This window comes from Ascaphus truei, chromosome 9 (assembly GCF_040206685.1).
Source record: "Ascaphus truei isolate aAscTru1 chromosome 9, aAscTru1.hap1, whole genome shotgun sequence".
Taxonomy (NCBI): domain Eukaryota; kingdom Metazoa; phylum Chordata; class Amphibia; order Anura; family Ascaphidae; genus Ascaphus; species Ascaphus truei.
Window position 1 is genome coordinate 12,549,226 of NC_134491.1, and position 69,107 is coordinate 12,618,332.

The 69,107-nt window shown below is 47.9% G+C and overlaps 1 protein-coding gene across 6 annotated transcripts; it reads left to right on the forward strand.

Moving 5' to 3' along the window:
- Positions 1–17,981: 17,981 nt before the first annotated feature.
- Positions 17,982–48,848, forward strand: BUB1B (BUB1 mitotic checkpoint serine/threonine kinase B). Of its 6 annotated transcripts, none has more exons than XM_075613358.1 (23): positions 17,983–18,076; positions 21,429–21,578; positions 22,772–22,831; positions 24,787–24,931; positions 25,497–25,693; positions 30,937–31,106; positions 31,831–32,030; positions 32,313–32,410; positions 32,822–33,039; positions 33,326–33,438; positions 35,210–35,349; positions 35,816–35,868; positions 37,605–37,668; positions 38,352–38,451; positions 39,425–39,711; positions 40,469–40,608; positions 41,823–41,963; positions 43,337–43,449; positions 43,758–43,919; positions 44,101–44,243; positions 44,889–45,051; positions 47,070–47,176; positions 48,090–48,848. In XM_075613358.1, the coding sequence occupies exons 2-23, from the start codon at positions 21,439–21,441 to the stop codon at positions 48,268–48,270; spliced, it is 3,135 nt and encodes a 1,044-aa protein (XP_075469473.1). In that variant the 5' UTR covers positions 17,983–18,076; positions 21,429–21,438; the 3' UTR covers positions 48,271–48,848. The 6 variants fall into 6 exon arrangements, with proteins under 6 accessions (XP_075469478.1, XP_075469473.1, XP_075469477.1 ...); XM_075613360.1 differs by lacking the exon at positions 17,983–18,076 and adding an exon at positions 18,245–18,267; XM_075613361.1 differs by lacking the exon at positions 17,983–18,076 and adding an exon at positions 18,310–18,330.
- Positions 48,849–69,107: the final 20,259 nt, after the last annotated feature.

Below are 69,107 nucleotides of genomic sequence, written 5' to 3' on the forward strand. Positions count from 1 at the left end.
TTTAGTGATGCCCGGGGGAACCCAATGGTTCCTAGGAACCCTGGTTGAAAACCGCTGTTCTAGGTAATAAGGGGCATCAGTCATTTTGTATTTTCGCACCGAGTACCACTACTTTTGTTAATTTGCAGATTTAGTTCTAAATTTAAAAAAAGGTATTTATACTCTACGCCATGGGTGGGCAACTCCAGTCCTCAAGACCCCCCAACAGGTCAGGTTTTCAGGATATCCCTGCTTCAGCACAGGTGGCTCAATCAGTGGCTCAGTCTTCGACTGAGCCACATGTGCTGATGCAGAGATATCCTGACCTGTTGGGGGGTCCTGAGGACTGGAGCTGCCCACCCCTGTTCCAGAGTTGCAGAAACGTTACTTGCACGTTATGGCATGAGTTGCATTGTATGGGCAGGCAAACCTCATACTTACTATAGGCTTTCGAACTCCCTCCCTGTCCCACGTGATGATACGATATAAATCTTTACTGGCAGCAGACCATATCCGGAGCCGTCTCGATAGCAGGATTAGCTGACAGAGCCTGTAATTAGCACTGGCTCCTATGACCGGTTTGCATTAATAAATGAAAGGGACAGACTCCACCGCCCCTAGGATTTCGTCACCTGTGGGGCAGTCATGCATACCTGAGAGCATGAAGCCCCGCATGTCAGCACAGGTACAAAATGAGCAATTAATTAAACAAATGTGCAATTACAAAAGGTAATAGTGTAACTGCCTCTCTGCTGAGAAAGCTTCCCGGAAACAGATCAGGGCCCAGTGACAGGCAGAGATAAAGATACACACAGCGGGATGAGTGACAGGCCGTGCAGACAGACAAACGCTGGCTGTTTCTAACCCCTTCACTGCCAGTGCCCCACCGCTGGGTTATAAAAAAGAAGAAGCCAGATTAGAGGAGTTAGGCCTGTGTGACGGGCTGGAGCCTTTGCTCCTAAGACAGGTGCAAATTGAATCATCGCGACTCTGCGTCACTTGGTGCCACGGTATTAGGGAACTGTGCGCCAGTTTTGCCACACTTGCACCGGTGTTAGAGGGAGCGCTTGTAGGAGCAGTTAGGGGAGGAGTTATAGGAGCAGTTAGGGGAGGAGTTATAGGGAGCGGTTATAGGAGCAGTTAGGGGAGGAGTTATACGGAGCGGTTATGGGAGGAGTTAGGGGAGGAGTTATAGGGAGCGGTTATAGGAGCAGTTAGGGGAGGAGTTATAGGAGCAGTTAGGGGAGGAGTTATAGGGAGCAGTTAGGGGAGGAGTTATAGGGAGCAGTTAGGGGAGGAGTTATAGGGAGCTGGTTCGCCCGCTCACGTGACCCGGCCATTGTGAGAAAGTAAAAAAAATGTTGTCTCGCGAAAAACTAGCCGCCCTGTCGCTCACATGCACGTGCTGTGGACGTTCCCATAGACCTCAAAGTGTTTGATTGCGCCGCGCGAGCGATCACCCGCGCAGTCGCGCTCAGAATGGGTGCGGCCTTAGGGGAAGACTTGGTCAGCACAATATTAAAATAAGATGGACCAAAGTTTGCGCCAATAACCGGTGCCGTTGTCTCCCTGTTTGTGTCATTTAAATGTATTAACCTCTGCAGGGGCACCAACAGAAATCGTGGGGCGCAGGACAAACATTTTAAGCAGGCCCCCCCCCCCCAGTGTCGGCGGTATTGCGAGCGCCCCCCCCCCGTCTCCCCCCCTCTCACTCTCCCGCCTCGCATGTATTTCTCTCCCTTCCGTCTCACCCCCTCACTCTCCCGCCTCGCATGTATTTCTCTCCCCTGCGTCTCACCCCCTCACTCTTCCGCCTCGCATGTATTTCTCTCCCTTCCGTCTCACCCCCTCACTCTCCCGCCTCGCATGTATTTCTCTCCCCTGCGTCTCACCCCCTCACTCTCCCGCCTCGCATGTATTTCTCTCCCCTGCGTCTCACCCCCTCTCACTCTCCCGCCTCGCATGTATTCCTCTCCCCTGCGTCTCACCCCCTCTCACTCTCCCGCCTCGCATGTATTTCTCTCCCCTGCGTCTCACCCCCTCTCACTCTCCCGCCTCGCATGTATTTCTCTCCCTTCCGTCTCACCCCCTCTCACTCTCCCGCCTCGCATGTATTTCTCTCCCCTGCATCTCACCCCCTCTCACTCTCCCGCCTCGCATGTATTTCTCTCCCTTCTGTCTCCCCCCCTCTCACTCTCCCCGCCTCGCATGTATTTCTGTCCCTTCCGTCTCACCCCCTCTCACTCTCCCGCCTCGCATGTATTTCTCTCCCTTCCGTCTCCCCCCCTCTCACTCTCCCGCCTCGCATGTATTTCTCTCCCCTGCATCTCACCCCCTCTCACTCTCCCGCCTCGCATGTATTTCTCTCCCTTCCGTCTCCCCCCTCTCACTCTCCCGCCTCGCATGTATTTCTCTCCCTTCCGTCTCCCCCCCTCTCACTCTCCCGCCTCGCATGTATTTCTCTCCCCTGCATCTCACCCCCTCTCACTCTCCCGCCTCGCATGTATTTCTCTCCCCTGCATCTCACCCCCTCTCACTCTCCCGCCTCGCATGTATTTCTCTCCCCTGCATCTCACCCCCTCTCACTCTCCCGCCTCGCATGTATTTCTCTCCCTTCCGTCTCCCCCCTTCTCACTCTCCCGCCTCGCATGTATTTCTCTCCCTTGCGTCTCACTCTTACTCCCTCTTTTGCTCACTCACCCCCTCTCACTCTCCTGCCTCGCATGTATTTCTCTCCCCTGCGTCTCACTCTTACTCCCTCTTTTCCTCACTCACCCCCTCTCTCGTCTCCCTCTGTCAATTCCCCCACTCATTCCCTCCCCCCTCACAAAATTCCCCGACAAGATATACACCAAAAAACTTCCCACCCCCAAATACGTACAAAAAAAAATCCCCACCCCCCAAATATATACAACCTTCCCACCTCCCCACCTACCCAATACTTGTAAAAAAAAACATATAACCCCCACATACATACATACATACATACATACATACATAGATACATATATATATATACACACACTTACAGGCTATACGGTGGAGGGTTTTTAGTCACATTTTCACTCACCATAACCTTCATAATGTGTGGTGTAGACCTACCAAAAAGTCTCATATTGCAAAGCCAGTATAACCTTTCTTACCTGCGCCCTCTGGCACCACACAGCTATTCCCCCTGCACTAAAACACACCCCTACAAATCCTCCTCACACATTCCCTTTCTTTCCATACTTATCCTCCTTGCTTCTGGGGATATCTCTCCCAATCCTGGTCCCTGCCTTATTTCTACATGGTCTCGCCCGCGCCTGTCAAATGCAACTTCTACTCCTTCTGGTGTCAACTCCTCCAACCTCATACCCATCCCCTGCCACCCTCCCTCCTCTCTCCCTTTCTCCTGTGCCCTTTGGAATGCTTGCTCCCTCTCTAACAAGTTCCTCTCTGTGCATGACTTCTTTCTCTCTCACTCTCTGCTCCTATTTGCTATAACTGAGTCCTGGCTCACTCAGTCTGACTCTGCTCTGGAAGCTGCCCTCTCCTATGGTGGCCTTTCTTTCTCCCACACTCCGTGCCTTGATGGCAGGGGTGGAGGCGTGGGGCTACTCCTCTCTTCTCTCTGCCGTTAACGAACCCTTCCTATTTTTCACTCTCTTGTTTTTCCCTCCGTTGAGGCTCACACTTTCCAGATCTTCTCTCCTCTCCCTGTCCATGTTGCGGTCATCTATCGCCCACCTACCTCTACTCATCCCCCTTCCTGCCTTTCTCTCTCACTTTGAATCCTGGCTCTCTTTCTTTCTCTCCTCAGATTCTCCTGTTCTCCTCCTTGGGGACTTAAACTGCCACATTGATGACCTCTCTCTCCCTTGGGCTTCCCGCTTTCTCACTCTAATCTCTTCTTTTGGCCTTCAACAGTGGTCTACAGCCAGCACCCACAAGGATGGCCACTACTTAGACCTGGTTTTCACAAAAAAAAAGTTTCTCTCTCTGATTTCTCCATTTCCCCCTTTCCTCTCTCTGACCATCACCTCATCTAATTTTCTTTATCTCGTTTCTCCCCTTCTCCATCTCCATCTACCCCTCGCTTCTGCAGAAACTTGCGCTCTATTCACCTACCAGACTTTGATTCCACTTTACCCTCCTCCCTCTCCTCTCTCAGGTCTGCTTCAGACCCTGACAACCTGGTCAGGAACTACAACTCTGCCTTATCCTCCACTCTTGATCTACATGCCCCGCTTTCTCTCTGCCGTCCTCGCCCTTCTAACCCCAGACCCTGGCTAAATTCCCACACGCGCATGCTGCACTCCTCCATTCGTTCCTCTGAACGCCTCTGGAGGAAATCTCACACTCTCGCAGACTTCCTTCACTACAAATTTATGCTACCCTGTTTCAACTCTGCCCTCTCTCAGGCTAAACAAACCTACTTTTCTTCACTAATCAATACACACAAATCTAACCCACGCCGACTCTTCTCTGTCTTTGACTCTCTACTCAAACCACCCCCAGCTGCCTCTTCTTCTTCTTCCTCCTCCATTTCACCTCAGGACTTTGCTGACTATTTAAGGAAAAGGTGGAATCCATTCGTCAGAACATCCCCTCTGTTTCCTCCTCCCATCCTACACCGTTTCCTAACTCTCCTCCTGCCTTCCTTGACTCTTTTTCCGCTTTCACAGAGGAGGATGTGTCACTGCTGATCTCCTCTTCTCCCTCTACCACTTGCCCTCTTGACCCCATTCCCTCCCATCTCCTAAAACATCTTGTTCCTACTATAACCCCTTCGCTCACACACATATTTAACACCTCCCTCTACTCTGGTACCTTTCCCTCCTCCAACCGTTATACCATTACTCAAAAACAGCAAGCTTGACCCTACCTGTCTTTCTAACTATTGACCTGTCTCCCTCCTGCCTTTTGCCTCTAAACTCCTTGAAGGTCTTGTATTCTCCCACTTGCTCCACTTTCTCAACACCCATTCTCTCCTAGGCCCTCTACAATCTGGCTTCCGCACTGCTCACTCGACTGAAACAGCCCTCACGAAAATAACTAATGACCTTAGGCCAAAGACAGAGGTCATTACACTCTGCTCATATTACTCAACCTCTCTGCAGCATTTGACACTGTGGACCACCCTCTTCTCCTCCACATTCTCCATACTCTTGGTGTTCGTAACAAAGCTCTATCCTGGATCTCCTCTTACCTCTCCCATCGTACTTTTAGTGTCTCTTCTGCCAACACCTCCTCCTCCATAGATCTCTCTATGGGGGTGCCGCAGGGCTCTGTCCTGGGACCTCTTCTCTTTTCTCTGTACACACTCTCTAGGTGACCTAATCACATCCCTTGGGTTTAAATATCACCTCTATGCTGACGACACTCAAATTTACTTTCAACCCCTGACCTTACAGCTGCTGTACAGACCAAAGTTTCTGAATGTCTCCCTTCAATATCATCCTGGATGGTCCTACGCCAACTTAAACTTAACATGGCAAAACAGAGCTCGCGTTAAAAAAAAAAAAAAACTCCACCTACCTGACAGCTGATTGGCGCGCGCTCCCAGGCTTTGTGGGCGCGCGGCCAGGCTCTATATGAGCCTGCCCCCAACGAGCGGCCATTCTTTCTGCCCGGACATCTGTTGGAGGGTAAGTACTCTCCATGCTGCGGCCCCTCTGCTCCTTCCCTGCAAGCAAACCCGTGCGATCCCCCTGGTCCCCACATGGCTCCCTACTCACCCCCGCGGCCCTCTGCTCGTGCCCTCTCCCGCCAGTATGCGCCTTTGTGTTAGCTCTCCCCTCCTCCTGTCCCCTTCCGCTCCTCCTGTACCCTTCCCCTCCCCTCCTCCTGTCCACTTCTCCTCCTCCTGTCCCCTTCCCCTCCTCCTGTCCCTTTCCCCTCCTCCTGTCCCGTGGATCGCTGCCCGGGACGGGAGGTCCCCACTGCTGCAGCCCGGTTGTCTTAGGGAGGGGAGGGGGGGGTTGGCGCTCTCACCACGTGCCTCCCTCCCTTGCTTAATGGTGCATACCTGTTTGCCCGCGCACTGCGGGACATGCCGAAGGGAGGAGCAGGGCAGTGGCGGCCACGGCGAGGCTGACTGTCCCGTTGGGCGCCTGCCACGTGACTCCCACCCACCTCTCCACCTCCTCACCTCTCCACCTCCTCACCTCTCCACCTCCTCAAAGCTCCACTACGCCCGCGTGAGGTATGGGGGGGGGGATGTCGGCCTGCCCCCCCCCACGAGCGGGAGATGGGCGTGGGTGAGTGAGGGAGGAGCGTGGTGGTGGTCGTGGCCTTTCCTCCCCCCCCCATGTGTGCTTGTGTGTGTATATATGGGTGTGTGTGTGTATATATGGGTGTGTGTGTGTATATATGGGTGTGTGTGTATATATATGGGTGTGTGTGTATATATGGGTGTGTGTGTGTGTATATGGGTGTGTGTGTGTGTGTGTGTGTGTGTATATGGGTGTGTGTGTGTGTATATATGGGTATATGTGTGTGTGTGCGTGTGTGTATATGGTTATATGTATGTGTGTATACATGGGTGTGTGTTTATATATGGGTGTGTGTGTATATATGGGTGTGTGTGTGTGTGTGTGTGTATATATATGGGAGTATGTGTGTATGGGAGTACGTGTGTGACACCAGAGGTACCCCCCCAGTCAGTTACCCCCCCCCCAGTCAGTCACCCCCCACCCAGTCAGTCACCCCCCCACCCCCCAGTCAGTCACCCCCCCAGTCAGTCACCACCCCAGTCAGTCACCCCCCCAGTCCGTCACCCCCCCCAGTCAGTCACCCCCCCCAGTCAGTCACCCCCCCCCCAGTCAGTCACCCCCCCCAGTCAGTCACCCCCCCCCAGTCAGTCACCCCCCCCCCAGTCAGTCATCCCCCCCCAGTCAGTCACCCCCCCAGTCAGTCACCCCCCCCAGTCAGTCACCCCCCCCCCCAGTCTGTCACCCCCCCCAGTCAGTCAGTCACCCCCCCCAATCAGTCAGTCACCCCCCCCAATCAGTCAGTCACACCCCCCCCCCCCACCCACCCAGCCAGTCACCCACCCAGCCAGTCACCCAGCCAGTAAGTCACCCAGCCAGCCAGCCAGTCAGTCACCCACCCAGTCAGTCAGTCAGTCACCCAGCCAGTCAGTCAGTCACCCAGCCAGTCAGTCAGTCACCCACCCAGTCAGTCAGTTACCCACCCACCCAGTCAGTCACCCACCCAGCCAGTCAGTCAGTCACCCACCCAGTCAGTCAGTCACCCACCCAGTCAGTCAGTCACCCACCCAGCCAGTCACCCACCCACCCAGTCAGTCAGTCACCCACCCAGCCAGTCACCCACCCAGCCAGTCACCCACCCTCTCTCTCTGTGTATCACCCACCCTCTGTGTCACCCACCGTTTCCCCCCTCTGTGTGTCACCCCCTCTGTGTCTCCCCCCCCCACACTCTCTCTCTCCCCCCCACACTCTCTCTCTCCCCCCCACACTCTCTCTCTCCCCCCCACACTCTCTCTATCTCTCCCCCCACACTCTCCCTCTCTCTCCCCCCCACACTCTCCCTCTCTTCCACACATACTCGCTCTCTCTCTCTCTTCCACACACACTCTCTCTCTTCCACACACACACACTCTCTCTCTCTCTCTCTCTCCCCAACACACTTTCTCTCCCCCCCCACACACTCTCTCTCCCCCCACACACTCTCTCTCTCTCCCCCCCACACACTCTCTCTCTCTTCCCCACACTCTCTCTCTCTTCCACACACTCTCTCTCTCTTCCACACACTCTCTCTCTCTCTCTTCCCCACACACTCTCTCTTCCCCACACTCTCTCTCTCTCTCTCTTCCACACACACTCTCTCTCTCTCTCTTCCCTACACACTCTTTCTCTCTTCCCCACACACTCTCTCTCTTCCCCACACACTCTCTCTCTCTCTCTTACCCACGCACTCTCTCTCTCTCTTCCCCACACACTCTCTCTCTCTCTCTTCCCCACACACTCTCTCTCTCTCTTCCCCACACACACTCTCTCTCTCTCTCCCACACACTCTCTCTCTCTCCCACACACACACTCTCTCTCTCTCTCTCTGCCCCACACACACTCTCTCTCCCCCACACACACTCTCTCTCTCTCCCCCACACACACTCTCTCTCTCTCTCCCCCACACACACTCTCTCTCTCTCCCCCACACACACTCTCTCTCTCTCTCCCCCACACACTCTCTCTCTCTTTCTCTCTCCCCCACACACACTCTCTCTCTGTCCCCCACACACACTCTCTCTCTTCCCCACACACTCTCTCTCTCTCTCTTCCCCACACACACTCTCTCTCTCTTCCCCACACACTCTCTCTCTCTTCCCCACACACTCTCTCTCTCTCTTCCCCACACACTCTCTCTCTCTTCCCCACACACTCTCTCTCTTCCCCACACACTCTCTCTCTCTTCCCCACACTCTCTCTCTCTTCCCCACACACTCTCTCTCTTCCCCACACACACTCTCTCTCTCGCTCTCTCTTCCCACACACACACTCTCTCTCTCTCTCTTCCCCACACTCTCTCTCTCCCTCTCTCTCTCTCTTCCCCACACTCTCACACTCTGGATCTCTTATTTACCCTATATATCTTAACTGCCCTATACTACACCGAAATAACCTATACTGCTTTCTTCCAGATCTGACTCAATCTTCACACGGAAGACATTGGAACCCCCCCCTAACACAGAAGACAGGTAAGGAACACCTCCCCTCCATTGCATAACATTGGGTGAATGAGGGTACCTGGACATTGAGGGACTGCGGATCAGGTAAGATCCCAGGCGGGATTGCTGCTTTAGATATTGTGAAGCGGGGACGTCCAGACACTGGTTAAGGGGTTCAGGAAACTAGTCATTCACACCTGGCTTTTATTTCTAGATCCGACATTTACACACACACACACACACACACACACACACACACACACACACACACACACACACACACACACACACACACACACACACACACACACACACACACACACACACACACACACACACACACACGTAACCAGGACGAATTGTAGTATAATGTAATACAATAAATACATTTATGTCAAAAAACGAATGTTGTTCTGACTAGGAATTTATTAAATGTATTTTATTGATATATTTAATTTTAAAGCGAGGTTAGGGGCGGGACTAGGGTTGGGGGCGGGACTAGGGGCGGGGTTGGGGGCGGGACTAGGTGGCGAGTAGATTTTTTGGTTGGGCGAGTAGATTTTTGGGTGATTTGTCGAACACTGTATATATATATATATATATATATATATATATATATATATATATATATATATATATATATATATGAGACAAGCAAAACAGAACGGTAAAGCAGCGCCAAAGTGATAAAAAATGATTACCATAAATATACAACATATGTATCAAACAGAGTCATGCAGGCTGCTGCTAAGGGGGAGAGCCGGGGCCCGGCCGCGAGAGGACTGGCAGGCGGGCCGGGCCAGAGGTCGGGCCAAACTTGCAGTGCCGGCTGACCGGGCCCCCGACTCACCAGGCCCACGACGCCAACCCCGGCAGATCCACCCTGTTGGCAGCTTTGAACCTCTGCTCCTGAGAGATCTGATGTAAGAAAGAAGATTTAAATACCCGCCTCTGAAGCCCACAGATGGCAGATGAATATATTATATATTATATATATATATATTTTTTTTTTTTTAATCTGCCGCCTTGGCCTCCCTCTTTTTTTTTTTAACAATTTTTTTATTGTAGTATTGGGGTACAGAAGGGATAAAAGGGCAGGGAACGCTGTTAATCATTACAATATATCGACATTTGTTTTTAACATAGGGAATTTAACTTAATGAATATTCGGGTCATAGTGCTCTACGGAAATTGTACAAGTCAGTCATTCAGGGGAGGGAGAGGGGGGACGACGACATCCATGAGGGATAGAACACATCAACTAACGGGGGAAAAGGGGGCATTATCACACTATTCTTGGCGTTGCATCCAGTCCTATTCCTATCTCCTAAATCTCTCCTCCATTTAGAACTTTCCAAATCACCACATCTATTTTTGCAGCATTGCTAGCTCCGGATCCAGCCCCGCGCCACCCTCTTGCGTCAGCCAGGGCTTCCACACTTGTATTGTATTGTATGTCTTTATTTATATAGCGCCATTAATGTACATAGCGCTTCACAGTAGTAATACATGTGGTAATCGAATAAATAACAGATAATATAAATAACAGATCATGGGAATAAGTGCTTTAGACATAAACATAACATTAAGGAAGAGTAGTCCCTGCCCCGAGGAGCTTACAATCACTTGAGCAAATGTACGCGATTCCTCACGTAACTATGCGGTGATGCGCCCCATTTCCAGGATCCGCCATTGGATTCGCCTCTTTAAAGGGAAGATGTATAAAAGCGACGTTTGGTTTGATGTGCACCCCCATTGTATACAGAGATTGGTGTAACAGACACACTATGAAGGAAGAATGAAGCCCGCCGGTCAGATGCTGTGCGGACAGGGGGTCACTGGGATGGATCTCTGTTATTTAAGGCAGCGCTGCCATCTGCTGATATTTATTTGTGTTCTGTAACACTGGTGCAGAGTGAATGAGTATTTCAGTATTAGGCGATACATTCATTATTTGCAGTAACAATAGATATTATAAGACAAACGTACGAGAGCTCTCTCTCTGTTCCTCAGGTCAGAGATTCTGACAGATTCCAGCCATTTAACCCAGGTGTAGAAACCCAGATACCAATCTAAGGCAGAAGAGGTGGAGAAGGAATGGCAGGGAGGGGGGAGGAAGGGAGCCATCCACCAGCAGTGTAAAGGGGGGTGGGGGTGCAGGGTGTACCCATTTATTGCTCCCCCCTCCCCCGCCATTCCATCTCCACCTCTTCTGCCTTAGGCCTCGGGCATGGTCAGCGCTTATGCGCGCTCTCACTTACCAGTGAGTCCCTGCAGCCGCAATGAGAGCGGCTTTAGTAGGGGCTCGCTTACGCAAGCGTGCGGAAGCGTAAGTCTTATCCAAATTTTAGATTTCGCGCTCATGGGAGCGCAGGGCCGGTCACGTCACTGGTCCCTCCCCAGCCCCCCCCCCGACACGCCCCCGGACGGCGCGCTAACCAAGGCCAGGGAAAGCACCCGCTGTCCCTCAGCCTCAGTGCGCCTCCGCACGGCTGCAGTCACCATGGACTCAGCCTTAGATTGGTATCTGGGTTTTTACACCTGGGTTAAGAGCCTGGAATCTGTCAGTCGCTGACCTGAGGAACAGAGAGAACTCTTGTAACATTGTATGTATATCTTTATTTATGTAGCGCCAACAGCGTTCTCAGCATTTTACAAAGACAATACAGTACAGGGAATTATAATAATACAATAAGTCACACAATAGGAAAGGAAATCCCTGCCCCGGAGAGCTTACAATCTAAGTGCTATGTTGGGAGAGTAGTTACAGAGACAGCAGGTGAGGGAATAAGTGCAGTAGATGGCTGTGCTTGGCCACCATGGTTGGTACGAGTGACTGAGTGTTGTACAGTAGCCATGAGTCCCGGCTATTGGGATGCTTCATTTGTGATGTGAGTTTTAAGGTTGGTCAGTACTAAATTAGGTGTGTTAACACCATTAGCAGGGAAAGCGGTGGCAGGGAGGCGTGGGTGTGTATATGGCTGGGTCCAGGATTAGGAGAGATATTCCCAGCAGAAAGAAGGAGGAGTAGCGAGAGAGAGGGAGAGGAATTCAATAGAGGATTTGTGTGGGGTGTTTTTTATTTATGGGTGCACAAGTTGTTGGGAAAGAAGTGTGTAAATAGTGGTGCAGTGTATGGCACATGCGTAGTTGGAGAGGAGGAGAGATGAAGAAATGTGGATAGGAGGGGAGTGGGGAAATTGCTGAGAAGAGAAACGTTTACAAAAGAGTGTGAAAACAGCAAATAGGGAGGGCATAATGAGAGGCCGGGAGAGAGGTAGGATGAGAAAGTTCCCAGGTATTGGAGGATAAGAGTAGGAGTTAGTTGATAGAGGTGTACAAACCAGGCCTTGCAGGGCAGTGTAGCACTGAATATTAAGCAGCTGTTTAGAAACTGAGCCTATAGATGTACAAATTGTCAGCGCGTTTAGAAAGTCCGGATCTCACAGTTGCCGAGTTGTGGACATGCAGAGTCCAGTTCTTCTTGTGTTCTTCACCTCCAATTGTAACTCCAATATTACCTCCACAGACACTTCATATCTGACACTTAAGATGTTACACAGCCTTGTCTTATAATATCTATTGTTACTCCAAATAAAGAAGGTATTACCTAATACTGAAGTACTCATTCACTCTGCACTATCGCAACTGGACTAACACGGATGTTTCTATTTTATTCTGTAACACAGAACATTCATGATTCACTCATTTGGCATGCGTCTCATTCACTGGATAGCAGTCTGACCGGCCTTGTATTATGCAAACTATAATTTGGGCACATATTTTATATACATACGACTTTGCCTTTTAGACTGTAGAGCCTGGTATGAAAATGGGTAACACTGCTTTCTCCTAATGAGTGAGACTGCTTTCTTCTAATGAGTGAGACTGCCTACTCCTAATGAGTGAGACTGCCTACTCCTAATGAGTGAGACTGCCTACTCCTAATGAGTGAGACTGCCTACTCCTAATGAGTGAGACTGTCTGTGACGTTCGTGAGGATTTGGCCCGGGATTAAAGGGGTTACACCCCAATTTTCCACCCTCTAACCTCACCAGGGAGACAAGGGGTTAACTGGGCTGAGGTCCAGAAATGTGATTCAACCCTTGTTATAACATGAAAATGTATATTCCCCTGCTCCCATGTATTATTGTTATATCAGTGTCTGCATAACACACACACTGGGGCTTAAGGGGTTAATATTATATTCATTGCTGTCCCTATTTTGGCAGGCTAGTCACTACCTGCAGGGCTGAATAACAGGAGCCGTTCCATTAAGACTGCTAATGTAGGAACGGAGTGAGCCAGCACCTTGATTGTTGGTGTGCAGCCTCAGGGTAACCCCCCAAGAACACACCTATTAAAAATATAACTTTGTCATAAGGGGAACATGTATTTTTGATAAAGTGCCTTTCTGTTGCATTTTTAAAATGTACAGGCAGGATGCTATTGTTTCTGCCTGCCTTTGTAATGCATTAAGGAACAAATGTTATGCATACCAGAACCAAATGTTTTGACACCTATGAGCTGGGTCACCTGCCTATGCAAGCAGAACAGCTTGCTAGAATTTACATAGCCTGGTGATCAAAGGCTAATTACCTAATTGTTTATGCGGGACCCAGGAACTGGAGTGGGTTGTGAGTGTTAAAACTCACACTTACAAACCAAGGTATCCTGCAAGAATAAACATAACACAGGGGACAAATGTCCCCCCCCAGGGGTCCCTGCTTCAAAGGATTTATTGATGGAGGCAAGGGGTGGGGCTACCCAAGGAGAAAATCAGAATGAGTGACCTTATTAAATATAAGAATATTATGAGATGTCCTTGGCTGAACATGCTAAGAGTTACATATGTGTATTCGTGGGACTTACCCGCAACTAACGGTTACAAACACCTGATGTTTAGCCGGTTCGAACAGACAGATATTAATATCTCTCTTAATTTTAATATTACACTGTAATTAGTCTCTTTGGGAGCGTCAGGCGTGACGGAATGTATTAATATGTCTCACATGCCAGTAAGTACTACTGAACTGAAGTTATGAAGTTATGAAGTTATTTAGATAGGGATAAGCAGTTTTTAAACGTCGTGGGGTGGGAGGAGTTTTACTCTGAGGAAAACTGTCAACTTCACCACTGATTTATGAGAGGGGCTGGGTTTAGGTTGGTTCAAAGGGAAATAATTGTATAAGAACCAGGCTCAGCCTATGGCTATTGTCCTTCATGTTCTGCATGGGTCCTGCATGTATTGCTGTGATGACTACATCTGAACCTGAATTATGGAAGAAATGGCCCATCCTGTAAACTGATGGCTTTCTTGTCCTAAACCTTTAGTAAGTGTCTATATTTTGCCTGTTATTTGTATATCTGATGTGTTCACCTTTATCAAGGAATAAATTATATTTTATCATATCTAAGTCTCGTCCCAGTTCAAACCCAGTTATATATATTTTATATATATCTTTGTGTAAGTTACAGCCTGTCAAAGTCACCGTGACACTGTCTACTCCTAATGAGTGAGACAGCCTACTCCTAATGAGTGAGACTGCCTACTCCTATTGAGTGAGACTGCCTATTCCTAATGTGTGAGACTGCCTACTCCTAATGAGTGAGACTGCCTACTCCTAATGAGTGAGACTGCCTATTCCTAATGAGTGAGACTGCCTACTCCTAATGAGTGAGACTGTTTACTCCAAATGAGTGATACTGCCTACTCCTAATGAGAGACTGCCTACTCCTAATGAGTGAGACTGCCTATTCCTAATGTGTGAGACTGCCTATTCCTAATGTGTGAGACTGCCTATTCCTAATGTGTGAGACTGCCTACTCCTAATGAGTGAGACTGCCTATTCCTAATGAGTGCGACTGCCTACTCCTAATGAGTGAGACTGCCTACTCCTATTGAGTGAGACTGCCTATTCCTAATGTGTGAGACTGCCTACTCCTAATGAGTGAGACTGCCTATTCCTAATGAGTGAGACTGCCTACTCCGATGAGTGAGACTGCCTTCTCCTAATGAGTGAGACTGCCTTCTTATGCTTCATCCAGGGTGACGCTGAGCGCACGCTCGCTGGTGATGAAACACATTGCTACAATGTGTTTGTGCAGGGTGAGCACACGCCCGTGAGTGCACGGCGCTCAGCTGCTTGCAGAGTTTAGCCTTAGGCTGAGTCCCCGCTGGCACTGAGCGCGCTCACGCTTAGAGCATGAGCGCCGGGTGTCCTGCAACTTGCGGTCGCGCGCGCGGGGGGAGAAGGGGGGTGCATTGCGGGCTATCGAGCAAGCGGGAAAGTTTAAAAAATGTGTTTACTAAAGCGCCGAGTGTGTGTGCGCGCGCATTTGCGTGAGCATGCATATCTTATTATATATTAGTGAAAGCACTGTATGCCTGTCTGCATCTTCCTGTGTCCCTACGGACAATCTGATTGCACCTTTGGCCTGTCACTCCGCCTCAGGCCATGCCCGCCCCCCGCACACCTCTCATTGGTCTGCGGTCCACCCCACTGCCACACTGTCCCACCCCCTCACTGACCTACACCACTGACACACTCTCCCACCACTCACTCACTGAGCTTTGGGAACGCTTTGCCAGCACCTAACCCTCACTGCTCCTGAGAGATTTCCACCTAACCCTCACTGCTCTGAGAGATTTGCACCCTAACCCTCACTGCTCTGAGAGATTTGCACCTAACCCTCACTGCTCTGAGAGATTGCCACCTAACCCTCACTGCTCTGAGAGATTTGCACCTAACCCTCACTGCTCTGAGAGATTTGCACCTAACCCTCACTGCTCTGAGAGATTTCCACCTAACCCTCACTGCTCTCAACCCAGAAAACCCTGACCGCCTGCTACCACCACAGAACTGCACAATCAGGTACCAGTCTTATTGCTTTCAGCACTGCAACATTCCACACCCTCACACAACACCACACACACCGCACGCTCACACAACACCACACACACCGCACGCTCACACCGCCTTTCTTACGGCCTACACTGCCACACACCTCCCCTTCACCTCACCGCACTGTCTCAGCCTCACCTCTCCAACGGATACTGCACACCCCCCCCGAGGGCAAACATTAACCCCCCCCACCCCCCCCCCCCGAGGCAACAGCGCTATGTGATCCTCACATCAGCAACGGACACCGCACGTGGCCGCAGCTCCTCCGGAGATCACGGCCTACACTGCCAACACACCTCCCCTTCACCTCCCCTTCACCCTTCGTCTCATCCTCACCTCTCCAACGGACACCGCACCCCCCCCCCCCCGAGGCAGCAGCGCTGTCTGATCCCCCACCCCCCCCAGGCAACAGCGCTGTGTGATACTCACATCACCAACGGACACCGCACGTGGCCGCAGCTGAGGTCTGTGAGGTGCAGGGAGCAGCGGCGGCGGCCCACCGTGATCGGGGATAGCGCAACTCCGCGCCAGTGACACCCCCCCTACCTCTACTTCCGGCCGCCGTCATCTTAGGCACCGCGAGGGAGGAAGGGGATCCTTCAGCCCGCCGCCATCTTGGCCACTCGGCGCCGCGAGGCAGCCTGCCTGCCCACTGGCTGTTCCCCCCGCCGGGGAGGTGGGTGACTTGGAGCGCCGGGGAGGGGGGGGGCATGTGGGGAGGGGGTTATTAACTCCCCCCACCCGAGGCAACAGCGCTGTGTGATCCCAACATTAACCCCCCCCCCCCAGGCAACAGCGCTGTGTAATCCCAACATTAACCCCACCCCACCACCCCCCCCCCCCGCCCCCAGGCAACAGCGCTGTGTGATCCCAACATTAACCCCCCCCACCATCCCCCCCCCAGGCAACAGCGCTGTGTGATCCCAACATTAACCCCCCCCCCCAGGCAACAGCGCTGTGTGATCCCAACATTAACCCCCCCCACCAGGCAACAGCGCTGTGTGATCCCAACATTAACCCCCCCCACCACCACCCCCCCCCCCCAGGCAACAGCGCTGTGTGATCCCAACATTAACCCCCCCCCACCACCACCCCCCCCCCCAGGCAACAGCGCTGTGTGATCCCAACATTAACCCCCCCCCCCCCCAGGCAACAGCGCTGTGTGATCCCACATTAACCCCCCCCCACCAGGCAACAGCGCTGTGTGATCCCCAACATTAACCCCCCACCCAAGGCAACAGCGCTCTGTGATCCCAACATTAACCCCCCCCCCCACCACCCCCCCCCCCCCCCCAGGCAACAGCGCTGTGTGTGATCCCAACATTAACCCCCCCCCCCCCCAGGCAACAGCGCTGTGTGATCCCAACATTAACCCCCCCCACCAGGCAACAGCGCTGTGTGATCCCAACATTAACCCCCCACCCAAGGCAACAGCGCTCTGTGATCCCAACATTAACCCCCCCCCCCCCCCCTATTACATAACATTCACATTAGCTTACAATTTTACAATACAACATTTACACATACTTATTTACACTTCACATCCCCGATCAACGCCGGGTCTCTCAGCTAGTATATATATTAATATATATATGCATGTAACCACGCCAAGCTCAGCGAGCTCAGCTCCAGCGGGGACTCAGCCTAAAACAAATTTGCTACTGCCTCTCGCTGGCGCGTCACGTGAGCGGGGTTCACCCAATGAGGGCAAGCCAGCTCAGTGATGTCAAGGCCACGCCCCCCACGACACCCCCCCTCCTTACGCGCACAAATCGCCTGAGCAAAATGAGCGCCTTACATCGCGGAACTCGAGCGCCAGCACATACACCCTGTCCGCATCCTAATGCGCGGGACCCCCACGCTGAATGAGACTCGCTAGCAATGAGTGACATTCACAGCTCGTGAGCGAGACACCTTTGCGTGACAGGTGGCCGTCTATCAGCGCCATCATAGACTAGGAGTCTCAAATCAGAATATTTCCACAAATATATTTTTTGGACCCAGAACTCCCCAATCTCACTCATTTGGTTTCCTGCACAGGGACATCTCCATGCAACAACTGCAATAATAATAATAATAATAATAATATCTATACAAGCTACATTCATAGGTGGCCTGTGATGTCGCTCACATGAGGTGGCACTCACAGGAAATAAGTGTCACTTACATGAGGTAACTCTTCCTCACTCCCCAGCATTAATAACTTGGCAACGTCATTAATATATCAGTACTGAAGCCAATAATGTAACAATGTATATCAATACCACTAATATCTCTTCCCTGGGCCTCTAGTCTGTACAATGATTAACCACAAAGCTAATATCAGATACCGGGCTACAAACTACAACTCCCATGATGCTTCAGTTTTAATCTCAAGCACCCGTGGTCTCTTGAAGCCAATAAGCAGAGAGGAGACGCTCACGGGCACCAATGGGAGCACAGCCAGCCGTCCAATGAGAGGGCGGCAGTTGCAGTTTTAAATCTGGTCTGTGGTGAGAGGAGTGAGCGGCGGGAGCTGGAGGTGAGTGTGTGCTGGGGGAGTAACAAGAGGAGGTGAGTGTGTGCTGGGGAAGTAACAAGAGGAGGTGAGTGTGTGCTGGGGGAGTAACAAGAGGAGGTGAGTGTGTGCTGGGGAGTAACAAGAGGAGGTGAGTGTGTGCTGGGGGAGTAACAAGAGGAGGTGAGTGTGTGCTGGGGGAGTAACAAGAGGAGGTGAGTGTGTGCTGGGAAGTAACAAGAGGAGGTGAGTGTGTGCTGGGGAAGTAACAAGAGGAGGTGAGTGTGTGCTGGAGGATGTGAGTGGGTGCGGCAGGAGATGTGTGTGTGTGTGGTGGGGGAGTGACAGCATGAAGATGTGGGTGCTGGGGGAGTGACAGCAGGGGGATGTGAGTGGATGCTGGGTGCGGGAGGAGGTGTGTGCGGGAGAGGAGGTGTGTGCGGGAGGAGGTGAGTGGGTGCTGGATGCAGGAGGAGGTGTGTTCTGGGTGCAGGAGGAGGTGAGTGTGTGCTGGAGGATGTGAGTGAGTGCTGGGTACGGGAGGATGTGAGTGTGTGCTGGCTGCAGGAGGATGATTGTGTTCTGGGTGCAGGAGGATGTGAGTGGGTGCTGGGGGAGTGACAGCAGGAGGATGTGAGTGGATGCTGGGTGCGGGAGGAGGTGAGTATGTGCTCATCTCAGGTAGAGCAGCCCTATCCCTGGGTGTGACCCATTTGCTTCTATATGTCCGGCAGAGTTGAGGCCTACACGTGTCTCTACTTAGGAATGGGCCTCACTCATTGGGGGGGGGGGGGGGTTGGGGTGTCATTAATTTGGAGGATGGGGAGAGTGTTTCCATATCCAGTAACGGGAGTAGCTGCCTAATTCTGCATATAATAGCAGTGTCATATCATACTGCAGTGATGATCCCATTGTTTGAAGTTTACAATCAACTCGTGTGTGTGTATATGTGTATATGTATATATATATATATATGTGTATGTATGTATGTATATATATATATATATTTTTTTTTTTTTTTATTGGACTAACAATTTATGTCATAGGACAAGCTTTCGAGAGTTCACCTCTCTTCTTCAGGTCAAGCAATACTGATATACAAAGGATTCAATGGCTAATACTGTGTAGAGAGAGGGGGGGGGAAAACCCACAGATATTTACTGTAGATAAGGTAGGGTGTTAAGTGTTTGAAGCCAGGGGACAGTGTCAAAGGCCTCGGTCCCGCTGCGCTCGTTGGCGCGGGCGGCGGGTCGCGAGTTCCCCACCAGCAGGGGAATCCTCGCGAGCCGGTCCCGGTCCCCACTGGCTGCACAGCTGATTACACGCTGTAGCGCGTCAGCGGTGCGCTGAGATACACAGATCGCGGTCTGTGTATCTCAGCGCACCGCCTGTCAGCAGCGCAGGTGCGCTGACTCTGGGAGCGGGGCCTTAGCCAAAGAAAGGTGGGGAGGGGAAGGGATGCTGGGGGGGCCGAGGGAGAAAGTGTGGATAAGAATAGAGGCTATTCTTATCCACACTTTCTCTCCCCCCCCAGCATCCCTTCCCCTCCCCACCTTTCTTTGACACTGTCCCCTGGCTTCAAACACTTAACACCCTACCTTATCTACAGTAAATATCTGTTGTTGTTTTTTTTTTCTCCCCTCTCTCTACACAGTATTAGCCATTGAATCCTTTGTATATCAGTATTGCTGACCTGAAGAAGAGAGGAGAACTCTCGAAAGCTTGTCCTATGACATAAATTGTTAGTCCAATAAAAAAGGTATCACCTAATACTGGAGAACTCATTTATTCTGCACTATCGCAACTGGACTAACACGGCTATTTTCTGGTGTGTGTGTGTGTGTGTGTGTGTGTGTGTGTGTGTGTGTGTGTGTGTATATACAGTGGTTGACAAATCACCAAAAAAATGTACTCGCCACCTAGTACCAAACGTGTGCTGCTTGGGCCAATATTTACTCGCCCGGGGGTTAAATCCACTCGCCCGGGGCGAGCAAATGTATAGGTTTGTCGAACACTGTGTATGTATATATATATATTGCACAAGATCCATGTGCACGTATGACAATAATAGATAAAGAACATACATTACCCAAACCAAGACATGGTGAAGTAACGGCCTCTGGGAGCATTAGCTTATAAGGGTATCATGTAAAAATGTTTTTCAGGCAAAAGGTGACACACTGTGCTCATTTGCATGTCATTTCGCAGAATTCCTTGCCGCAGTGGAAGCACTGTATGCTAGGTGGTAATGGTGAAAGGCAGGTTGTAGATTTGTCTAAGGTCCTGATTATACCAAGTGCGGCAGCGCTATGCTGTGACATCCCCAAGCACTGCCGCCGAGCAGCATCTTTATTTATACCGGGGGGGTGGGGGGGGAGTGCTCATTGGCTGAACCGCTCACGTGACATGGCCGTCGCCAGAAAAAAACTATTTTTACAGTTTCTTCCCCAGCCGACCGTTGCCAGCGGTATGAGCAGTTTCAATGGATTTACGCATCTTGTTTTGGCGCCGCTACATGCAACGGTATAATCTATCCTAAGGCCTCAATTATACCACAAACTGCGGAGCTGCAAAGCGATCCGGTGACGTCATCGCAGCAGCGCTACAAGTGCACATGCAGAAGGGATTTCTAGCGCTACTGCAGGGAGACATGCACAGTCCTTCACTTCCTGGTTTGGTGAAGCTGCACTGTGATTGGTCATGCAAATCATGTGATGCGGTCGTAGTGTGAAAAAAAACGAAATCGCAAATCTCCTCGAGACGACAAACGCTCTGCAGTACGTAGCGCCGCTTACGTCGCGCTTGGTATGTACACTCTTCATGGTTTTGTTTCATTTGTTTTTCATGCGCGCTACGTCACCGGATCGCTCGGCAGTTTTTGCTATTATTGAGGCCTAAGACTACGGCCTCAGTGTGCCTGGCGGTGCGTGCGCTCATTTCTGCCGCGGTCTGTAGGGGAGAAGTGGTATGCGTGTGGGGGCGTGGCCATGATGGAGGGGCACGGCCATGGCGGGGCATATCTGCCATTCTATTGGCTGCCCGCCGACCGCGGCACGGGAAGATAACATTCTTGTCTTCCCTGCCACGTACGTGTTGCAGCGCTTTGTGCACCGACATGCACACGGCCACTGGGGCCTGCCCCATAGAGGGCTGTGCTGTGGTGTGTGGAGCGCACGCTGCAGCGGCCACAGGGGCCTGCCCCATAGAGGGCTGGGCTGTGGTGTGTGGAGCGCACGCCGCAGCGGCCACTGAGGACCTGGCCTAAAACATGTGACCGTGCCCCCCCCAGGTTCGATTTCCGTATGAAAAATAATGTGAAATAAAGTGAGTAGTGGGATTGCTGCTTTAATCGCCTTTCCCTACCCATTCCTCGCAGGAAACCCACCATGGCACAGGCTGGGGATGAGTGGGAGCTGAGCAAAGAAAATGTGCAGCCCCTGCGCCAGGGCAGAGTTATGTCCACTCTGCAGGAAGTCCTGTCTCAGCAAGAGAGCGCCAGCTACACTCCCATCCAGCAACAGAAGCAGTAAGTGCAGCGCCGTTACAGAGCCGAGCAAACATTGCTGTGTCTCGGGATTTACATGGAAATGTTTAAACCAGGGGTGGGCAACCTGCGGCTCTTTCAGCACCTACATGCGGCTCTCCTCCGTCCGCAGGCTGTCGCTCCCCAGCTGCTGCCTCTCCCTCACTGTGCTGCCATTGGCTGTGGGGGGGCCCGGCCGGCGGTGGGCAGGCCTCTTGTTGCTGCCGGGCATTTCCCCAGCTGCCTCCTATACTGTCCCACACCGGGCCTCTCTGTGACCGGCATGAGAGGCCCGGTGTGAGACAGTGCAGGAGTTAATGTCAATGCATATATAGTATATACCCATTAGTGTGTGTGTTTGTGGGGGTGTAATATTCATGCAGGTGCTGTATGTTAATGCGTATACAGTATATACCTATGTGTGTGTGTGTGTGTGTGTGTGTGTGTGTAATATTCATGCAGGTGTTGCGGCTCTCTGACTATTTTGGACACAATTTTATTTTTATTTTTGGCTCCTCTTCCTTCAAAGGTTGAATTATTTTTAAATACATTAACTTATTTGTTTATTTTTTTTTTAAAGTTACAATCCTCGCCATTTTCTTTCTATTAGACATGACACTGCCCTCGGCTCCCTTTCATCCTAGACAGGACTGAACACTTTAGACCAGGGGTGGGCAAATCTTCCCCCCCCCCCCCACCCCCCCCAAGGGCCCCCAACAGGTCAGGTTTTCAGGATATTTCTGCTTCAGCACAGGTGGCTCAATCGGTGATTGAGGTGGCTCACCAGTGATTGATTGAGCCACCTGTGCTGAAGCAGGGATATCCCAGAAACCTGACCTGTTGGTGGCCCTTGAGGACTGGACTTGCCCACCCCTGCTTTAGACCAAATCCGTATTGTATAAATTGCATACATACAGTGAAAGGTAAGACTCTTATCCCTGATGGAAGTCCCAGTCGCGACACAGAAACCCTAATGCAGGAAGTTCCTTCTCTCAATCGGACATTGCCCCGAAGTATTCTCTATGCTAAGACTGGACTGGACACATCGGGACAAGACTGTGAGCTATTCACTTTATCGTCCTGTGCCTCAGGCAACAGACATACTGAAAGATCTACAGAGCAGGAACGTGAAGTGCAGTGGCGGGGTCAGTAATTCTATGGAAAGGTACACTATTTATTTATTTATTTGTTTATAGGGCTTTTGAAATAGAAATCCGCTTCTACACTGGTGAAGATCCCCTGGATGTTTGGGACAGGTAGGTGTTTTGCTGTTTGGAGGGTGAGAAATCTTTGCACACAAGCAGCGTCCGCCTTTCAGTCATTCTGCAGAGTCTTTTGCTAGAGTCGGTTTCTGCTTCATAAAAATCTTTGCGTAGTTGCTGTTTATAACTCATGTATGTATATCTTTATTTACACAGCGCTTCCCAGCAGTAATACTTGTGATATAATAATATAACACACAGTGCGAATAAGCACTTCAGACATGAAAGTAACATTAGGAAAAGCAGTCCCTGTCCCGAAGAGCTTACAATCTAAGTGGGAAGAGGTTACAGAGACAGTAAGAAGGTGTTCTGTTAAGTGCGCCTGCAAGGGGCCAAGGTCGATGCATATGAGATGTACTGTATCAGCCAACGGAGCTACCCATATGCTTTGTTAAAGAGATGTTTTAAGAAAGGCCCTAAAGATGGAGAGAGGGGGTGCCAGTCAGATATTGAGGGGCAGGGCATTTCAGAGGTATGGGGCAGTGAGTGAAAGAGGTTTTAGGCGGGAGAGGGCTTTAGATACTAAAGGGGTAGACCGAAGACCTCCTTGAGCAGAACGCAAGAGTCGGGCAGGTTTATAGTGAGAAATTAGGGCTGAGATGTAAGGAGGGGCAGAGGAGTGTATAGTGAGATGTAAGGAGGGGCAGAGGAGTGTATAGTGAGATGTAAGGAGGGGCAGAGAAGTGTATAGTGAGATGTAAGGAAGGGCAGAGGAGTGTATAGTGAGATGTAAGGAGGGGCAGAGGAGTGTATAGTGAGATGTAAGGAGGGGCAGAGAAGTGTATAGTGAGATGTAAGGAAGGGCAGAGGAGTGTATAGTGAGATGTAAGGAGGGGCAGAGGAGTGTATAGTGAGATGTAAGGAGGGGCAGAGGAGTGTATAGTGAGATGTAAGGAGGGGCAGAGGAGTGTATAGTGAGATGTAAGGAGGGGCAGAGGAGTGTATAGTGAGATGTAAGGAGTGGCAGAGGAGTGTATAGTGAGATGTAAGGAGGGGCAGAGGAGTGTATAGTGAGATGTAAGGAGGGGCAGAGGAGTGTATAGTGAGGTGTAAGGAGGGGCAGAGGAGTGTATAGTGAGATGTAAGGAGGGGCAGAGGAGTGTATAGTGAGATGTAAGGAGGGGCAGAGGAGTGTATAGTGAGATGTAAGGAGGGGCAGAGGAGTGTATAGTGAGATGTAAGGAGGGGCAGAGGAGTGTATAGTGAGATGTAAGGAGGGGCAGAGGAGTGTATAGTGAGATGTAAGGAGGGGCAGAGGAGTGTATAGTGAGATGTAAGGAGGGGCAGAGGAGTGTATAGTGAGATGTAAGGAGGGGCAGAGGAGTGAATAGTGAGATATTAGGGTGAGGTGTAAGGAGAGGCAGAGGAGGGTATAGCGAGAAATTAGGGCTGAGGTGTAAGGAGGGGCAGAGGAGTGTATAGTGAGATGTAAGGAGGGGCAGAGGAGTGTATAGTGAGATGTAAGGAGGGGCAGAGGAGTGTATAGTGAGATGTAAGGAGGGGCAGAGGAGTGTATAGCCTTAAAAGGAGGCGAATAATTGTGACGGTAATACTGGATTTGATAGGAAACCAGGAGAGGGATTTCAGCAGGGGAGACGCTGAGACAGATTTAGGAGAGCGTAACGTGAATAGTAAACGTTCAAGGGACAGGTTTGGGGTCACCCCACGTATGGAATGGTCTTTGTTAGTTGAGGCATGGAACAGCATCCCAGCAGAGAAGGTCAGAACAGGTGGAGAAACGGCATTTAAAAAGCTGTAACATTAGGACAGTGATGTGATTACCTCCAGCTGGTACACCCAGCCCTGTTTCGCCTGATTTTTGTCTTTTATTTAGTCTTTGCATTGTAGTAAATGTATATAAATATGGGGGTGTCACTTTGGATGCAACCCAAACAGCGACGGGGTTCGTGATCCCAAACACCCTGATTTTCCAATGTAATCCACACTAGGTACATCAAATGGGCAGAGCAGGCGTTCCCCCAGGGCGGGAACGAGAGCAACCTGTGCCCGTTACTGGAGAGAGTTGTCAAGATATTCCACGAGGAGAAGCGCTATTATGGAGATCTGCGCTTTCTCAAGCTTTGCCTCAAATTTGTGAGTATGAATTCTTGGGGGCCCCGGTAGAACCAGACGTTCTTCGCCCACCCATTACTATAGTCAAAGCCATCGTCTGGTGAAATGAAAGACCATACCGTTTAAAAAAGAATCTTCCATGAGAAGAAAGACCATACAGTTTGAATACTTCTCATGAAAGATTCTTTATTTTTAATCTAAAAAACGGGTCAATAAAATGCTAATAAACAGTTGTAAACTGAAAGTAAATGACATACGTATCAATCAGATTTTCTTTGCGTCTTCCATGGCCGTGAATGTTATAATCCATTTATTGCGCTGTGGGAGGTTAACTGGGGGGATCCCTGAAAAAGATATTTGGTAACGGAGAACGTTTCACTGTTCCAATCATTTTAGTTTGTGTTCTGCGCTCTGATGATTGAAAGAGGTTATTAAGTGCTATACTGTACTGTTATAAATTATATGTAACAGAAACCCGTCGGTTTATTTAACATGAATTCTACTGCAGCAATAGTGTTTTTAAGACTGTAGGATAAGTGAGTGAAGTTTCACAGCCTCAATGAATGTTTCTGCCTTGTGTTTGTAGGCACATTTCTGCTCCGAGCCGCTGGAAGTGTACAGTTACTTGCACAGCCAAGGAATCGGTATCTCATTTGCCCTGCTCTACATCACGTGGGCGGAACAGTACGAGTCCCGGGGCAATTTCAAGAAGGCAGACTCCATTTTCCAGGAGGGTATCCAACACAAAGCAGAACCCATGGACAAACTGGAGGTCCATCACCGGTAAGAAACCTGCCTTATAAATTGTATTGTATGTCTTTATTTATATAGCGCCATTAATGTACATAGCGCTTCACAGCAGTAATACACGTGGTAATCCAATAAATAACAGATAATATAAATAACAGATCATGGGAATAAGTGCTTTAGACATTAAGGAAGAGGAGTCCCTGCTCCGAGGAGCTTACAGTCTAATTGGTAGGTAGGGAGAACGTACAGAGACAGTAGGAGGGAGTTCTGGTAAGTGTGTCTGCAGGGGGCCAAGCTTTATGTATCGTGTGTTCAGAATATCCACAGTGCTATTCATATGCTTCTTTAAGCAAGTGTGTCTTAAGGTGGGTCTTAAAGGTGGATAGAGAGGGTGCTAGTCGGGTACTGAGGGGAAGGGCATTCCAGAGGTGAGGGGCAGTCAATGAAAAAGGTTTAAGGCGGGAGAGGGCTTTAGATACAAAGGGGGTAGAAAGAAGACATCCTTGAGAAGAACGCAAGAGTCTGGATGGTGCATAACGAGAGATTAGGGCTGAGATGTAAGGAGGGGCAGCAGAGTGTAAAGCTTTAAAAAAGTGAGGAGAAGAATGGAGTGTGAGATGCGGGATTTGATCGGAAGCCAGGAGAGGGATTTCAGGAGGGGAGATGCTGAGACAGATCTAGGAAAGAGTAGAGTGATTCTGGCAGCAGCATTTAGGATAGATTGTAGGGGAGACAGGTGAGAGGCAGGAAGGCCGGACAGGAGGAGGTTACAGTAATCAAGACGGGAGAGAATGAGGGCCTGAGTCAGAGTTTTAGCAGTCGAGCAACAGAGGAAAGGGCGTATCTTTGTTATATTGCGGAGGAAAAAGCGACAGGTTTTAGAAATGTTTTGAATGTGAGGGGCAAATGTGAGAGAGGAGTCGAGTGTGACCCCAAGGCAGCGTGCTTGGGCTACTGGGTGAATAATCGTAGTTCCAACAGTAATGTGGAAGGAGGTAGTAGGGCCAGGTTTGGGAGGAAGTATGAGGAGCTCTGTTTTAGCCATGTTGAGTTTAAGGCGGCGGAGGGCCATCCAGGATGATATAGCAGAGAGACATTCAGAAACTTTGGTTTGTACAGCAGGTGTAAGTCAGGTGTTGAGAAATATATTTGTGTGTCGTCAGCATAGAGGTGATAATTAAACCCAAAAGATGTTATTAGGTCACCTAGAGAGAGTGTATACAGAGAAAAGAGAAGAGGTCCCAGGACAGAGCCCTTGGGTACCCCCACAGAGAGATCAATAGAGTAGGTGTTAGCAGAAGAGACACTGAAAGTACGATGGGAGAGGTAGGATGAGATCCAGGATAGAGCTTTGTTCCGAATGCCAAGAGTATGGAGAATGTGAAGGAGAAGAGGGTGGTCCACGGTGTCAAATGCTGCAGAGAGGTCGAGTAATATGAGCAGAGTGTAATGACCTCTGTCTTTGGCAGCATGGAGGTCGTCAGTTATTTTAGTGAGGGCTGTTACCGTGGAGTGAGCAGTGCGGAAGCCAGATTGTAGAGGGTCTAGGAGAGAATAGGTGTTGAGAAAATGGAGCAAGCGAGAGAATACAAGACGTTCAAGGAGTTTAGAGGCAAAAGGCAGGAGGGAGACAGGTCGATAGTTAGAAAGACAGGTAGGGTCAAGCTTGCTGTTTTTGAGTAATGGTATGACTGTTGCATGTTTTGAAGGAGGATGGAAAGGTTCCAGAGCAGAGGGAGGAGTTAAAAATGTGTGTGAGCGTAGGGATTATAGTAGGAGCAAGAGGTTTTAGGCGATGGGAGGGAATGGGGTCAAGAGGGCAAGTGGTAGAGGGAGAAGTGGCGATCAACAGCGACACATCCTCCTCTGAGACAGTGGAAAAAGAGTCAAGGAAGGCAGGAGGAGAGTTAGGAAGAGGTGTAGGATGGGAAGAAGAAACAGAGGGGATGTTCTGACGTATGGATTCCACCTTTTCCTTAAAATAGTCAGCAAAGTCTTGAGCGGAGATGGAGGAAGGAGAGGCAGCTGAGGGTGGTTTGAGTAGAGTATCAAAGACAGAGAATAGTCGGCGTGGGTTAGACTTGTGCATGTTGATTAGAGTAGAAAAGTAGGCTTGTTTAGCTTGCGAGAGGGCAGAGTTGAAACAGGATAGCATAAATTTGTAGTGAAGGAAGTCTGCGAGAGTATGAGATTTCCTCAAGAGGCGTTCAGAGGAACGAGTGGAGGAACGCAGCATGCGCGTGTGGGAATTTAACCAGGGTCTAGGGTTAAAAGGGTGAGGGCGGCAGAGAGAAAGCGGGGCATGTAGATCAAGAGACGAGGACAAGACAGAGTTGTAGTTCCTGACCAGGTTGTCAGGGTCTGTAGCAGGGCTGAGAGAGGAGAGAGAGAAGCGTAAAGTGGACTCAAAGTCAGGTAAGTGAATAGAGCGCAGGTTTCTGCAGAACCGGGGGGTAGATGGAGGTGGAGAAGGGGAGAAGCGAGATAGAGAGAATGAGATGAGATGATGTCAGAGAGAGGAAATGGAGAAATCGGAGAGAGAGAAGTTTTTAGTGAAAACCAGGTCTAAGTAGTGGCCATCCTTGTGGGTGCTGGCTGCAGTCCACTGTTGAAGGCCAAAAGAAGAGGTTAGAGAAAGAAAGCGGGAAGCCCAAGGGAGAGAGGGGTCATCAATGTGGCAATTGAAGTCCCCAAGGAGAAGAACAGGGGAGTCTGAGGAGAGGAAGAAAGAGAGCCAGGATTCAAAGTGAGAGAGAAAGGCAGAAGGGGGATGAGTAGAGGTAGGTGGGCGATAGATGACCGCCACATGAACAGGGAGAGGAGAGAAGATCTGGACAGTGTGAACCTCAAAGGAGGGAACGGCAAGAGAGGGGGGAATAGGAAGAGTTCAGTAACGGCAGAGAGAGGAGAGCAGGAGCCCCACACCTCCACCCCTGCCATCAGGGCGCGGAGTGTGGGAGAAGGAAAGGCCACCATAAGAGAGGGCAGCTTCCAGAGCAGAGTCAGACTGAGTGAGCCAGGTCTCAGTTATTGCAAAGAGAAGCAGGGAGTGAAAGAGAAAGAAGTCATGTACAGAGAGGAACTTGTTAGAGAGGGAGCGAGCATTCCAAAGGGCACAGGAGAAAGGGAGAGAGGAGGAAGGGTGGCAGGGGATGGGTAATGAGGTTGGAGGGGTTGACACCAGAAGGAGTAGAAGTTGTATGTGGGAGGCGAGGACGAGAGCAAGTAGAAATAAGGCAGGGGCCAGGATTGGGAGAGATATCCCCAGAAGCAAGGTGGAGAAGCATGGATAGAAAGAGGATGTGTGAGGGTGATTTGTAGGGGTGTGTTTTAGTGCAGGGTGTATAGCTGTGTGGTGACAGAGGACGCAGGTAAGAAAGGAGTTCATGTGAACTGAGAAGTGGGGAAGAAAGGAGAGATGGAGATATATGAATAGAGTTAGAGACATAAGGAGACTGGTGGAAGGAAGTGCATAATTTGAAAATAAGTGAGGTTGCAGCAAATATAAAAAATAAAGGCGGCATCACAGCAATAGTTAAGTGTTGAGATGTGCAGTCTTAGATGATATCCTCTTTTCCAACGTAGATCAAAAGCAGGAATCAGAAGCAGTAGGTGATGTCCACTTTTCCACTTCTTATTAAACTTCCTTTTTAAACTTCATATTCTACTTGAAACATTTCTACTTCCTTTTTAAACTTCATATTCTACTTGAAACATTTCTACTTCCTTTTTAAACTTCATATTCTACTTGAAACATTTCTTCTTCCTTTTTAAACTTCATATTCTACTTGAAACATTTCTACTTAAAAGCATATCTGCTTACAAGCATGGCTGCTAGCAGCAATGGCTGTTAGGAGTTTTCTTATATACTTTTAGAAAGTCACCTGGTTGGCACAACAAACTTAATTAGCACATGTGAGGGTAGTTAAAGCAAATGTTTTTTCTAAGGTGGGTGTTGCCTTGCCTTGCACAAGTGTGAAAGCTGAATTAAATTAAGACACTAGGGGGATGATTTACAGACAGACAATTGGAATATGTTTTTACCTAAATAGAACTAAATACACAGCAGGGGAGGATATCAGGATAGACAGACAATTGGAATATGTTTTTACCTGAGGAAAGAGAAGAGATGAGATGAGTGAGTGATTCAATAGTCTTCCTTCCTTTTTAAACTTCATATTCTACTTGAAACATTTCTACTTACAAGCATATCTGCTTACAAGCATGGCTGCTAGCTAGTTGTATTAATATGCCTGTGAGGATAGCCTACACAGGTCTATTAATATTACACAAAAATAACTGGGTTTGAACTGAACGAGGCTTAAGATATAATAATGTGATTTTATTCCTTAGGATAGGTGAACACACGAATAATACAGTAACAGACAAGAAGTACACTTACTTAGGGGTTGGGAAATGGGAAGTTTGATGTAGCATTTCTCTTCAGCAATCAGGTAATCATTCAGGTGATATCAGCAAACGAAGAACGAAGACAAAGGATATATGGGGAACAGCAGTTTATAAACCTTTTGTCCCTCTATCCTTAACCTTAAGTACCTGTGATTGGTTTTCAATTACCTCCAGCCAATCTTTGATGGGGAAACACATTTTAGTACATGCCCCCCTGCTAGCTGGCACAGGCGCAGTAGAACTCTGGGGTCTCATTTCTGTAGCCCCCCATATACAAATGGAATGCCAGCCAGTCTACCCATCTGGATCTCTAGCAAGATAACCTTTTGTTGGAAGGTGATAAATGGGACACTTAGAGACTGCTCTGGTTTGAGCCTCCTCCGCCCGTAAATCAACAGGGAGGGTGATAAGACCCTTTGAACAATACTTAAGTCCTAGATAAATACAATCGTTACAAGGACTGAGAGCTAGTAATCAGTCAGAAGAAGCACAGAGGAGACCATATAATGGGGTCAGGATCTGTAATTACCCCTGGGGTGGGGGCTGTTCCCCTCTGAGGTTTTTTAGATTTTATTAAGGGCCTTTTATGAGATTATTCCCTTTTACCCTCCGCAGGGGCCACTTAGATTATGTGATAACTGCGTTCCCCATGCTACTTTACAGCTCCGTGATGCTTGTGTGTTAGTCACTGATGGGTGTGTTGCAGTAAAGCGTGTTTGATCGTGAATCTTGTGAGATGAACCAATAGACTTCCATCCTACGCACTGCAATGTGTGGGTAGTTCAGGGACGGTATGGTGCGAAAGCTCTGTGACATTATATAGGGTCCTTGAATACAAGGGATGGCATGTAAACCTTTGCTTCCAGGCAGTTCCAGGCTCGGGTTTCCCGTCAGGTTGTGCAAGGAATCTCCGAGGGAACGGAGGCCGAGGACTCTGACGTCCCGGACCCGCAGCGCAGCTCCCTGGCGGATCTGAAGTCCAGAGGGAAGAACAAAGCAAGAGCCCCAGTCAGCCGCGTGGGAGACGCCATAAAACGTACGTGTTCAAGGCGACCTGTAACTCGGAAGGGAAAGTGTAAGCAGCACTGTCCTGGAATGGGAAGAACCTCATTTAAAAGCCATTTACCAACTGGCCAACTGGCTGTTTTCTTTCCTAATTTTTCTACCATAATATGTAGAGTTGACTTAACAACAAAGGATTGCAAAGCAAAATGTTTCATTGTAATACCAAGAACGTGTGTGTTCTGCAGTGGGGCTTCCCTGGGGATGTAGTGCTGCCTAACAACGAAATCAGTCCGCCCAAGAGCCCAGAGCACACATTGCTTTAGAATATACCAAAACATCCTTTTTGTTATTTATTAAAACCAAAGTGTCAATCCCACTAGACCTTCGGGTCCTAACGAAAGTCCTGATGGACCGAAACGGGTTTTTCGTATTAAGAAGATTTGTCGCTTCTAAAAGACCGCGTGCGCTATTCTTTTCTGCGGAAGAGGTATATAGGGAGGTTGGTCTAATGGTTATCAGTATTTGAAGTGGTGAGTATGGTTCAGATCCCGCGTCCTTGTGACCTTGAGTATGCCACTTTACCCTGTAAGACTATAATTTCCACGGGACTGGGGGCTTCTTCCTACAAAAACTTCTGTGCCGCGCAGCATGTAATATTATTTATAAAGCATTTATAACGTGAGGCGGTATGTGTTGCCGAGGCCCTCTGGCAGTGAGGTGGTTTAACCCTTACATGAATTGCCCATGTTTTCTAGTCCGTAACCAAGGCCACAGCGCCCAAACTGCTCCCCCGCAGCAGATCCCGGGCCAGTCCCGCATCGCAGTGTTTGATGAGAACGGCGCGGGCCCTGTTCATGCAGAGCTCCCCTCACTAAACCCGCAGCAATGGGTAGCGCCTCCACCAGCGCGGGCAAAGGAAAACGAGCTGAGAGCAGGGCCGTGGAACGCCGGGCGGGTAAGCAACGCGCATACACTGAGAAGACACGGTTACGTGTAGTCGCCCCCCATCCTCGTGTTCTGGTTATCCCTGAAAGCTCGGTGTGTTTGTATTGCACGGTTAATGATCACACCGGTTAATGGCGCGGTCCTATTTATCAGCCTCGCAACATCTTCCATTTCAATGGTTATGTCCCGATTTTTTTTACTAAAAAAGCACCATGATCCCAAGTGCTCCTAGCTAGCATTGCACTGACCAGGCATCGATGTGCGGAGACAATCACCTCTGGTTCTGTTTCAGTCAGGCCGCAGCAGCCACGGGAACCCCGACACGCAGCCTCCCCACACCATGCCCAGCTTCACCCCCTACGTTGAGGAATCGGCCCAGCAGCAAACAGTGTAAGTTTGGGGGTTGTGTGTTTAGAGCGGGTGCAGGTAGGACAGGCGGTTCATGTTGGGTTTCAGGCTTCATTAGGTTGGAATGTAGCAATAAAGGGTCCGCGGTGCTTTACCGCGCTAACCTCCGCTCCGGGAACCTCATGGTTATCCATATATGTACCGCTGAAGTTACTTGATTTAAATCAACCCACTAGGTAAACAAAATGGCTGCTAAATCTCAGGCCAATAGGAAGCTGTAACATCAGTTGTTGTTTCCTATTTGACGGCCAATTACATACCCTTTAAAAACCAGGACGTAATATTGGTAACTTCCCCAGGAAGTATCTCGAGAACCAACCCCTCCCCCACCCCCCCCTCCTTCTTTTAACCCAAATGAGCCACCTAAATAAGTGACCCTCTGCTGCCTCTCAGAACCCCGTGCAAGATTAACCCCGCAATCACCAGTGTCCTGAGTGCCCGTAAACCGGGGAAGGAGGAGGACCCCCTGCAGCGGGTGCAGAACAATGCGCAGGGCAGGGAGGAGAAGGTGATGTACTGCAAGGACAAGGTGTACGCTGGCATGGAGGAGTTCTCCTTTGAGGAGATCAGGGCGGAAATCTACGTCCCAAAAATGCGCAAGAAGAGAGCAGGTACAATGCAGTCGGGTGAATGGGTCTGTGGGGAAATTCTGCTCCAACACGTTGTTATTAAGGTGTCTTTATGGGGGGCTAATTAATAGGGATTACACCCTTAAAAATCAGATAAATTGCAGTGACCCTGCAATTAAAAAAATAAAAAAAAACTTGGGTTACAATCACTTGTTTCTAAAAAGGCTTCTTTCTTGTTTTGTTGGCTTCTTTCAATCAAAGTGCAGTAACTTAAAAGAATATATTTTATGGAATAATTCTAATACCTTTTTTTATGTCCCTTTTGCAGAGGCGCTGGAGGCCAGAGCTCTGCGGAGAAAGGAGATGGAACGGCAGATTGCGGAGATGGAGAAGAAGCTGAAAGAAAAGTCTGTCGGCGCTGAGCAGACCGCGGCACAGCAGGTGCACTATTAATACTTCGCAGCCGAAACCTTCACCCAGAAAGCATTTTTATTTATTTCTTTTTAACTCCATCGCTGCTCTGTGGCACTGGAAGGGTTAATATAACTGTCTATCTTCGCAAATCCAGTGGCCCGATTTTGTATAAAAGAATCCCGGCACCGTTGATGGATGAAACCATGAGATGTCATCGCTCATGGCTTCCTGCTCCATTGCAATGCCACTCCTCTCCCGCTCCCCTTAATATCTCTTACTGTAGGGCTGCTGCCGTTCAGGGAACTATAACCTGCAGCTGAGTAGGGAGGGAAGGAGGAGGGGGTATGAGGCCTTTTATTGGGCCAACAAGTAGTAGATGTTATAAACTTTCCAACCTCGCAGGGTCCTTCATCAGGTCTAACCCTGGGAGATTGGGAAGCTTGTAACATATCATCTACTACTTGTTTGTCCAATACAAGGTATCATACCCCCTCCTCCCTCTCCCTCCTGTGTTACTACAGGGAAGAAAGGACCAGCACGTCCCCCCGCCCTTCTTTGAACTATAACCTGGGTTGGAGGAGATGTGTTCGGAGCTCTGGAAATAGGGGAGAAGCATTCCTGAGTGTCGTGGAAATGGCCAATTACAATAACAATTATGCTTGGGTTTTTGTTTGTTTTTTGTTTTTTTTTATCTGAAACGCATAATTTAAAGAATATAAATAAATGTGGGTGCAATGAATGTACCTTTCATGGAGTAACTATAAGCACCGGTGTACGATTTTACATTCGTGTCAGTACTTTCCAGCATTGCTCATGCAAGGGTAGGCGCTTCTGCTTACTTCCTTTTGCTTTATTTGGAATGCATCACCCATTGGGAATACAAAAAAACCCATTAACAAAAGCAAAATAACTCCATCCCCCTGAAATCTATTGTCCTGTGTGGTACTGAAAAACAAAAGTGCCATCAGTATTCGGAATTGAATGACTCCCGTGAATGACTCCCGATGCTTTAGAGGGGATCGGGAGACAGATTATTCTAAGTATTTCACATGAGTCATTTCAATTTATCACGTAAAGATAATCGCTCTAATGACGAACGAAGAACATATTTTGTGGGACAGATCGCCAGATTGGTGTTGAATAGCCGTTCAGATATAATTGGGACTTGATTGATTTTTTTAAAAGGCTTTTTACTGATGTGAATCATATATTTTTAATTTGCATGTCTGCAAAATTCTCTCCAGGTCTCCCGTCTCTTCTTTTTCCTGAATACCTTTGTCCTAAATAGGCTGTTGGAATAACTGAATTTGAACTCTTCTTTCAAATAATGATTTTAGATTCCCAGCTTAGAGTGTAAGCTTTTCGGGGTAGGAACTCCCTGTCTCCTTTATACAATTGCTGCTTTTTATTTCGGTATAATATCAGGCTGTTTTCCAGTGGTCAGTTTGGTTTGAAAAGTATGAACTACCACTAAAATAACTCTATATACGGTAATTTAAAAAAAATTATTTGCAAGCACACGGTATCATTACTTTTTTTTAATTTATTTTTTATTAACTTATACTTCCACTTCTTCTAAAATTAATTTTGGAATATATACGTATATTGATAACATCAGGGCTAACAAGCGCTGTCCCACACTCTGATCTGTTTTGGAGTCTCTTGGATTTCCTAGTACAACTCCCTTTTTGTAAGCCGCTTTGCCCACTGCCGCTGTTATTGGTAATGGGGTGTATGGTCACCGCTGAGTAAATGTGACGTGTAATGTACGATATAAACCGTTTCTCTTCCCTTGCAGCCGGCACAGGACGAGGGGCCCAGGAGCTTCTCGTGTAACTCGGCGGGAGCTGCAACATGTTCCGAAGCGGAGAGCGGGCAAAGTGCGGCGGAAACACTTCTGAGCAGCGACTCCCCTTGCACTGCTCCCGATGTACCGAGGCAGGTTCATCTGGGTGATACGGCTAATTCTCTCGCTCTCTGTCGTCTGCTCCTTTCCCCCCCCCCCCTTGGTGAAACTCTTTTCAGTGCGCGAGTAACCTGCAGGTGTCGCGCACTCATCGGGTTAATATGGCATTGCCATTTAGCGAACATCTTGCTGTAATAAGGTGGTTTCTAGCACCGCTGCCTCCTGTATATGTGCTTGCGATGTGTGGGCGGTTGGGAAGAGTTATAGGGAGTTTTATCCCGTTTCCTTTCTGGGTTAACCCGTTTTGTTTGTTTTCGGGCAGTAGAATTGTTAGTAAATCTTGCCGTGTAGACACCTCTGCCAGTACAGTACATTGGTTCAATTTACACTTTCTGCTTTTATTTTTAAACAAACTGTTCTGTTAAATGTATCTGGATTGCTTAATATAATCGGTTTAAAAAGTTAAGATTAATGACCTTTCATATTCCCTTTTAATAGCCCGGGGGTCCTGCCAGTGCCACTTGTGCCGCAGAACCTGCCCTCCTCCATGGGTAAGTCCATTATATTTCATTTCTCCCGCCCCCCCCCCCCCCCAGTTTTTGCTGTTGATGGGACCAAGAGTATCTCAGGAGGTGCAGAACCCTGTTATATTGAGCCCCTGGGACCCCTTTTTGGTCCAGAGATACTTGCTGTTATAGGGAGAGGCATAACTTTTTTTTAATTTGGCTGATGTGGCGGCTTCTTATTGGCCAGATTGCTGGGGGAGATTTAACTTGCCATTTAAGTATATTTAAATCACTGGGGTTCCCCCCCCCCCCCCCCCCCCCCCAGCTGAAAATAATGCAGTGTAGCTTCTGGAAGCGGAGGTGGGCGAATTAGTCATCATTTGATCCGCGCCCGGGTGTCCAAAGCAGGATTGGACAGTTAAAAATGTGGGCGGAGTCTCCCGATTCTGCCATCATTCTCAATCCGCACAAATGTCTTCTCATCCGCCCGTGTGAAATTCAATTAGAATTTACAGATCCTGAAATAGGAGGGAGGGATGGACCTACTTTAGTAGCGTCCCAAGTACAATACATATCCCCTCAGACCACCCTCCAAACAGCATGTGGGGAGACATCTGTGCGCTGAACCCTGGGAGATATGCTAATGAGACCTGCAAAGTATATTTAAATTACTCTCACCCCACACTGCCTAAAATATTTCCATACAACCTATACTGCCAATGCAGGTCCTACGGCACCTAGTGAGAAATGGGGTATTGTGACAACAGGACCAGAACCCACGACCTCTGCTATTCAGGCCGCAGCTCTGGCAATGAACGAAACCAGCCACAGGATGGCGCCACTGTCGCTGCTCAGACCTGTGGCTAATCCTATTCGTGGACCCATTTTCCCGGGTCTGGATTTGAACGGCGTCCCGTTGGCCAACTAATTTCATATACAGGCGGGCCCCGCTCATGCGGCGGGTTCCGTTCTTTGGCGGTGCCGCAAAACGGAAATCGCCGAGAAGCGGAATCGCCGGTTTTCTGGGACTTCTTCCGTTCTGCGCATGCGCAAACTCGTTTGTCCCCTTTCTGCGCATGCGCAGACATGGCGGCCCCCTTCTCGGTACCGCTGTATTGGTGTATAAAATAAATGTGACTGGGTTTGCGGATTTTCAGAGACAGTAATAAGCCCGGACTCTGCTTTCTGAGACTGATCCACGACTGACCGGAATGGGCAAACCTGCAGAAAATGTGCCCATCCCTATCTGGGACCCGCTGGTTCCCAACCTTCGGGGGCTTCACAAAACGCGCAGCCAGATTGCTGCTTTAAATCTCCTCACTGACAGTGGGGCAACTCCTGTCCCAAGGGCCACCAACAGGTCAGGTTTCAGGATATCCCAGCTTCAGCACAGGTGGCTCAAACAGGCTCAGTTGTGGACTAGCCAACTCCAGTCATCAAGGACCACTGAAGGGTCAGGGTTTAAGGATATCGACTGAAGACGGGATATCCTGAAACCCTGACCTGTTGGTGGCCCTTGATGACTGGAGTTGGCCACCCTGTACTGACATGCTGGAAAGTATCTTGTGGAGTAGCACTACTTAGTTAATGTTGGCCACAAGGCTTGAAAACATGTTGGCAGAGGTTGGGCGCGCGAATATTATTTTTCTAAAGCCTTTTTGCAAATGCCGTTGGCTTATCTTGTGTGACAGTGTTATCATCTTGTGTGACAGTGTGTTATCATCTTGTGTGACAGTGTGTTTATCTTGTGTCACAGTGTGTCTTCTTGTCCCCTGCCCTAGATTTGTCTGCGACCTTTTCATCTAATGTGCCATTTACCATATTTGATGAGTCTGCATCCAGCGGGTAAGTGGGGACCTCTCCGAGCCTCCGCACCGCACGTGCCATAAATATGGTGCTATTTTTCACGGCAGCCATATGCAAGAACGCATTCCCTGCTTTAACAACCTCACTGCTAGGAGGTCTGGCATAGGCGGGCCGGGCTGCTAAATATACAACATGTCACCTCTAACTCACTATGTCTATTATTTGTATTTAACATTCCTTTGACTTTTTTTTTTCTTTAAATATTGAAAAGTCTGTATTGGGAGCGGGCACATTGTTGTGTGACAGAACATCTCACTTTAAAGCAACAATTACTGCTGCCTGACTGGGTTTTTTTGTTTTGTTTTTTTAATAGAAGAACGATCGGCACTATCCCTCTTTACACAGAATGTATTTTATTTTCCCCGCAAAGAGTTAAAAATTCAGTGTGGTCGCGGTGTCATCTCCCAATGGCATTGCGTTTGCCTATTGGCCACCAGACCGCAGTTACCCCGAATACAGTTGTAGGCAAATACTAGAAATACCAGCGGGTTTTCTGCGTTAAACCGTGAATAGATCGTAACTCGCTCTTTAAGGCTTGGTGGACATGTTCACGGAGCACATGCGAGTATATCGCCTGTGTGTATATGCCGGCACCTTTTTTGTGCCGATTTGATTTTCCAGTTTTGTCATTGGGATGTAACCGGATCTTTCACTGTTTGCAGGCTCTCCCAGAATCAGATGCTCCCCCCTAAACGCCGCACCCTCTCTATTCCTGAAACGAGAGACGGTGCTAAACCCATCAAGGCCACACTCTCCGTCTCGGTAAGAAATATGTCCTGGGATTCTCAAAGATAATGTGTGTGTGTGTGTGTGTGTGTGTGTGTGTGTGTGTGTGTGTGTGTGTGTGTGTGTGTACACACTTCAAAAGCGATGTTCTTGCCACTGGGCTACTCTTTCAACATTTACACACCTATATCTTAAACTGGTCCCTTCTTCCTTGCCCTCCGTGTCTCGTGTTTTTTTTATTTTTATTTTTTTATTTTATCATTCTTTATTTATAATTCTCATTTTTATAACAGTTAACATACAATATAGTATAATACAGTACAATACAACACAACAGTATATTCTAATATCACACACTGACAGTTTAAATGATAAATACGAACAATCACGAAACAAAATATTCGATTTTAAAATAAAATCTAAAAACAAGTCAAGCCCGTCCCAATTGTCCCTATTATTCCCATTTGGGCAGATGATTCCTCTCTCACATCTTTTCATAATATTCTATTAACCGTGAACTCTGACCATGGCCGCCAGAGAAGCTCAAAGTGGTTATTATATGAGTTGTTCCATCCTCATAACCTCCCATATTCTCGACTCCCATTGTCCCATGGTGGGTGCATCCAGCCTTTTCCAGTTGGCAGCGATAGTACATCTCGCTGCATTGAGCATATGTATTAACAGAGATTTCCTAATTCTGTGCCCCTTGACCCCCTTCCCTGTTTAGCAATAAAATACTCGGGTCTTTTGGGATTCTAATCTTGGTAATATTGAAAATCTGCTCTAATATCATATCCCAAAAAACACTTTATTTTCTTACACTTCCACCAAATATGAAGCATTTTCCCCATCTCCCCACATCCCCTCCAGCACTCATCAGACGTTCCTGGATAACATTCGTTCACTTTTTGTGGTTTAAAATACCACCTACATGATCTTATACGCGTTTTCTAAGATATTCGTCGACATCGAGGAAGAGCTGGCATTACTCTCTCTCGTTGTTTTTAAGGATGAGCTTGACGGCATCGAACCCTTGAACGAAGAAGTCCTCTTTGGCAGCTCCGAAGAGAACAAAACCTTGTTTCCGAACCCCGAGGACACCTGCGACTTTGTGCGAGCTGCTCACCTGGCATCGACTCCCTTCCACGGGGCAAACGCTGCACGGGAGGAGTCAGACCTGGGCGCAGAGGAGTCCGTGAAAAGCAACGCGCCTGCGCTGGAGAGGCTGCCCCTGAGAGAGAAGACTCCTGTGTGTGAGGAATCCTACAACCAAACAATCTGCATAAAGAAGCTGAGGTTTGTGGGGGAGGATCTCGCACGAGGCTCGGGCTGAAACTGGCCTGTATATTTGTTTCCACCGTTTAACCTGTAATGCAAAGAATCCGTTTCACCTATGGAAAAAAAAGAAGATATCTCTGGAATACTAACGTACTGTATCAAAAATAAGTCACTTTTTAACTATTTTGTCCAAGGGTGGTCAACTCCAGTCTTCAAGGGCCACCAACAGGTCAGGTTTTCAGGATATCCCTGCTTCGGCACAGGTGATGCAGTCAGCGATTGAGCCACCTGTGCTGAAGCATGGATATTCTGAAAACCTGACCTGTTGGTGGCCCTTGAGGACTGGAGTTGGCCGCCCCGGGCTTAGGCGGTTTGTAAACACGTTGAGCTGAGACTTGGGGAAGAAGTGGCTTCCTCTTGCTGCTCCCTTTTTGTCTGTCACCATGTGTTCAACAAGAGTCTGCACAGGAAAAATCCCTTTCCGCTCTTTCCCTCCCCTTACTGAGTCTCTGATAGGGACAGGATGGCATAAGGGTAAAGAAAAGGCTTGAATGACACAAGTCCCCATTTTAGAGGCCCCCGAAGAAATGCCATTTGTAAGTACCAGAGAAACAGCAACCGCCATATCCTTGCTTTTCCCATAGGCTGCTTGTGAGACGGGGTTCCCCCGCACAGCACCAGTAAAGGATGGCAAACAGTGTCTCTTGTGCACAGCATGCAGCGGAGCCCAGGAAGGGACTTTCATCCGCCCAACTAACGCTCTCTTTGTATTCAGTCCGATTTTAGAGGCAAGCCAAGAGGACACCCGCTCCTCCGTGTCCTCCGTCTCCAGCACGTTCAGTTCCAAGAGCCTGCACGTCCCGGAGAAACTGGAGCTCTTCAATGATGTGATTGGTGTGAGCGAGCAGAGCCTGGGTAAGTCTCCCCTCCCATATCTATCCGCAGCTTTACTGCCGTGTGGTTCCCACATAGGAACATATCTTTCGTTAACCCTCTCACTGCTAGAGGTCTGCAACGCCCGCTGGCAGTTTAAGGGTTAATCTGTGACACAAACTATTATGGTACGTCGCATTATTAGCCCATCTGGCAAATAAAGCAATCTAGACCTTTTCTGTAGATGCCTGTTTAATATGGGAGGAACTGTGCAACAAACGAATAGCATACAGACATAAACTGTATACAAAAGTGTGGAAGGTATGTGCTGGCCGTACTGAGCTTGGCTGCACAGGTTATAGGTCCGCAGGGCCTCTGATGGACTCTCTTTGGAGCAGGGAAATAGTCTTTTTTCTTTCGGGGATTATAGCTCCGTGGGTGAAGCTCATGGTAGCACTTGGCTCACCCCCCAAGAATGTCTACCGAATGCAGTGGCAGGCTGGGTATACTGAGCCGTCCTTTTGTGTAAATGTCATAGCTCGTGGAATTGGCTAACAAGACTGGAGGTGTGTGTGTGTGTGTGTGTGTGTGTGTGTGTGTACCTGCGTTGGGGACGTTCACCGGCTCCCAGCCGGTGGAACTGGATTAGCTGATCAGCCAAGGATTACAATCCGGCCAATTTGGGTGAGCGCCAGTTTAGAAACCAATCCATAACCAGCTGATCCGGTTAAGCTTCGATTTACCCATTGGCAATCACCGCGGTGGACCGCCCTCCAACCCCAAGCAGAGCCACGAATGAAGCTGCAAACATAGACCGAGGAGGAAACGCCGTCCCAGATCAACAGTGCCAGCCTTTTGGCCGCAGACGGCTGGGGCACAAGTGGACAGTCGGCTCAAAGTCCCCCTCTGGGGTTACAAAAAGTGCAAACATTCAATGTACAAACGGGAGAGACGGGTCTGGATGCGGGACGGCTGAGCGCTCGGCCGCCTCCCACTGCCACCATATAACCGACAATGGACAACCGACCCTATAAAGTGAAAATTATGTAAAAATGGCTGCTGGAAACATGACTATACAATGTAATGAAGTCCGTGCTGCTGGTTTGAGACATAGTTGTTGTTACCTCTTTATACATTTGAGATGTGGTATGACACTTTTACTGGGCAACCCTGCTTTTTAAATCATTGGTGGGCTGTATGCCCCTCCAGCACTGAAGCTTTTTGATGCCACCCACGTTTGTACTTTTGTTTTTCAGGCGAGATCCCTAGAGCCGTGCAGGGTGCAAACCTGCGCCGGCAGCTACTGGAGCCGCTGTCTGAACTGTTCAGTTCTTCGGCGGTTCACCATGAGAGTGGTCCAATCCCCATCATGAAGGCGCAGGCAGAGGTGGAGCTGGGTAAGGAAAAGCTTTTATTGGGGCACTTCTCCCCATATGACCATTTTGAACGTGAGCTCCGGGTGACGTCCTTTTTAAAACAGATAAGGTTGGTTTATTTTTTCATGTATTGAAATAGGCCAAAAACGTGCAGTAGAGCAGGGGTGGCCAACTCCAGTCCTCAAGGGCCACCAACAGGTCAGGTTTTCCGAATATTCCAGTTTCAGCACAGTTGGCTCAATCACTGAGCCGCTGATTAAGCCACCTGTGCTGAAGCAGGGATATCCTGAAAACTTGACCTGTTGGTGGCGATTAGTCTTGGCTACCCCTACCTTAGAGCAGGGGTGCGCAAAGTGGGGGTTGCAGCTGTTGGAGGCCCCACGCTTCCCCCGAAGGCATTGAAAATAAGAGCCGGGGATAGCGCGAGGCCTCTGTAACTTTATTACCTTGCCTTCCAGCGACGCGTCAAAACACCGCAGGGTCATGTGACATCACATGACCCGCATCGTCATTTGACGCCGGAGAGGAGACGGGCGCGTGAAGGAAACTTTGTGCACCCCTGCCTTGGAGTATTCACGTGACCACTGCTGTTTTTTTATTCTGTCTCTGCTTCACCAGGCAGCACAGAGTGGTTTGCCATGCAGCCTACAAAGTATCCTATCAGACAAAATGTCTTAATCTTCTCAGAAAAGGTTATTTTAAAGTCTACTAGTGTCACTTAGTGAGCGGGGATTAGCAGCCACAATCATTTTACATTTTATTCTCATTGTTTGGGAATAAAATACGCAGGTAAAAGCTAGAGGTGGCCTGAGACATGCAGGGGAACTGCCCCTGTAACCCCTTTTGCTATAAGAGGTCTGCAGCACAGCACAGTGCAGGGGTCCGTGGTACTGTCTCACGTGGCCACATACATTGAATTCTAAATGAAATGAAATCCCTTTGCTGCAGTGTCTGTGCCGGTCTCCAATGGGGGTTTTAAAAAAAAAAAAAAAACACCACACACACACACACACACACACACACACACACACACACACACACACACACACTATTTATAACAAATAGCTGTGGTGTGTGTGTGTATACGCACGCACCAGCCAGCGTCCCCATACCAAGTATTTATACTTCCTCCTGGAAAGAGATACTCGAGCACATCCTATGATGCCCTCCCCGAAAACTTTTCCACTATGTGCAATTGACTTCAAATGAGTGCTGGGCGCTTGTCAATCAAACCTCATCGTTTAACCCCTTGAATGCCAGCGACACTTTTTTTTTTTTTTTTTTTTTTCCACCCGCTGCGTAGAACTGAACCATTGAACTACCGTACTATTTGTGGGCGGTTGAGGGCATGGCGGTCACAGTTTTGCACAAAGTGACACCTCCTTTACTTGCAGGCTGTGAAACTTATTGTCTCAAAAGGGAAATTCTGCTCAGTTCGGAAAACCGAATATATTTGGGGGTCCCAGCGGATCGTGACACGGGAGACATGAAAGGGGTTGCCCTAAAGGTATGTACCTTATGTACCAGCCATGCTGCAATCTTTTACCTTGCCCCCACGGATCGCATGCTTTTGTGTTCTTATCCCAAGATTTGGGCAGTAACAAAGGAAACTCCCACGATAACGATATTAAGAATGTTATCGTGATAATGATGCTTATCGCCATAAATACCTGTTCATTGGGACGGGGGGGTGGGGAAGATATGTATGTGACATCAATATATCTGTGTGAATATACACAGATATGTTTGTGATTCATTCCTGCCGTGGGTTCTAGGCTTGTCACGTCCCGTGAACAATATGTCCTGTCTCTGTAGGTGGACAGTCACCCGGTTCCATGGGATTTCTACATAACTCTGCAGCTCAAAGAGCGCCTCGGAGAAGCTTTTGAGACAAATTTTGTAGAGCAGAGTAACTGTTTCCTCTTCCAGGATGGCTGCATTTCTCTCTACAAGGATATTAACCACTGCAGCGTTGAGGTGAGTGTGTGTTTAAAAAAAAAAAAAGATGCATACGTACACATCAAATGGCTTCATACTGCTATTGGACCACATATGTTATTTAGGAGGAATGTTGCACTGAGCCGTGTGCGCTTGTGCCAGAGAATAAGTACGTTTTGGGAACAATGAGGTGTAAATACTTCCTCCTTCCTTCCCTTAGGATGTCCTCCAGACCATCAAGGTACTAGACCAGGAACTGTTTGTGTTTTTTGCATACAACCTGCTGAGCCTCGTGGAGAAGCTGCACACAGCGGAGATTGTCCATGGAAATCTGAGACCAGAGACTCTACTCTTCGGAGACCAGTTAGTCCGCCGTCCTTTCTACTTCCACTGCTATCCTGTTCTAGATCACCATATAATGTCTGTGATTCTGCAGATACTCGGGCTCTATAGTCCGTTGCGCAGTACAGGGGGTACGCCTTTATGCATAACCTCCACAAACTGAGGGTTTACAGCCATACAATGCACACATAACTACTATATATGCCACGGTGCACAATCAACACATAGACCTCATTATCACTCTATGTTGTGACTGAAACTTTGCATTATTGGGTTTAAAAGGAGATTAGATGTATTCAGTGTCAGTCCACAATCCAGCCCTTTGCGAGATGGATACCAATGCAATGTCCCTGATCTGGAATCAGCGAGTGCGTTGGACTCGCTGCAGTCACAGACGGGATGCTGGCATTGATGGACCATTCAGGGTGACCTGCTATTATGTAGAACTCCTATCTGGACTACTTTTGAGTTCTAATCCTAATATTGTGTAGATGTGGTGGTCCCACGAAGAAAGACCAAGAAAAGAATGTGCTGGAAACTGCACATTACTCAATGAATGTGCCTAATCATGTTTAGCTAAGGACTGTCTCCTTATCTGTCCCTATTTTCCACTTTTATTGCCCATCTTCACTCTGGTTTCTTGATTTCTTACCTCCCGCAACACAGGATTTTCGACCAGTCCTCTTGCAATGAGATGGACAGCGTCCTGAAGCTGATTGACTTTTCTCATAGTGTGGACATGCGGCTGTGCCCTACAATGACCTCGTTAACTGGTTTCCCAATAGTACAAACTCAACCGATTCTTATGCATGGACTGTCTCCCTACCACGTAAGTGTGAGAGATATGATTTACCTAGGAAGTATTTGTGGGTAACATGGTAACCAAGGATTAAAAGGGCTCTTGTCAAGCACTGCCTTTTGGTCCATGCTGGGTGACTACTTATAATATAGTTTATAATGATCCAGAGGGCACAAAACAGGACCCAGTACAAATTCCTCCCTCCAGTAAATGGATCAGTTCTCTGTTTAACCTGATTAATCTGATCACATTCCCGTTGCCCTTACTGCACAGAACCGTTCCATTGATGGTGCAATCTCCTTTTCTCAAAACTCAGTTGATAACTCTGTGTTACTTGCACTGACCTTTCCCTGGGGGGGGGGAGGAAAAGGAGTTATTTGTTTTGACTCGTATGAATGGAAACGCAGATATTGACAGTGGATAAAAACCTCTTGCCCGTTCCCCTAATACCTGTGAAAGCTCAGACACCATTAAGAGAAGGGCTTTCTCATACCCCCTTTGGCTTCAGAGTATGACCTCTTGTTGTAGCACTTCTATTTCTCTGATATGCTTCCCTCTTACACCTTATTGAAAGACTTGAAGTATTTGAACGTTTACATGGGATCCCCACTCCCCCTTTCTCTTCTCCAAGCAATACATGTTGACTCGGGATCTATTTATCAGTAGTAATCATAACCCCACTTGGGTAACAAACATTTCTAGCAGCCTTGTTATACCGAGTGACAAACAAAGCTTTGGCATGTGTTTTACTAAGCGAACCTCAACCCCCATCTTGCTGGGGGGGTTTTTTTTTCAAATAGTTTTATTAGGCGGTTATACAGTTTACACACAGAGCACAAAAAATACAGCCCAATACAAAAACATTTTACATTTTTAGGGGAAAAGAGAGGCAAAAGCAATTGCCACAAAGGTGAGGCCTTCCTGAGGGAAGAAGGGCTTAGAAATTGTATTGTATTGTTAGTCTTTATTTATATAGCGCCATAAATGTACATAGCGTTTCACAGTAGTAATACATATCATATAAATAACAGATAATATAAATAACAGGTCATGGGAATAAGTGCTTCAGACATAAAAGGAACATTAAGGAAGAGGAGTCCCTGTCCCGAGGAGCTTACAGTCTAATTGGTAGGTAGGGAGAACGTACAGAGACAGTAGGAGGGAGTTCTGGTAAGTGCTTCTGCAGGGGGCCAAGCTTTATGTATCATGTGTCCAGGATTATACAGTGCTATTCATATGCTTCTTTAAGCAAGTGTGTCTTTAAGATGGGTCTTAAAGGTGGATAGCGAGGGGGCTAGTCGGGTATTGAGGGGAAGGGCATTCCAGAGGTGCAGGGCAGAAAGTGAGACAGGTTTAAGGCGGGAGAGGGCTTTTGATACAAAGGGGGTAGAAATGGGGAAGAGGAGTGGGGGGGGGGGGGGAGAGTGGGGGCGTGGACCTTCCCCGGTCGCCGAGTATCTACATCTATTAGTTTGGAACTTCTTTTTTTTTTTGTGAGCTAAATCCATCTCCTCTATATAGGGGGTTAGACTCAACTCGTACAATTATCGAAGGTTCCCAGATTTTATCAAAGTTTGTTGTATTTTGCTTTTCCATGAGCATCACCTCGTTGATCCTCTTCTCTCTCCTTCTTTTTTTTTTTTTTTTTTTTATCATTCCTTTGGAGGGGTGGTAGTTTCTTCCAGGAGGCCGCTACCTCACATCTCGCCGCTGTGAGAATGAAGGAGATTAATTTCCTGACTGGTCAGTCAATATTTTCCAATGGCCTGGCCAGCAGGTACCCCATCTTGCTGTTTTGTAGATGACGGTGCATGCCTACTAAGCCTTGCGATCTGAGAAGTCCCTTTCCGGTGCTAGAATACTCCCTTATGAACTCCATGAATGAGCTGTAAGGTGTGTTCGGGCACTGGAATGTATTTTACGTAATCGCGCCGCTTAGTAAATACACCCCATCTGTATGTTTCAAGGCCCCATGGGTACTCCGTTCACATGTATGCACAGGATGATGGATTCAAATCCTGCTGACCACGTTTTCTGCATGCTCTCAGGTGGACCTCCTTGGCATTGCAGATGTGGTGCACTTAATGGTTTTCAGGAAACCCCTTGAAGTGTACCAAGAAGATTCAACCTGGAAAATCCGCAGAGAGGTCCCGATGTGAGTACCTCCCGTAGTGCACGAATCCGAGCTCCAGCATGCTGTAGTATTAACCCCTTTCACTGCCAGATGGACCTCCAAGCTTCACTGGCCCCTCTGGTAGCCAAGGGAGTTCAGTGTGGGAATAGAGTCAAAATCAGACATGCATTAAGTCATTTCTATTTATTTAACAAGATCAAAATTGTCCTTGAAATATTTGTAAGAGTAGACGTTGGAGTTGTGTGTTCCCTTCTATTTGAGCTTTCTTGTCCCCTTGCATTCTAAGTATTACCCATCTTCTTGCCCTACCTTAGCTGGCCTTTACAGGGAATGAGAATATACAACTTTCATTACATAACCATGGCACAATAAGCCCTCTATTAGAAAAAATCTGTCTGTTCTATAGTGGCAGTCACCAAGATGTAACCCATAAAACCTATAGTACAGTTCTAAAGTGCGGGGAAGCGGTTTCTGGCGAGGAGACTCCTGCTTGTGCGGCCAACACAACATAGACAAACAACTTCTTCAAAGTGCAGGTCTAGAGCTCGACTCACACGTTCGTAATGCAATTCCTCATTTATTGTGACAGCCAAGAACAGAGGAGGAACAATGTGTCGGGTCCCATATCGACCTTTCATCAAGTGGACCTGTTATGATGAAAGGTCCATATGGGACCTGAACCATTGTTCCTCCTCTGTTCTTGGCTGTCACAATAAATGAGGAATTGCATTATGAACGTGTGAGTCGAGCTCTATGTTGAACCTCTGTCCTAGAGGAGACCTGCACTTTGAAGAATTTGTTTACCCATAAAACCCTGATACTACCGTTATTTGACATATTTTGAGCCGTCCAGTTACTCCATAGTGTGAATAGTTTAACAACGAATGTATAATCTGCTGGGCCGTGTGTTCAAAGCTCCCTGGTCTGTTTTTAGAAACAAGTGCGGAGATCTGTGGAACAAGTTCTTTACCAGGATTCTGAACGCAGATGTTGGATCGGCCGCCCCTGTGCTGAGGGAGCTGAGGAACGAGATGATCCCGCTATTAGATAGCTGTTTTCAAGTAAAACTCTCGGCCTTCTTCTTGCAGCTGGATATGTATTTTAACTGCGTGTGAGACCCACATCTGCCTCTTCTGAGAAGCCACGTCCGCGCTCTGGGTTTCTGTCTCTCCGTCTGTCTCTTGCTGACCATTTTTAGGACAAGCCTTTTCAGGATGCACAAAACTGCCTAATGAACCGTTTCTGCCCCAACGCCATTTCCAGTTTTGCCTATATGCAGAAAACCTTGTGTTTGTGGCAATCTCTATTGTTCAAACTGGTCTATTGTCTACATTCTTTCTAATGTCTGTAGTGCAGCTGTATTTGAAGACATTCCCTCAGGCGAGGGACAAAAACGGCACGCCAGTGGACTTCTCAAATGAAGAAAAAAAATCGGCATTTAATGTGGAAGGATTCTTCCACATCAAATGCCGATGTTTTCATTTGAGAAGTCCTCTGGCGTGCCGTTTTTGTCCCAAATGGTGGTCACACCCTAGTTTATGATGTGCATATGAGCCAAGCCGTGGAGTAGTACAAGTGCGCCTTTCCCCGTTATACTACTGTAGTATAGATATATACACGTTTTGTACCCTTTACATGTGAACTTTCTATTGTTACATGGCTTTAAAATAAAATATATATTTTTTTTCTACAATGCTGAGTTTTTTTTGTTTGTTTGTTTTTTGTTTTCTTTATTGCAACAAAACTGCATGAAGTGGAATCTACAGTATTCTATTTTGGCTTCAATGTCAATAAATCCAGTGTAATAATAGTTTTTTTATTTTATTTTTTCTAAGTTGTGTAAAGCATTCATTGCCAGAAACAAATGTGTCTTGGATACGGTGCACACATGCCAAATATTTGCATAAATATGTTCTTAAGTAGTTTTCTTAACTTTTTTTTAAAATTATTTTAGTCTAATTTACAAGGCGTTTCAATGCCATCATTTTTTTTTCCTCTACCACTAAATTACACATGAAGGTGATTTCGAACTGAACCTTGTGAAAGAACAAGGGAGGAGAGAAAAGGCCCCTATGTTAGCACTCCTCTGTAATAATGATATAATTAATCTTTAATAGATAACAAGATGATAAAATAAAGTAGCACTGACTGACACACACACGAATAACACAATCTAATATTGTGTGTGTGTGTGTGTGTGTGTGTGTGTGTTCCCCCATATGTGGATGTGAAGGGAGATATCAACCCTATACGGTGGTCAGTGTGATTATGCTACAGATTAGATGATTTCTTATCTGCAAGAGACCACTCGTATGACAATGAAAGTCCTAATCATATACAGTAGCTAGGGGTATACACAAAGAATCCTAGTAGGATAATGAAAAAGTTAAAATACAACCTCTAGTGTCAGATAATAATGACCATTGTTAAACACTGAAGTCTGTCTAATGTGAAAATCCGGATCAGATCAATATTAGATACAGTAAGTGAGACAAAGTTTAACTGTAATGTGTTAAATGGGGTTAATTACCCAAAAGAGCATAGGCTTAATTTAGGGTCAAATGTATATATTGTATTAACAACCCCCGGTTAGAGCATAGGATAAATATAAAATGCCCTAGGAGTGGTATGAGTAAATACACAGGGGTCACGCACTAGATAAAGAGGTGACTGATGTGTATACTGACAGTAAGTATTGACCACTGGTCATTTAATTTAAACCTGCTCGCGCTTAGTAGGGCCACTGAGAGTATCCTAAATGTAACATGTGAATGGTCTTTAATGGCTCTGCCTATCCCTATTTATTGGCTCATTGCCTGGCAGTGGGGACCTCAGACTTGGTGGTACATAAAATAGTAGTACCTGGTAATAGGGGGTTAAATGCCCTCTGGATATCTTTGCATAATGGGAAAGCCGTTCTATAGCTGGTAGCTGTGGAGGGGTGATCCGCCTGGGAGATAAGTGACAGCTGAAACTCATATACATCTCTCTCTAGCAGGGCCCTGAGTCTGCAGCTCACTACAGGCTGTACACAGAGGACTTCCTTGCAAGGCTCAGGGGAAGCCGCATATTGAGCTTTATATGTTCAGATAACATTCACCTTGATAAAAAGCTAACGCTTGAAACGCGTCGGTGGGCATTTCTGCCTGTGTGCTGCTTTTTTTTTTTTTTTTCCATGTTGCTAATAAATTAGTTTTTTTTTTCACTTTTGGGAACGCTATCCTTTTTTGATCACTCATCTGCTGGAAGTAGTGCTGTCTTTTTTTTGCTTCGCTTGTTGTTCCTGATTGAAGACTGAAGCACACCTGTACCTGAGGACGTGGACCATCACCAAGGATGCTGCACTACATGCGAGTCATGGAGATATATCTCACCATTCATTACACTATACAAAGGTTATATGTGTCTGGACACTAATGTGGGTATACCTTACTACAGTGCCAAGTGGGATTCTACCAGTTGAATGGATTGTATATGAGATATTTCATCACTTTATACCGGAAAGGTACTCCAACTAAGGGGAGAGATAAAATAAAAATTAAATATATATATATTTTTTATCAGACACTTGCATTTGTGTTTAGAGCATTCCACAATGTGTTTATAAACTTAAAGCAATCTTTGGCTGCATGACAGTTGTTTGGCTCATGAATGCCGCTTTCCGAGATTTCCAGTTCACACTTGCTCTATACTTTTTATAGCTAAATATTTGTAATACCATCTACAGCCAAGTAGGCAAAAGACTGGTGTTTAAAGGAATATTTTATGCAACAGCTTAAGTATGGAAGACTGAGCAGGGGATAACGGTCGAGTTCTATGTTCAGACCTGTTAAACCTGCAGACCAAGCTATATCCTACATGTGTGGTTATTTTTAATAAATCTGTTCTGTACTAGGAGAAAATACTTGTAGCATTTTTTTTTTAAAACAACTCTTAATTACATTTTTAATGTATTATAATGTAACAAGCATTTTTTGTTTCTATAGCAACTTGACAAAGTCACATCCTCTTCTGAAACAGACTCTGGCATACCCCTTTTTGAGCCATGCCTTCTCTAGCAGGGCACCAGTATCTAGTGACTGCCTGGTCACATGATCTTCCCCACAGAACTTTGCATGTTTGGTCCTCTTCTGCTGCACTGACAGCCATTTAGTGAACCCCCAAAGCCGAATCTTTGCCGGTCGGCAATTTAGCTAATTACTTATTGTGTGGATTGTATTGATGCACATAATAAAGGGGGGGGGGAGAGAAACAGCTTGGACTGCTGCTTTAAAGCTACAGTTCAAGCAATATCCTATGTGTGTTTTTTAATCAGTTCTGTACTATGAGAAAATACTTGTAGCATTTTTTTTAAAACAATTTTTAAAGAAATGTTTAATGTATTCTAATGTAACACGCATTTTTATTTCTATAGCAACCATTTACAAAGTCACATCCCCTTCCTCTTCTGAGACAGGCTTTGGCACACCCCTTTTGCCTTCTCTCTAGCAGTGCACCCATTGTATCTAGTGCCTGTCTGGTCATATGATCTTCCACACAGAACTTTGCATCCTGGGTAATCGTCTGCAGCCCTAACAGCGATTAAAGAACCCCTGAGCCGAATCTTCAGCGACCGAGGAGAACGGATCGATCAGCAGCTTAGCCAATCACTTGTCAGTGTGCAGATTGTAATGATGCACATATCGAATGAGGGAAAAAATTAAAGAACAGCTTGAACTGCAGCTTTAACATGCAGGAATAATGTGTAAACAAGTCTGTATATATCCATTACTGCAGAGTAACTTTGTATATAAGATATTCATAATGTCATCTTAATACATGCTAGGTGTGTGATCTCTAATGACTTTTCTGCGGGAGGGGAATGCAATGTAAGGTAATATGTATGGTGTGCGTGATGTACAGTATATATTGCACAGGGGTGGATTTCCTTTCCCCCCCCCCCCCCTCCACCCCCCGGGGCAAAATGGGCAGGAACCTCCAAGTAAAGAATAATTTATGTACAAGCTACCATGAATAATTCAGATATAAATGTGGTAAATAACAAAAAACAAGCCACTCATTGTTACCAATCCACTCCCAAATAATTTCATAATTGCATTAAAAAAAAAAAAAAGGCTGTCCCCCCCAGAAAAATAACCCTGTCTAAAAGTGATATTCTCGCCTGTATAGAGATGGGCAGAACTGTCTGCATCCGATCAGTGGCATTTCCCGAGCTTTTACTACCACATCAGAATCTGTGGAATGAAATCCGACATTAGATTGCTTCATTTTAAAGGCCCCGATTCTTCCAAATCCTGTGTTGCATCTTATCCACATGAATAAAAAAAAAAAGAATCAGTTCGATTTAGTACTGTCTCTACTTGTATATAGAGAGTGAAGTAGAGAAAGAACCCAAATACAGCACTCAGGTTCACGCTGTGTGTTAAGTGAATGATTTAAAACATAACTTTATTGTATCTCATATATAAAATAATGGGTGTTAAAAACTGACGACCTGAAGGAATAGTGACCTTCAATACTAGAACCATATAGGTTTAGGGTCTAGAGTATAAATGTGTTCTGTAAAAGACAGATAGCACATTGAACTAAAATCCTTAAGAGGATCTATCCAATCTATACTCACTGGCTCTAAGAAGAGTACTAATGGCCGCAGGCGCCTAAAGCGAACCAAGTAGGGCTAGATAGTTATTGATGCTCAGAGGCTATCAGGTAAGTAGCTACCGGTCACTCATATGCTAACATGGTACATGAGGAGTTAAGACTCCAGTCAGTAATTGTAATGACCTTTAATTAGGTGCGGTGCATGGTCTGATTGACCTATGGTGCCCTGCTATAGTGTAGAGTAATGGTGAGGGTCTGACCCCTAATAACCTCAGTAGTAGTGTACACAGGTTAATTGCACTATGTGCAGACTAATGCAGGGAGGAGCACACTGACATATATAGCTGTTGGTAGCCACCAAGGAAGGTAGTTGATCAGAATACATGAGCTGGTGCACAATACAAATCAGAGGCGATAATCGGTAATAATAAGCTCTCAGCTGCTTAGTGAGTGACAAACTGTAGATGTTGTGACCCTGAGGGCAGGTATACTCTTGTACAGTGACTGATACCTCCTTAAACCAGGGATCATTGATAACAGTTACAGATATAAGCAGTCTGAGTGCTGTTGAAAACTGTAGAGTCCCTATAGGCTGCTATCAGGGAATCCCTGAGTGATAGTAGTATCCAGTGGAGCTCTCTGTGAAGCAGGGGACCTAATAAGTGCTTAGTGCCTCTACCATAAATAGAACAACCAATGCCAGTATTAGAGAGGACTAGAGAGGTTCAGAGTGTCCATCGGGGCACTTTGAGAACCTGTGTGACCACACGAGCAGGGAACCGCATCACCTCGCAGTCTGAGACTGTGAATGCGGTGAAGATCAGACCCCTGCGCGTGCACGTAGAGAACAGAGCCGCCGACGCGCGCGTTTCGCGAGAGGCTTTATCAAGGCGTAAGTGTAAGTAATCCTAAGTGTACCCTGCTGTTAGGCAGGTATTTATAGGTCCTTTCAGGTGGATGACGTCACGAGTAACCCCTGGTGTGCTGGGACATGCGGGAGGCTGCGCTGTCTGCGCAGTGAGTGAAACCAAATGTATGACTGCATGTATTAGCACAATAAAGGTGAAATTGTCTGATTGACTCTTGTATGTGTTTTAATTCCTAGTTAGTCAGATTCAGCATGTTTATTGTATCAAGCCTCAGTGTGCTTCAGGGTTAGTGAGTGGCAGAAACAGTGAGAGTTACTGTACAGTATATAGTGGTCCAGAGAAACCACGGATAGACAAAATTACCACTGAATAGTGGATTTAATCAGGATCTAGAGATTGCCTGATCTCAGAATGGCAAAAGTGGGGCTCTGGTGACAGCCGGTGAAACAGAGAGTGCTGTATTTGGGTTCTTTCTCTACTTCACTCTCTATTGTGCATTTACCCAAAGCACCGTTCATTTATTACTTGTCTGAGGCAGTAGCAGGGGCTCCCCTATCAATTTACAGTTTCTACTTGTATATATATATATATATATATACCCCCTCAAACCTTCCTCCAAATTACTTGGGGAGAGACAACTCTGCTCAAGAAGGAGCTCACCCTAGCTACCCTGGGAGATATACTAATGACTGCAAAGTATATTCAAATGAGACACATCCCACACAGCTGTCCATAGCAACTACAGTATATTGAGTTGAAGTCTGCAGGGGGTGTGCAAAGTTTTGATCCTTCTAATCTTATAAAGGATAAAGACGGTGGGCCATAATTTACTAAGAAGTGTTCTGCAATAAGGCACCTTCGGTGCTGGAATATATTACAGCCTAATCAAATAAATGGACTGTTGGGTGTCTTCCCAGCGCCAGAAGGTGTCACATGGCAGAAGACTGCTTATTCCATATTATTATCCAAGAAGAGGTGTTTTGTACAGGTATGAGCCATCAAAAAATGGTTTAGCTCACACTGCTAGAGCTGCGGTCATGAAAAAACACGGTGTGGGTTCTCATCCTGTTGGGTCTGACACAATACCCCATTCATCATACGGTGCCTTCGACCTGTCAACCCAATAACACTTTGTGCGCTATTGTCTGGCTGCAGGATGCCCATGGAATCACTTCCAGCCTTTTGTATCACATCTGCATTTTGCTAACTGACTCACATTTCTGAGAACATTTTGCTCATCTCTACTTCTGTATCTTCTCTCCCAGTTGACAGTGGGATTTGAACTTCAAAGGCGGTGACATTAGCACTAGGTGACTTTTTCCTGGTAAGGTTGGCGATTTCTTAGGATTGTGCCAAGTATTTTATTTTCAAAAATAGTTACTTATTTTTTTTCCCCCAAAAAAGAAATTCCGGAGACATTTTACCTTTAAGACATCATAGGACAGAAATTCTAGTAATGTTGCTTAATGTAAAACGAAATATTTGTGTTGGGGCGACAATGGGGAAAAGGTTACAGCTGATCTCACTATGCCACAGCACTAGGGACGCCTATCCAGCTGTGGGATACACCAATGAGAATTCAGTGCTCACTGCTTTATAACGTGGAGACAGATTCTGATGGGCAAATGAAAAAGCCCTTTACCTGTCTGAAGTGACATCAGGGTCACTGCCCGGAGTCAGGCATTGGAGATACAGCGGATCAGTTGGGTTTCATTTCTGTGCAGAAGGTATACGGCAGCGTTATAACTTGGTACTTGGTTTTGGGCATCTGATACTTCTACCTGTAACATCTCTGTTTACGCTGCAACAGCTGGGAAGGTAAGAGGGGAGCTGCATGAATCCTACTGAGAAAGTAAGAACTTCGCTGCCTGTGGAATGGGGGAACCCTATTTAAATCCTAGTGTCAGCTCCTTGTAATCATGGGCAAATAATTTCTCGGGCACCAGACGTGGGACTATAAGATCCAAAGGCTGGTACTTACAAAAACATATATATATATATATAGTTAAAGGGCGTGAATTTAAATGCCATTCAAGACTAAAGAGGTAAAATTCTAATTTAATTATATATATTTATATCAAATTAGAATTTTACCTCTTTAGTCTTGAATGGCATTTAAATTCATGCCCTTTAACCCTTTGCGCCAGAGGGTAACATTTTTTTGTTTTTGTGTGCTTTGAAAAATGAATGTTAAAAGTTAAGTAAACATAACTGTTTTTAGTTCTCATTAGATCTAAGCAGCATGGGCCCTTTTAATTATATTGTGAGAAAGTTTGTGGTAGAAGAATGCCAAATAAAACTTTAAACGTGGATGAATTACAGCTAAACATAAAACGGACAGTAAGTGTTGTTAGACGAGGAAGTGAGGGGAATCACCGCTGTATCTCAATGTTCAGAGCCACGTGAGAAGTGTTTATGAGAAGAGAGATGATTTATGGGAGAGATAAAAGGAAGTTACTCTATTAAACATTCCCACGAGGCGAGGATGGAAACGTAACTGATCCAGCGTCTGATTTCTTATTATGTCACAATTAGCTCACTTTACGTCATCCGGAGATGGGGGATCTTGCCGGTGAGAAAGAGCTAATTAGGAGCTATTACAGATAGGAGATGATATCCGTAATGCTTTGGGGGACATGTAAGCGTTTTGTCCCCCAATGTCACGCCCTTGCGAAATGTTTTGCCAGTTCTACCATGTGTCGTTATATACGCAAAATTGGTCATAGATTTCGCAATTGGTCAGCCAAATATTGCCAGTCAGCGTGCGGAGTAATGAGCTGTTTGGTCGTGGCTGTTCCGCCGCGACCAATTTGACTGCCGGCGTTAAACCGCCGACGGACCCTCCGCCACAGCCGATCTACCGCCGACCGTTTCTACGATAAGTTTTACACTGGTTAGGGAAGGGAGTTAATTGAGGGGGTTTGGCAGTTGGAGTATGGGGTTAGTTTTCGGGTAAGGGCTTAGGGTAGGGGGTTTAGGCACTTACCTTAGCAGCGACAGGTCCCGCCGGCGGGGTGAGTCACGGCGAAGCACCGGTGGTCATAGGGTTGCGGCGAAATGACTGCGACCAAATATCCTAGACCGCGGCATGCGGCATGTTTTCTGTAGTTCCCACATTAAGCAAATCTAGCGATTTTACAGATTTGCAAATTGACATATGACGTCAACGCACAATAACGTAATGCGCGGCGAATTGCTCGCAGCTCTGCGACATCACCGGGCTCTCTTTTATTTAAGGCTGAAAAGGCAAATGATTTTGCTTTGTTCGCGACCCTGGGGGGACGTTTTTGCACACCTCCACTTGCTATGATCTGTATGCTGAAATGTGGGCGAGAACCTCCAACCCTCACAAATAACGCAAACACTTTGGCTTCACCTTGTTGGTCTTCACAAGTCCCTTGGTCATTGAATCTTTCAGTGGCGGAAATATAGGGCTGTGAGGCCGGCTTAGCCATATACTTGCGCAATAATAAACACACACGAAGCAGATGCTACCGTAGGCTGGGGTTTTTATTTTAAGGAATACACTTGTATTAGGGACATTATACAGATTAAATGTTTCCAGGAGAGCCTGTTTTGCTGGATTTTAATATCTTCGAGCTTTCACGGCTGCTTTTTGAAAGTTTTAATGATCTAATTGAACGAGAACTCGAAACTGTTTTTTCTTTTCAAAGTAATTTTTATAGCTCACTTCTGCCTGACTCCTCTTAACCCTTGCATTGCAGTCCCTTCTCTGGCTGCTGAGGGGTTAAATTGTACGCTGGCATATTTTAAATCAAATTGCTGATGTGACAGACGCAAATACGCAGGTATTCATTTTGCACCAAACAGGCAATTAACACAAGCTTGCGAAGGCTGACGCGATCTTTGTCTGTTCGTAGTAAATACTTTCGCATATGCGTGGAATGTTGAACAAGCGTAAAACAATCCGTCCCGAGCCCGGAGGTCAGAGGCGATCTGCCAGCGCTGTATATGTATTGTGCACTGTACCACTGCGGGGTAGGGGCACTGGTTCAGTTCCCCGGTCAGCCCCTTGTGTAAATGCAGACTCCAAAATTAGATTGTAAGCCCTTTGGATCGGGGACACACAAAGTTCTAAGCGCAGTGCCTCATACATCACATAACTATAGAAGACAACATATAGTGTATATGGAATGTTCTAGAAGAAAAGGTCTGTATGTTTTAGCAGGAAAGTGTGTGTGTGTATGTGTATATATATATATATATATATATAACGCACTTTCCCCCACCCCCTGGGAGATATAGCGGCTACGGTGTATGTGGTGCGATACCTGCGGCTCACAGGAGGCCCGACTTCCGCTACTGGGAGCCTGGGGTGTACCTGATCCGGTTGACGACAGCGCCTCCACCTGCGCGTCATCCTAACAATGTGGGATAACCCCGTGCAGGACAATATAATAAACACACACCAGTAGAATATAACAGGTTTTACTGAACAGGATATAATACTACTACCTCACAATATACAGTCATGTGAAAAAGAAAGTACACCCTCTTTGAATTCTATGGTTTTACATATCAGGACATAATAACAATCATCTGTTCCTTAGCAGGTCTTAAAATTAGGTAAATACAACCTCAGATGAGCAACAACACATGACATATTACATACACTGTGTCATGATTTATTTAACAAAAATAAAGCCAAATGGATAAGCCATGTGTGAAAAACTAAGTATACCTTATGATTCAATAGCTTGTAGAACCACCTTTAGCAGGAATAACTTGAAGTAATCGTTTTCTGTATGACTTTATAAGTCTCTCACATCGAATTTCGGCCCACTCTTCTTTACAACGTTGCTTCAGTTCATTGAGGTTTGTGGGCATTTGTTTATGCACAGCTCTCTTAAGGTCCCGCCACAGCATTTCAATCGGGTTAAGGTCTGGACTTTGTCTGGGCCATTCCAATACCTTGATTCTTTTCTTTTTAAGTCATTCTGTTGTAGATTTGCTGGTGTGCTTGTTATCGTTGTCTTGTTGCATGACCCAATTTAGGCCAAGCTTTAGCTGTCGGATAGATGGCCTCACATTTGACTCTAGAATACTTTGGTATACAGAGGAGTTCATGGTCGACTCAATGACTGCAATGTTCCCAGGTCCTGTGGCTGTAAAATAAGCCCAATTTGTGCTGATATGCTGTGTTTGGTTTTCACCAAACGTGGCACTGTGTATTATGGCCAAACATCTCCACTTTGGTCTCGTCTGTCCAAACAACATTGTTCCAGAAGTCTTGTGGTTTGTTCAAATGCAACTTTGCAAACCTAAGCCGTGCTGCCATGTTCTTTTTAGATTGAAGAGGCTTTCTCCTAGCAACCCTTCCAAACAAACCATACTTGTTCAGTCTTTTTCTAATTGTACTGTCATGAACTTTAACATTTAACATGCTAACTGAGGCCTGTAGAGTCTGAGATGTAACTCTTGGGTATTTTGCAATTTCTCTGAGCATTGCACGGTCTGACCTTGGGGTGAATTTGCTGGGACGTCCACTCCTGGGAAGATTGGCAATTGTCTTGAATGTTTTCCACTTTTGAATAATCTTTCTCAATGTAGAATGATGGACTTTAAATGGTTTGGAAATGGGCTTATAACCCTTCCCAGATTGATGGGCAGCAACAATTGCTTCTCTAAGATCATTGCTGATGTCTTTCCCACTTGGCATTGTGTTAACACACACCTGAATGCTCCAGACCAGCAAACTGCTAAAGCATCTTAATTCCTATGGAAGCAGTTAGGGTGTACTTAGTTTTTCACACATAGCTTCTCCATTGTGGCTTTATTATTGTTAAATAAATCATGACACAGTGTATGTAATATGTCATGTGTTGTTGTTCATCTGAGGTTGTATTTACCTAATTTTAAGGCCTGCTAAGGAACAGATGATTGTTATTATGTCCTGACATGTAAAACCATGTAATTCAAAGAGGGTGTACTTTCTTTTTCACATGACTGTGTGTATGTATGTATGTTCCCCTGAAGAAGTCATTATCCGTGATGAAACGCGTAGGGCGTGACTAGCTTGAGACCGCCACTTGCCCACGAGCATCGAGGCCTGCTGCTGCCAGAGACTCTATCCTTGGTGTGTATCAGACGGCTCCAACACAACCTAACCATAGAGGACCTGGAGGACCTTTGCTGTCTAGAGGGTCCCTTCCCAGCCGAACACTGCATGTGAGCTTCCGGTTCACCGGCTCACCGGCTACACGAGGGGAGTCACGTGACGACGCCAGGACTTGGAGCTACACAGAGAGGATCGAGCCGACGGCACATGAGAGCCAATCTCATACACGCTATTTTATTGCTTTATCCTTGTGAGTGGGCATTTGTCAGACTTTATGTTCCTTGAAATACAATTTTTATTATGTTAATGCACTAGGTGTGCGCCTGTTTTTTATTTTTTTTCATATATATATATATATATATATATATATATACTCCCAACCCCCTTACACCAAGTGAGTGTCCCCACAGTACAAAGGGTGCTTGGCACCAATACCCAATGTCTAGGCCCACCCAAAAGTGTGTATGGTAACGCTACCCGTGAACCGTTGGTGCATTTTAGTTGAGGTACCTACGGGGTACTCCAATACCCGGAGCGGCTGATTAACAACAGGGATCCTGGAGATCAGCGAAGCCTCCGCCTCTGCGTGAGGTGGGTTCCAGCAGGATGGTCCCACCAATAAAATAGTCTTTTATCATGTGTGCCTTGATCGGGTCCCAGACTGCAGGCTATGCTTCACAACGTGGCATCTTCACTGGCACTATAAACTAACTATATACAGCTAGTGGGGAAATGTTCCTAGCTAGGGTTTCCCCTGAAGCAGCCACAATCTAATTAGGTGATTAGGAACTATCTTGAACCTAAGGGAGTTAATATGATCTAGTCTGGGTGCCCCTGACACACAGATCTTATCTTTCCTGGCTCAGTCCTGGCCCCAACTGAACTCACTGTCAGTTTGCACTTCAAGTGCTCCCAAAGTTCCAATCTCCCCTCAGAAGATTCAAGCAGCACTATTGGCTGTACTGTGTCACATGACCTCCACTCCTGGGGCATTCTGGGGAGTGTAGTTCCCCTGTAGAGCAACATAGTGAGGAGGAAGGGGGGGGGGGCAGATGGAGATATGGCTACATCCTCCCCCTAGTGAAAACCCCAATGCCCCCGCTTGGGAACAACATAACCATTAACATATAATTACACAATAAAAATGCAGTGGGTATGTACAATCTTATCACATTGTATGGCTTTACATAAGATTATACAACTCGGTGAACATCACAATTACTGAGCGTAATTTATCCCAAGATCACTGCTGAGTCTCATAGTGAGGTGCCCCAACATAATCATAGGTCATCCGATTGGGAGGATGCCTAACTCTTTGGCTCTGTCTGAGCAGTTCTTCAGCTACTCCCTCGGGGGGTAATACACAGAGTCCTGAGGCTCAGCCTCTACCATTGAGGGTATAAATGTCTCTGAATAGTCTCTCTGTGGAACGAAGCATGGGCTTCTAGGATCCAGAGGTTGGCTCATTGGAGCCGCCCTAGGAGGCGTTGTTCATTGGGGCCCTTTATCCGTAGCGCCTCCGGGAGGTGCTCCGTAACTTTGGGGTCCCCTTTGAGAGGGTCCCTCCATAGGATCTTCTACTGTTTGGGGGGCGGTTTCTTCACCGTCCGTGTGATCCTTGGTGGTCTCACTGATGGTGTCATGGTTGTCGCCCATCTGTGGGATGGGGAGAAGGTGGTTGCGGTGCCAGACCTTTACCCGGCCCTTCGAGTCTCTTCTGCAGTAGACTGGGAGGCCCAGCATATGTGACTCGATCTCAAATACACTGTCACACCAACGGTCGGGTAGTTTGTGCTTCCTGGGGATTCCGACATTGCAGAGAAGCACAGCATCTCCAGGGCGTATTTCCTGGTGTCTGACCTTGTGGTCGTATTGCCTCTTGAATTTGGCGTTTTAAGTGAGCGGCAAGCTTTTCCGCTAGCTGGTAGGCTTGCTGCAGATTCTCTTTGCACATAGCGGAAGTGCGTCATATTGAGTACCCCATCGGTTGATACCCTCAGACGCACATCTACTAGAAGCCGAACTTCACACCCAAACGTGAGGAAGTATGGCGTGTATCCTGTGGACTCATGGCGGGTGCAGTTATATGCATGCACCAGGGGATCTACATGGCTACTCCACTCCATCTTCTGCGCTCCTTTCAGAGTCCCAAGCATGTCTAGGCGGGTCCAATTGAACCGCTCCGGTAGTGCATTTCCCTCCGGGTGATAAGGAGTTGTCCACGACTTGGTTATGTCCAGTAACTTAAGCAGTTCCCGGAAAAGTTGGTTTTCAAAGTTTCTGCCCTGATCTGAGTGTAGCCTGGTTGGGAGGCCGTAATGGACGAAGTACCTCTCCCATAATATGTTGGCCACCGTAATGGCCTTCTGATCCTTAGTAAGAAAGGCTTGGGCGTACCAGGTGTAGTGGTCTCTGATGACCAGTACAATACCGACACCTCGGCTGTCGGGCTCAATACACAGGAAGTCCATGCATACTAAGTCAATGGGGCCCGAACTCTTTAGGTGAGCCATGGGTGCGGCTCTGGTAGGGAGAGTCTTGCGCTGGATGCACCTTGAGCACCGGTGACAGTGTCGCTCAACTCACTTGCGCATCCGTGGCCAGAAGAATCGGTCTCGTATCAACCCAAAGGTCTTCTCCACACCGAGATGGCCATGTTCATCATGCAATGACCTCAGGACCATATATTGTAGGTTCCTGGGGAGAACCAGTTGCCGTCTATCCGGGTGGTTGTAGTATTGCACCACTCGGCAGAGTAGACCGTTGTCAATCTCAAATTTGTCTGCCTCTCACTTGTCAGAATTGTAGGCTTGTTTTCTGGAGTGCCAAACGGATAAGTCCAGCCACGGGGTCCTGTATCTGATACAGTACCATATCCTTCCATGCAATGATCTCGTTCGGAGTGATGTTCATTCCTTCTGGTGTACAGTATGCGGCAGGGATGGCCTTGGACTGGCAGCCCAGGGAATCCGCGACCCTCAGCTCTGAGAAGGCCACTTCCTTTCCCACAACTGCTGCAGTGTTGCACATAGCTCGCATCCCTTGTCCAGGGATCTCTTCCCAGATATCATCATTCGGAGTGGCATTTAGTCCCTGTCTTTGGGACAAAGCATCAACCCCGATATTCAGGGGCCCTGGTTCTTACTTCAAAGTGAACTTATAGTTGGATAGAGCCGCCAGACATCTGTGGCCGGTGGCATCCAGCTTGGCGGATGTCAGGATGTATGTTAACGGATTGTTGTCCGTGTGTCCTTTGAAGACTACCCCGTACAGGTAGTCATGGAGCTTGTCCACGATTGCCCAGTTGAGGGCGAGAAATTCCAACTTGTGGATGGGGTAATTCTGGTAACTGGGCATTAGACTGTGACTGACGTAGGCCACAGGTCGGAGTCCCTCCGGGTATTTCTGGTGTAAGACCACCCCTAGGCCATCGAGGCTCGCGTCCACATGAAGGATATTGGGCTGTTCTGGGTCAGCGTAAGCGAGTACGGGTGCCTCTGTTAGACTTTTCTTCAACCCAATGAAAGCATTTTCACAGTCAGTGGTCCATTTATCATCGAATGGCTGTCTGGTAGAGGTGGCTTTCCGGCCTGTGTCCTCAGGGTATATTTTGAGGAGATTGTTGAGGACCTTGGCCTTACTCGATTACCACTCCACAAATCGGCGATAGTAGCCACAGAATCAGAGAAAAGAGCACGTTCTCGGGTCGCAGCCAATTCGCTATGGCTTCCACTTTGGCCGGATCCGTGGTGATCCTATCGGCTGACACAATGTGTCCCACATAAGTCACAGAGGTATGGCAGAACCGACGCTTGTCTATGGACAGCTTCAGGCATTCTCGACCTAGACGGTCCAGCACTTTTAACAGCTGTTCCTCGTGTTCTTCCAAGCTCTTACCAAAGACAATAATATCGTCCAGGTAGACCAAGCATTCCCGTGGATTCTTGTCGCCGAGTTTTCTCCATTAGGCGCTGAAAGGTAGCGGGAACTCCACAGATGCCTTGGGGCATGCGCCTAAATTGATAGAAGCCAGGGGACAGGCGAAGGCGGTCTTCTCCTGGTCTTCTGCACTCATCGGTACCTGGTAATACCCAGATCGCAAGTCGAGAACAGTGAACCACTGACTCCCATTCAGCGTGTTGAGTACCTCCTCTATTCTTGAAAGAGTGTACTGGTCAGGTACGGTGCAGTTGTTCAGAGTCCTGTAGTCGACACACTGTCGTACTGACCCATTCTTCTTCCTCACCACCCCGATATGTGAGGCGTAGGGACTCAGTCACAATCCCAGCTGTCTCTGTCTCTTGTAGGACGTTTCTCACATCGTCCACATCCCAAGGGTCGATGCGACGAGAACATTCGCGGAAGGGGGTAGCATCACTTAGCCAGATAGTGTGGTGGGTGTTTCGGCTGCAGCCCATGTCCATCTCACTCGTAGAGAATACGGCCCGGCGTTCTTCCAATCTGGCCGTTAGTCAGCCTTTCCACTTGGCCGGCAATGCTGAGTTGCCGAAGTTGAATGTCAGCCCGGCTGACTGCTCAGATGCTGCAGCGGCATTCACTTGAGGCATCTCTTCCACAGGGGTGACAGGGTATGTTCGCCCCAATTTTTGGCCTTGATCAAAAGCCATTGGATATGGGGAGATATTTTGGATGAACACTTTAACTCTTCCTGGAAGATTGGAGGTCCATTCCCGCAATTCGTGCACCAGCTTGTAGCCTCGCTGGGCGTCTTCCTTGGGCTTACTCTCCAGGGAGAAGAGGTGATTGGCTTCATCTCGGACGGGGTAGCAGCACAGTGTGACCATGCGCTTCACTCCCCCTGGTGGAATTTATGTTACTCCAGGTTGCAAGTTGATGAGATCTCCATGACGGTCTAGGGCAGATACCTTGCCCTCCTCCAACAGGATGGGGTGGATGGTTAGGCTATCCAGAGGCAGTTTGCCGGCTTTTTGCATGTAGGCCCGTATTACAGCCCACACTATGTTGGTGTTGGTTCCCAGTATGATCGGGGAACTGGGATACCCTCTGGGTTCGGGGCATACCAACACCTCCACATCCATAGGGTGCGATTTGTCAGTGTTCATCTGCAGGATCTCCAACCGAACCTTCACTACCCTGTCGACGGGGTAATCTTCATTACTGAGTCCTCGCAGTTTCATGGTCTCTGCCGACTGTAAAGGTCGGTCTTGAAGATGTTGGTTGTAGAACTCCCAGTAAACAATGGTCACTTGTGACAGTGTCCAACAACGCTGATGAATAAACACCATCCACGACGACACGTATGATGGCAGCGGGTCCCACGTGACTTTAAGCGTCCAATGGTGGGGTTCCATAGTTGGGGCTTGGCTCGGAAGGGGTGTCATCAGGTGGTTCGGCTGATACGGAAGGTGTCTCGGCAGTCTGGACCCCCACAAATCATTGTGATAGGACGGCCAGTCTTGGTGGGGGAATTATTTTCTGGGCAAGTCCGTGACATGTGACCCTTCTGACCACAGTGGTAGCAGATGATGTTACTGAGGTCCCCTTCACTCCGATAAGTAGGAGTGACTCTCCCGGACATCTGGGACTTGGCTATCGGTGACTTGGGGGAAGGATCCTCTTTTTACGGTAGGTCTCTTGGACTTTTGGAGTGGACGGCCCTTTGGCTTCACCCTTGAGGGGCTCTTTGATCTTTTTAGGGGCATGGAAGTGCAGCTGAACTTTGTGCTTTCTGACCTGCCGCATCAAGTCCATATAGTTAGGAGGTACGGGGATTGCCGGGGCAGCCCGCATCAGAGGGCTACCGGAGGGGAAGGTAGGGATCCCTTCAGCAGTTGTTTGAGCCGATACCAGTCCACTTCTTAGACAGAGATGATCTTCTTGGATAGCAATGTCCACAGGGATAGTTGGGGCCTGCGGACGAATGTGGACAATTCTTCTCCCTCCTTTTGGCAGAGAGCCCTGAACTGAGCCAGAAGCTCATCTTCGTCATCTTCGCCGGTGTATGATTGAGTTAAAAGTACCACTAACTCATGAGCGGTAACATCTTCTTCGGTGTCCCGGTGCATCCGTACCAGTTGGGCGGCGAGGGCTGGAGGCATTCGACCGGCCTCTGTCTCTTAATGGCTTCCAAGCACGACCACTCATCTATCACTTGGAGGGCGTGTTCCGTCCAGGTCTCGAACCTCTACTCCTAGAGGCGTGGTCACTTTCCCGGAGAAGGCCTTGAGCATTCTGTAATTTTGCGATTGCGGTAGGGTCACCCCTAGGGCGGAGCCGCCACTTGATAAGCGACTATCACTTGTAGGCCTTGGACTAGGGCCTGAAGTAGGTGTAGGTGGGGCCCAGCCTTGTAGGGCACTTGGGATAAAGGTTACTCGTGGTAGGGTTGCGTCTACCCGGTTGGGAGTAGTTGAAACCGGGGCAGTAGTCGGCCACCCCCTGGTGAGATGGGAGAAGGGGGATGTTTCGGCTTGGGAAGGGACTGCTGAGGAGGGTACTGAGGTGAACATTTCTTGGATTTATGGTAAATCAGAGTATATGAGGGGGTAGCCCTCTGGCGGGGCCTCTGGGGCTGGTAAAGTCTGAGGGGCATATTTCCCAACCCGCCTTCATTAATATGGTACTCCACTGGAAGGTGGGGTCAAACTCTCGCCCCCTTATCCACACTTTGTCTAAGCCGGGAAGTTGTCTTAGGTGGTCCCGGATCTCTGTTTGGTCCAGGAGAGCGGGAACGTTCCCTACTGCGACTACGTGGCTGGGTGGTTCTTGAACCTTGAAGGCCCAGGCATTACCCTCATGGCTTGAGGGTACTAGCATGATGACGAATGGGAGGGATCTTAATTTGGCTGCTGAGTAGGGCACCCCAGGTCTGAGATCTCAGCAGCGCCTCCAAATGTAACGCACTTTCCCCCACCCCCTGGGAGATATAGTGGCTACGGTGTATGTGGTGCGTTACCTGCAGCTCACAGGAGGCCTGAACCTCCGCTACTGGGAGCCTGGAGTGTACCTGATCCGGTTGACGACAGCGCCTCCACCTGCGCGGCATCCTAACAATGTGGGATAACCCCGTGCAGGACAATATAATAAAAACACACCAGTAGGATGTCCCCACAGTACAAAGGGTGCTTGGCACCAATACCCTGGTGTCTTTTTACCCAATGTCAAGGCCCACCCAAAAGTGTGTATGGTAGCGCTACCCGTGAACCGTTGGTGCATTTTAGTTGAGATACCTGCCGGGTACTCCAATACCCGTAGTGGCCGATTAACAACAGGGATCCTGGAGATCCGCGCCGTCGCCGTCAGCGAAGCCTCCGCGTGGGGTGGGTTCCAGCAGGATGGTCCCACCAATAAAATAGTCGTTAATCATGTATGCCTGGATCGGGTTCCAGACTGCAGGCTATGCTTCACAACATGGCGTCTTCACTGGCACTATAAACTAACAATATATACAGCTAATGGGGAAATGTTCCTGGTTAGGGGTTTCCCTGAAGCAGCCACACTCTAATTAGGTGATTGGGAACTACCTTGGACCTAAGGGGGTTAATATGACCTAGTCTGGGTGCCTCCTCCACTTAGTTGTGGTTGTTAGGGACGCCAGCGGGTCCGTTCTGACCGCTCGCACTGATTTCTGGTTGCTCGGTTAGGTTCCGCCGCTTGCGCATGTGCGAGGACGCTTTGTTTACTTTCTGTAGTTAGGGACGCTGGCGGGTCTCTTCTTGGTAGCGCGCAGCGATCGCGGCTCACACGGATATTTCTAAAGGTACCCCCATACTTACAACACACTGTACGAGGTGTGGTGGAGATAGCTGATTTATTCTTTACTCTCAGCTATGTGCAGTTTTAACATTAAGGGTAACATATGCTAATCTAGGACATATGTATGTGCTCTGATTGGCTGTTTAGATAAGCAGCATTGAATACACAGCTGCTGGGGGTTTGTTCATTATGATCTTGATGGGTTTTCTATGTATGTTCTCCCTATATATTCTGCTCTTGCATCATTGACAACACAGAGCTTGAGAAAAGACCTAGGGCCTCATGCAGAGAGCAGCGCTATTTAAAATCTCGCCATTTTCCGGAGAAAATCGCGCAAAAAACAGCTGAAAATGGAGAGGTAGGAAAAACGCGCCATTTTTTTTTTCTATTTGAAAATCTCGCCAGTCTGAAAAATATCCGAATTCAGGAAGGCGCGCTCGCCATCTAGCGGCTGTTTTTGGCGCGATTTTCGTCAATTTTCTCCGCCAACTAAAGTTGGCGAGAAGCAGGAGCTCGCCGGCTATAGGAAAAAAAAAATGCGCGGTTTTTTTTTTTTTCCCTTTCAGCTGCGCGCATCTCCTCATTTACAATTCTCCACATGCAGTAATGCTAAAAATAGCAGATTTCGCCCATTTCTGCATATGGAGAATAAAACTCTCCATTAAACCTACTTTTTATTCCCTCTCCAATTTTAAATAGCGCTGCTCTCTGCATGAGGCCCCTAGTGGTCTGAAACGTACGTCGCTCTGCTAGAGTTTCTGTGACTGCCTGATGATTTTCTAAGATTAAATAATTCTTTTTCTATTTTAAGTGTGCTGTGGACTTGTCTTTATATATATACTAGCTGAGAGACCCGGCGTTGCCCGGGATGTAATGTTCCCGTTCCTCTCTCTCCTCCCCCCTCTCTCTGTTTGTCCCCCATTCACATCAATCCAGTCCCCCCCCTCCCTCCCTCCTTTACAGCTTCATGTAGCGTGTGTGCGTCAGTCACTGTGTGTTTGCTCGCGCGTCAGTGAGTCTGAGGCCAGAAACACAAACACACACAGACTGACTGACGCACACACAGTCAGTGTGTGCCTCAGTCAGTGTGTGCGTGCGTCAGTCAGGCTTTGTGTGCGCGTCAGTCAGTGTGTGCGTGCGTGCGGCAGTCAGTCAGTGTGTGCGCGCGGGGCGTCAAAGGCAGGGGGGGGCGTCAAAGGCAGGGGGGGGCGTCAAAGGGAGGGGGGGGCGTCAAAGGGAGGGGGGGGGGCGTCAAAGGGAGGGGGGGGGCGTCAAAGGGAGGGGGGGGGCGTCAAAGGGAGGGGGGGGGCGTCAAAGGGAGGGGGGGGGCGTCAAAGGGAGGGGGGGGGGCGTCAAAGGGAGGGGGGGGGGCGTCAAAGGGAGGGGGGGGGGGCGTCAAAGGGAGGGGGGGGCGTCAAAGGGAGGGGGGGGGGGCGTCAAAGGGAGGGGGGGGGGCGTCAAAGGGAGGGGGGGGGGCGTCAAAGGGAGGGGGGGGGCGTCAAAGGGAGGGGGGGGGCGTCAAAGGGAGAGGGGGGGGGCGTCAAAGGGAGAGGGGGGGGCGTCAAAGGGAGAGGGGGGGGGCGTCAAAGGGAGAGGGGGGGGCGTCAAAGGGAGAGGGGGGGGCGTCAAAGGGAGAGGGGGGGGCGTCAAAGGGAGAGGGGGGGGC

Excerpts from the sequence above, each read along its gene's own strand:
- BUB1B (XM_075613358.1), top strand. The coding sequence starts at position 21,439 with ATGGCACAGGCTGGGGATGAGTGGGAGCTGAGCAAAGAAAATGTGCAG. Across the intron at positions 24,932-25,496 it reads TCAAGCTTTGCCTCAAATTT|GCACATTTCTGCTCCGAGCC; the intron begins GTGAGTATGAAT and ends TTGTGTTTGTAG. Across the intron at positions 47,177-48,089 it reads ATCCGCAGAGAGGTCCCGAT|AAACAAGTGCGGAGATCTGT; the intron begins GTGAGTACCTCC and ends GTCTGTTTTTAG.